The sequence below is a fragment of the Clytia hemisphaerica genome, unplaced genomic scaffold, assembly GCF_902728285.1.
Source record: "Clytia hemisphaerica strain Z4C2 unplaced genomic scaffold, Clytia hemisphaerica genome assembly, whole genome shotgun sequence".
In the NCBI taxonomy this organism is placed as follows: Eukaryota; Metazoa; Cnidaria; class Hydrozoa; order Leptothecata; family Clytiidae; genus Clytia; species Clytia hemisphaerica.
This window is the reverse complement of record NW_027103614.1, coordinates 265,307-335,126: the sequence shown is the minus strand read 5'-3', so window position 1 is coordinate 335,126 and position 69,820 is coordinate 265,307. Positions and strand designations below refer to the sequence as shown.

The following is a 69,820-nucleotide window of genomic DNA, read 5'->3' as shown; positions in this document are numbered from 1 at the left end:
TTGGATACATTGTAAACCCACAAATATGATCCTTATGATTATGACCATGTATCGCTTTCCTCATTTGAAAGTAAGGAAGTGTCAACATATTAAGTTATCTTCATATAATTGACGTCATCGAAAGAAGGTGTGTGATCCGACTTCAAACATTTTTTTCGATATGTCAGCAAAAATTAGAACACTCTTTCCGAATCCGTGTGCAAAAAAAATAACAACCGTTTTTTGTCATAACGTAAATATCGCAAGGATATGTCATCAAATAGAAACATCAACCTTGGTCCCAGGCTCTTCATTAGTAAAGGTTTATTATAGAGATTGAGCACTGGGAACTAGGTTGGACGAAATGGGTTTTGGCCAAGAACCATAAATAGGAAACCATTTGGCAAAGAAAACCATAGATTCGCAGAGAAGTTCTACATAGTTAGTATAGCTCTGTAGAATCAATAAAATGAAGATTCTTGTACTTGCTGTGGTACTTTTTGGTGAGTGAAGCCATTTTTCGGATTTGATTTCTAATACTGTATTCTTCTAATTTTCACAGCTTATTTCCTATTTCGCCTGAAAAAAGTCATCAAAGTGAATATACAAATTGTAATATTTATTCAAATTTGGCGTAAAACCAAACTATTTAGCTCATACTTTAAATGCACTTTATTCAAAATCACTTCCATCGAAAAGTATAACTGCAACCTTTTAAGTCCACAGATAAGGCTGTAGATAGAGTAAACTGTTAAGAATATTTGGTCTTTTTCAGCTTTTGCGTGGTGCAAGAAGAAGGACGGCAACAACCATGATGATATTTTGGATACCAATCAAAAAATGTTCGAACGAGCTAAAAAAGGTATATATGACGTTGTATTGTATATGAGGTGTATAAGATTTTTATAAATTACTCCAACCTGAAGATTTAAAAGGTATCAGATTTTTATATCGACCATCAGATCTTTAAGGCTTTTGATTAGATAATTCTTTTTTCTTTCAGGAACAAGTGGATTCTCAGGAAAAAAGAAATTGATAAAAGGTAAGCTAAACTAATAGATAATCCAGGTGTAGTGGTGTGGTGGTCATCGCTCTTAATTCCCGTCTGGAAGGTCCTTGAACATTCCGCCCACAGCGTGTTTCAACATTCATCTAGCATTTTATGTTCTCTGTGAACATTTTGAAACAACGTTTTGTGAGTTAAATATTGAAACCGATTCAATTCAAACCGATTTGGATATTAATCTTCATTATAACATTAATTAAGGCTAATTTTAAGATTTGAAGGCTTCAACAATTTAGAAAGGTACAGTCCCTGAACCATCGAATGGACCATTCCATTATATATCCATAAAGAAGGTGGATGATCATTTTCAGGGGGTAACCTGAGAAGAGTTTCCAGGGGGTAAAAGACTGATTAAGTTAGTCCAAAGTCACTTTCAGGTTTGAAAAAAAGATTTTCCAAGGTTTTTTTTTTCCTAATTTCGCAATTTTCCACGAATTTCAAAGAATTTTTATGGACTTGAAAAAGTTCATCTACCCCCTGTATATGGGTTCTTAATGGAACGGCCCAATGCAGGTCTCCAACAGAATGCAGGTACATTATACTTTCTTTTTTTTACTGTTCAGAGGAAGATATGCTTGAAGGTGATATTGTTTTAACTCCAAAGCTAAGAAAATACTTGAACAACCAGAGAGACGGAAAGGCTATCAGCGCCTTTGATGCTGCTGTCAGCAAAGCATGGCCTAAATCAGGCCCTTATGCTCGCGTACCGTACACTTTCGCCAGAGGCTTTTGTAAGTCAAATTCATTTCCTTGGGAATGTTTATATGTTCAATCGAACAAGTTGATTTTTAAATACAGTTGACGGTCTCCTATAATTCGATCTTCAAGGGGAATTGGATTTTCATCGAATAAGGGAGCGTCGTTTATGAGAGTTTCTTGTTGGCGGGGACTTTAAATTTCATCGAATAAGAGAGCCTATCGAATGGTAGAATGTCGAATTAGAGAGCGTCAACTGTAGCTTTGGGCCTTTGATGCTGCTTGAAGAGTACCATACAGTTCGCCCTCGGAATAATGAATCTGAAGCATGCATGAAAAATGATGGATCTTCATGTAGCACTCATTCTATTTATTGAAAAAGTGGAAAGTTTTGAGAAAATTATGGAATTTCAATGAGTGGAGCCAACGTACCAGGACTAAATAATGAAATGTTTCTTTCAGCATACAAGTCTGTTGTTGGGCAAGCCATCGCAGAATACAACGCCAAAACTTGTATTCGTTTTGTACCAAGAAGATCTTCTGACCGAAGCTACGTTGAATTTATGCACGGGGGAGGGTAGGTGTTGTGTAATACACCTGTTCGACCGTAGCTGCCCATTGCCGCGCGGGCATTTTTATGCTCGTTTTACCACCCTATAAACGTCCCAGTGTTTTTTTTGCACCTATAGACAATAGAAAAAGGTGTAAAAAAGGATTGGATCGAGTTTAGGGTGATAAAATGGGAAAAAAATGCCTGCGCGCAATTGGGGGATAAGGGCGAAAAGGTGTATTCCTTTCAAAAGAAAATCGTATATTTTTACATCATACCTTTATTACATCGCGGCTAATTTAATTTAATTTAATTACAATCGTGGACAAAATATTTGAGACAAAGGGGATATCCCGGCGAAATTTTAAACAACACAAATGATTTTTCAGCGTCTTAAACTACAATTGCGGAAAGTAGAGTTTTAACTCTGAGTTTTAGAATCTCAGGATTTAAAAGCTCAAATTTGCTCGAATAAGGCTTGGAATATAGCCTAGAAGCCACTGAACCCCTCTAAACTCGAAATATTCAATGAAAGAAAGTGGAAGTGCTAAAATAGCAATTCTCGCCCGAATTTAAATTCTGAAAAACATTAAAATACACTAAAGTGTCAATATATTTCGACCATAATTGTAGATCGCAATATTAAAACTTCATTCACAAAAAAACCTTGAAGACACTTTTTTCGAAGTAAGTTTTTGAATCGTTTCTAAAAAATACAGTGGAGTTTCTATAAATCGAGCACGTACGGGAAACTTAATTTTTTTGGGAGTTATGTAGATTAGTTTATAAGGCATTGTTTAGTGAAGGGACAAAAATCATTTTTGGACCTACCTCCGGGTACCCCGGTGGAGGTTCTATAAATTAACCCATGTCCGTTCGTTCGTCCGTTCGTTCGTCCGTCCGTCCGTCTGTTACCAGCTTTTCTCAGGATTGGCTCATTAGTTTTTTCTGATTTTTTTGCACAATGATGCAAAATGGCAATGCCCAGAACGTGACGGAGCCCGATTTTTGAGAAAAAATTTATTTGGGAAAATTTGGGCCAAAAACTACCTAAAAATAGGGTTTTTTGGACTTTGTGCAAAATCCTGTCATTACTTTTTTCTGACTTTTTGTACAAAGATGGAGGGCAAGATTCTCTAAAGAATGGCTTAAGAGGTTTTTCCCGGAAAATTCTTATTCGCCTTAAAAAACGGATTTTCGTATTTTGGGGAAATTCCCTTTAACCAAATAAGAAAATATAGCTTTTCTCAATGTTGACTTGTTATTTTTTTCTGATTTTTTGCACAATGATGCAAAATGGCAATGCCTAATATGTGACGGAGCCCGATTTTCGAAGAAAAATATATTTGGCAAATTTGGGCCAAAAACTGCCTAAAAATAGGGTTTTTGGACTTTGTGCAAAATCCTGTCATTACTTTTTTCTGATTTTTTTGTACAAAGATGGAGGGCAAGATTCTCTAAAGAATGGCTGAAGTGATTTTTCCCGGAAAATTCTTATTCGCCTTAAAAGACGGATTTTCATATTTTGGGGAAATTCTCTTTAACCAAAATAAGAAAATATAGCTTTTCTCAATGTTGACTCATTATTTTTTTCTGATTTTTTTGCACAATGATGCAAAATGGCAATGCCTAAAATGTGTTGGAGCCTAATTTTCGAAAAAAAATATATTTGGGCAAATTTGGGCCAAAAACTGCCTAAAAATAGGGTTTTTTTGACTGTCATTACTTTTTTCTGATTTTTTATACAAAGATGGAGGGCAAGATTCTCTAAAGAATGGCTGAAGTGGTTTTTCCTGGAAAATTCTTATTCGCCTTAAAAGACGGATTTTCGTATTTTGGGGAAATTCCCTTTAATCAAAATAAGAAAATATAGCTTTTCTCAATGTTGACTCATTATTTTTTTCTGATTTTTTGCACAATGATGCAAAATGGCAATGCCCAAAATGTTACGGAGCCAGATTTTTTTTGGGCAAATTTGGGCCAAAAACAGCTTAAAAGGTTTTTTGGGCCTGAATAGTTTAAGTGATTTTCGTATTTGGGGAAATTCCTTTTTACCATTTTACATCATTCAACACATCAGCTTTATTTTTCCATTCTGAATTTTTGTACAATTATTGTCACTTTTTTCTTATTTTCATCTGATGTTAATCATTAGGTAGGTCCATTCAGCATGTTGCTTGTTCAAATTTAAGAGACATTCGAGTTATAGAGGTTTTATTTAAAAAACTCTACTGTATTTAATTTTTAGTTGCTACTCAATGATTGGTCGTGTCGGAGGAAAACAACAAATTTCATTGGGTAACGGATGTGGAACCAAAGGTGTCGCTATTCATGAAATGATGCATGCTTTAGGTGAGGAAAACTCTCAGTGTCCTTAGTGAATGATTAGTAATGTCTCAAAATAAGTGATCCCTAGAGAGACTTACATTATTATTTCGAATAAACGCCCTCCTGCGCCCTCTTCTTTTAACGCCCTCTTCTTTTAACGCCCCCTGCTCGAATAAACACCCTTCCATGGTGGAAAACTTTTCAACAAACGCCCCCTCAAATGAACGCCCTGTGGGAATTGTGTTTGGTGTTAATTCGGAGTAAAACAGTAGGTTATATGTTACATACGATCTAGTTTATATGTTCGTACGATCTAGTTTATATGTTCGTACGATCTAGTTTATATGTTCATACAATCATTATTCTATTTTGATTTTTAGGATTCTTTCACGAACAGAGCAGAAGAGACCGTGATTCATATATCACAATTAATTGGAATAATATTCCAGGACGTAAGTTCACTGAGAGTCCCTTTTGAAATCTTCACTGCTTTAAACAGTAATTTCTTTCGTAAAACTATTTTTGTATGCCAAAGAATATTGTCGGGTTTTAAAAACTTGAGTCTGCTAAAGTGACTTCTTTTATTTGCACTTTGGGCCCATGTTTGTTATGTTCTTATTTTAAGGTCAAATTGAGGTCTTACAACTTTAATCTGCTTTCTAAGCCATTTCAGGCTCTAGATTTTTTCCTTTCTTGATTGAGACTCTTGCTCTATTTTCTTATAAAGAAAGTAAAGAGTCCTTATAGTTAATAATCCAGCCTTTTACGATTTCAGGTGTCAGATACAATTTCGAAAAATACAGACATGGACAAGCTCAAACTTTGGGACAACCCTATGATAAGAAATCGGTTATGCATTATGGAAAGTAAGTTATAAATCATAACATGTTACATTGGTCTTACGTGTCAGGACTACCTGTTACTTCCACATACACTATCGTTGTATAACTCCTATTACGTTTATCTTACGTTGGTCTTACACCAGGACTACCTGTTACATCAATATACACTATTGTTGTATAATCCCTTGAAAGGGGTGCTACCAAATATTTGTATTTCTTTCCTTTGAATGAAAGTTTTTTATATATTTTTCTGGAAGCCTTTTGTTTCTTTCTATTGTTTTTTACTTGAACTTGCGTTGAGAAATTAGTTTGTTTTGCTCACTTTTTGATCATGTGATTAAATTAAACCAATCCCAAGAGAGAGTACTTGGTTACGTGATCAAAAACTGAGCAAATTGATTTTCATCTTTTGATATTAACAAAGAAAAAGCTAACAATAAGCTTCCAGACCAGTGTTTTTTATAAAGACTATGATGGAACATAGATGTTGGTTCGCAACTCTCTATGCATACGACTTTTTGTATTATGAATATGATATTATCGTGTGAGTTTGACAGGGAAGTTATCACATGACACATTGAATGTTTTCCCATAAGGTCTAGTATTAAAATCATTGGCGAGTAGCATGGCTCTTTATAGCTTACTTCTTACGATCTTCATTATGTTAAACATCAGGTTTGAAAAGAAAACTAACGTGCTCACTTCTATTCTTTATTTTCAGCTACGCTTTCTCTACGAACCGACAAAAAACAATTGTTTCGAAATCTAACCCAAATGAAGTTTTGGGACAACGACGAGGCTTAAGTACCATCGATATCCGACAGTTAAAGACGATGTACAAATGTGGGGGTGTTAAGCCCATCCCAACTCAAAGACCGCCCACCACTGGAGGTAAGTTATGTGGATACAGTGATGACAGACTATTTCGCTTTCTCCTTCAGTCTTTACACAAAAGCTAGGTCGGAAAGAGGGCATAACTGATATTTCTCAGTCCAACTTTCGTAAATAATAATTATTGATGCTACATGAGAATTCCGAAAAAACTGTGTGAGATTTTTGACCCGTCCTTAAACCTAAAACTAATAAGATTGGAGGAATTTAATCAGAGCCGACCCTTTTTTTTATTCTTTCAGACTGCAAAGACAAATACAGACTTTGCTCAACATTGGCCGGACAAGGATTCTGTCGCGTCACTTTTACGTCATGGATGAAAAACAACTGCAAGAAATCGTGCAAGAAATGTCCAACCAAGCCCTCATTACCGAGATGTAAACCACATAAGAATTCAAGACATTGTGCAAGTTGGGCACGTTCAGGCTATTGCACCAATCGTCGGTATGCAAGTTTCATGGCAGGCCACTGCTCTTCTTGTAAAAAGTGTATTTAGGAGAGAGACAGACCATCAAAGACTTTACTTCAATATTGCATATGTATAATTGATAAATATATATTTCTAAATGGATGGGAGAGCATTGTTCCGAATGCAATAAATGCCGAAAATAAAGTTTGTGTCTTGAACTTTCAACAGTATATACCTAATAAGTTCTCGGACAGTCGACAAACATTGTGTTCACATGTTAAATATTTATGACACATCACTACAGATCAACAAACGCACCCTGTGTCGTTAAAATACGGACAAGATGACTCCAGACTATTGCAACTCCACTGAATTGGCGACACCCCATGGATAAATGTGGATCGCATATTTTTCTTCGTAAATAATTGAATAATTATGACTTCTTTTTTCTGGTAGAAAAGAAGTCGTGTTAAAACGAAAATAGCTACAATCCGTGCCATAATATATTTGCACTTTTGGCTAACTTACCATTTTTCGAAAATTGAAGTTCGAGCGAGAATGTCAATTTCAGGCCCTCAACATGATTCCATCGATTATTTCGATCTGGGAGGGATTTATTGGCTTCTAGGCTATATTTCAAGCCCTACTGGACCATTTTTAAACTTTTGGATCCTCAGATCCTAAGGTCCAAAGTCTTAAAACTCAGAGTTAAAATTCTACCCTTCGAACCTACTTTAGAGCACTTACAAATTGTGGTTTCAAAACACCCCGGTGAATTTCCCTTTTGTGCCAAGTATTTTGTCCCTGATTGTAGTTTACTATACTTTTACTCCATTATATCCACATTAAGTAAGTAAGTTTGCGACTGCAGTCGAGGCAACCCGAAGGTTCCCATTTCGTATAGCTTTCTACTCGAAGGTAGGGAAGGGCGCCACTCCTTTCCCTGGATTTATCCACTTTATTTTGTTTGTCATTGCATAAATCAAGTTTTCGTTTTTTTTCTCGGACACACTGTATCATGAACGAGATTGAAAAATTTTAAGGACTGTAGTTTAATTATTTCCCCACCATGACTGAAAATCAGATCGTGTTTGGCAAAGTTTTTCTCCGGCTCATCCAATTCCCTGTCAAGGGTAGCTAGCATATGGATTCAGCGACCAGCTACGGTGCGCAAGGTTGCGGGTTCGATCCTCAGCCAGATCATACCAAAAATTTCCAACGAGTTTTACCCCCGGACAAGCATCAGTTGAGCCCTTGAACAACCCAAATTACCCCCGGACAGAGCAAATTTACCCCCACCCCCCGGAAAAGGCAAATTTTGATGATTTTTCGCTACCCCCGGATAATATATCCTCCACCCCCCATGTACGAACATTTTCTGGAAGAGTCCAATGCATCATTGAATATGACAATACTCCTTTCAATGTAACTATGAAATTTTAAATTTTTCTCACTCTTTCGTAAAAATTCTAACCTTAAAGGGTTTTATCAAGATGTGAGACGCGCACTGCATTGTAAGGGTGTAAAAGCATTTTTGGCAAAATTTTGAATAATTGTTAAGCCTATGGAAGAATTTCAAAAAAGTGCAGCATTTATAGGGTCAGTTTTTTTGCTCAAATTTCTCAAATTCTTTACAAAACTCTTTCTGCGATGTAAGGATCCCAATTTAAGCCTGTTATCTCGTTATCTGCACATACGGTCTTTTTCGAATCGAAACGGGTCATTCCGTTCTAAATGCTATCATAGAAACGGAAAGTCGGAAGAGTTACGTTTATATTTGGTAAGCGGTCAGCAATACTATGCTGAAGTATGATAATATTGTGGAGGTTCGAATTTCACCTTAGCTTGACCACACTGACGTCACAAACCTTTAAAAGGCCTGGAAACGAGTAAAGGAGGTGGATAGAAAATGGCCAGTAAAACTTTTCTGAATCCTTTGATATCATATAACAAGTTCCAAAAGGTTTTAGATTCTTCGCACTAAGATTTCTAAAACAGTGGTCCAGCAACCTGACCTGACTATGAGGTGGTTTACAATAAAATCTTCATCTTTCTTTTAGCAGTTGTTTTAACGAGACAAAGTATTGCCAGTACTTTTTGGGTTGTACTTAATATCAATTATATTGGTTATACTGTCATAAACGACGCTCTGCGATTCAATACACTCCTTTATTTGATGAAAAACTAATCCCCCTGAAAATTGAATTAGAAAGCGCCAACTGTCATATCATTTAGCTTATTACTCTCGGGTGCCTAATAAACGTACATGCACATTTATTTTTTTCGTATCAAATTTCCCGCCTGTACGCACCTTATTAGGAACTGTACGTTTATTTATTCTGAAGAATTTTCCCGCCTGTACGTTTATTCCCTCCTGTACGTTTATTTACTTTCACCCAATATCGCCCAATTCATACTGCAAAAATTAGTTATTTTTTGTTCAAGTAATAAGATATGTTGAAAGGCGGTTAATTACATTCGAACGTATCGTGGGAGATTTCGAGTGTTACGCGAGTTAATTTGAACGTTTTGCTTATTTAGTACTTGTCATTGATCTATAGGATACATGTACTTAAGTCAGTCGTTTCGATCTAGATGTTCTACTTTTGAAAATTTGGTAGATTATTCCATGTACGTTTAATTCAGCCTGTACGTTTATTTATTTTAGCTCTGATTTTCGCCTGTACGTTTATTTCAGCCTGTACGTTTATTAATTCCAATTTTATTCTCTCCCCTGTACGTTTATTTTGGTCTGTACGTTTATTAGGCATCCGAGAGTATTGTTGACCATTTGGAATGCTAAAACACCCCTTCTCACAGACCTGGTAGGACTTTTTCAGCCAGTGGGAATAAAATATCGGACTCAAAATCGATGGGGATTGATATTTCCATATTTTTTATGGCTGGGGATTTCAATTATTTTGTTTTCAAGTCAGAAAATTCAGTGGGGATGGGAAAAATAGCACAATATTTTACAGTGAGGATTGGTCAATTTGATTACTTTCAGTGAAGACCAAAATCAGAGCATAATTTTCCACTGTGGACGATATTGTGGCCAATTTTTCCGGTGGCAAGGGGTCCCAGTGGGTCTGTGAGAAGGGGGTATGCTAAAGTGAGCTATTTTTGGCTGGAACACTGTAACGGAGATTCTTAAGGTTTAATCAAAAACAGATTCTTAATATAACTCTACGCGTTAACATAACATATAATTGTTTATTTTACGATGTGATAAGTTTCTGGTTGATGAATAAAGCATTAATACTTGCGTCAATATTAGGGGTCGAAAAGGGCACTTTATCAAAATATGATTCTTGTTGCTTTCGCTGTCACACCTTGATAAAAGGGCATACTGGAGAAGTGGGACGTGGGACGCTCAGGCGGGACGCTCAAGTGGGACGGTAGTGGGACGCTAAGGTGGGACGGTAGTGGGACGCTAAGGTGGGACGGTAGTGGGACGCTAAAGTGGGACGCTAGTGAGACGCTAAGGTGGGACGGTAGTGGGACGCTAAGGTGGGACGGTAGTGGGACGCTAAGGTGGGACGCTATGGGACGCTAGGTGGGACGGTAGTGGGACGCTAAGGTGGGACGGTAGTGGGACGCTAAGGTGGGACGGTAGTGGGACGCTAAGGTGGGACGGTAGTGGGACGCTAAGGTGGGACGGTAGTGGGACGCTAAGGTGGGACGGTAGTGGGACGCTAAGGTGGGACGGTAGTGGGACGCTCTTTTATATGTATTTTGTCTTTTTCTTTTTATAATACAGTGAAGAGGGACAGGTCAAGTACTTATAAACAATACACAGATCGATCGAAATGTTTTTGACTTTTTTCATAGTGAATGGATTATAAAATAATAACATAATCAATTTGATCGAAGCTACAAAGACACAAAAAGCTAGTCAGTCAGATAAATCAATTTCTGGCTCCTCCTCTTGGCTCTTTTTGTGTAATTCAATTGTGTAATTTACAGAGCAATTTCAACAATTCTAACGCTCTTTTTAGCCTAGAGGCTAAATGTCTAAATCTGCGAGAACTGATTTTAAAATGAACATTCCAATCACAGGGATTTCCCCAGAGACAAGATGTTTACTTTTCGAATTCAAAATTCGAATGAAAGGAAAACATTCGAATCGACAACAAAGGGTTACACCATCAGCATGAATAATAAAAGTATCCACATTGTTCACGTGAAAGGGAAAACCCGTGAGGTGAAACATACACGTGGCGCCCAAAAACTTCTTTCATCAAATTTTATGAAGTTGACTAGGCTAAAGATTTTTAAAGTCGCGTGTCCATCGTTGAAAGTTGTTTTTAGATTTTTATTGAGTTTTTTGGTTTTATTTTCATTTGTTTGTGCATCATTTTTTTTCGAAATACGTTATCGCAGACTTACAGTAGTGTTCTATAAATTACTAGCCAAACCAAAAGAAAAGGAGCCAGAAATTGATTTCACATTTTTCATTAAATAATCATAAAGACAAAAAGACAATATTCTAATAAAAGAGCGTCCCACTTGAACGTCCCACTACCGTCCCACTCATGCTGAGGGGAAAGCCCTTTATTACAATTAGAATGTTTTCTTTTCATTCGAATTTAAAATCGTGTTTCTGGGGAAACCCCTCTGATTCGAATGATTACTTTGTTATTCTCAATAAATATAAACTCTTCGAAATATAGTCAGGCTGCTGCTGGACCACTTTAGTAAAAACCTTAGTGTGAAGAATCTAAAACCTATTGAAACCTGTTATATATGATTAAAGGGGGTAAAAAAGTTTTACTGGCTATTAGGTTTTCCCAGATTTAGCCTAGACAAAGTTGCAAAGGATTGAAAGTGTTGGAAAATAATAAAATTGTTCTATAAATTAGACAATATGAGCCTGAAGATAAGGAGCCAGATATTGATTACACATTTTCCGGTGTTTATTTCTGACTCGCACGCATATTGCTTAGTAGCTTTTCGATCAAACATCCAATTTGAATATTATTATTATTCGTTTATCATCCACTATATGATAAAAAAAATCAATATATATATATTTTGGCCGAAATCCTGTGTAGGTTGAAAACTGAAGAACAGATCATGTATATGTGTTTTGTGAAAGTATTCATTTACTCATATTGGAGTTCTTTTTTACTCGTACATAATTATCAGAGAAGCAAAAATACAAAAGCCTTACGAGAGAGCGTCCCACTACAGTCCCACCTGAGCGTCCCACTACCGTCCCACCTTAGCGTCCCACTACCATCCCACCTTAGCGTCCCACTACCGTCCCACCTTAGCGTCCCACCTTAGTGTCCCACCTTAGCGTCCCACTACCGTCCCACTACCGTCCCACCTTAGCGTCCCACTACCGTCCCACCTTAGCGTCCCACTACCGTCCCACCTTAGCGTCCCACTACCGTCCCACCTTAGCGTCCCACTACCGTCCCCACTTACCGTCCCACCTTAGCGTCCACTACCGTCCCACTCCCACTACCGTCCCACCTTAGCGTCCCACTACCGTCCCACTTGAGCGTCCCACCTGAGCGTCCCACCTGAGCGTCCCACCGTCCCACGTCCCACTTCTCCAGTATGCCGATAAAAGAGAAAGGAATTTCGTCACCAGGCCTCTTTAAAATGGATGTAATTAATTTTTGAATAAAAGATAAATCCAATAAAAGTAAATAAAAAACAATACCGGTCTTAAATAACACTGTCATCAAGCAGTCAAAGAATAGTTCCTCATTTCCGTCAAATCTCTTTGCTAGCTCCTTGTTTTTCCTTTGGTTAGCTCCAGGAACGCTTTAATTCTATAAGATTTTAATGATAAAGCTGTCAGTATATGTTGTTTTTATGCTATCGTTTTTTCTTGACGAAAAGGGGCTTGGAACCGAGCTTGGTGAATACCGGAGGAGTGAAATATAAAAAAGCTAAACCAAGTGCAAAAGTATTCAAACACCGAGAAGACAAAGAGGAGACAAGTTATCAGTTGGAAAGGCAGAATGAAAATTGTGTTCATTTTTGCTGCGTTTACAAGTAAGTAAAGCTAAGTAATTTATTTAATAAATCGATAAAGCATAGGGAAAACTTTGTTCAATTCAAATGGAGTCGTTCAAGAGTGATCTGAGTCATGTGATCTTTTTTCCGGATACACGCGTTGAAAAAGCGAACACAAGAAGTCAAGAAAATTTTGAGTTATAAAGAGTAAGCTTTTTAACCCATTTTTAACTGGAAGGGACTATCAAGTTAAAGAGACCCTACTATATATGTGTTCATTACAACTCCGAATTTCTTGGGTACTTCAATATATTTGTTACAATTTCTTTTTCATTTCAACATTTTTGAAGAAATTAATTATTGATTATTTTTTTTCAAGCATTGGCATTGTGTCAGAAGGATGGTAACAGCCATGATGATATTCTGACAATCAATCAAAAAATGTTCCAGAAAGCTGCTAAAGGTACGGGGGTAATAGGGTACTAGGCGAGCTGACGATAGGTATGTGCTTCCCAACTTTCGACCCTTGGACCCTTAGCTGGACTAAAAAGGAGGAAAAAAGGAACATTTTTTGAGTTTTACGGCACCCTTTTTGGGACTAATTTGACCTAATTGATCAAATTTCGATCTTTCAAGGGGCACAAAGATGAAATATTTTTTCCCACCCTTGGTTTTTTGATTTTTTCAACCCCTACCTTACAGGCACTTAAAGGATCCAAAAAGGCACCCTTAAGTGCGACACAAACCCGTACCCTTCTCTCACTTACCTAGGTACCCACTCCCGGGGTTGTAAAACATGAGATACAGATAGAGGATGAACCTCAGATAGAAACATGCAAACTCAGATACAAAAAAGTTTTTAAAAAGCAACAGATTTAAGAATGTTTGTAGACTCCTTTTGAACTTACTTTTGACGAAAGAAACAAAAGAATCCATTGTTCGATTGTGTTTGGAAGTCAGTGCCTAACTGTACACTACAAGTTTATTTGAATGGATTGTTTTTCTTTTGTTAGGAACAAGTGGATTTTCGGGCAACAAACAAGTCTACAAAGGTAACTCAAGGAGATCAATTTTTATTTTCGGTTGTATTTTAATATTGGGACAAAATGACTTTTTTTTATCTGTCCTCGATCTCTTTAAAAACAAGTTTAGCAATAGATTTTCAGTAAAAGAGAGGCGCAAAATAGCCTTAGATAAAAGGGAAACAGAAAGAAACAAGACGACTTGAAGTCGAAAATTTCGCCTAGAATTTGAACTGCATGGGAAAAACAATAAGTAGAGATTGAAGCTAATCTGAAATCTACTTTACATCGAGCCTTGATGAAACAATTTTACAAGAACAACGAGGCTTAAGATCGCTAAAAAAATTAAGACCGATTTAAGAAGAATTGTTGCTTAATTTTTAAAAGAACTCTTATAAAGTATATGCTTATAAAAGATAAATATGCTCATATTGCACGCCATCCCTTGTTTATTTTGTAAGAACTAATTACGGAAAGGTATATTACCGTCTATCCAAGAGTTATTGATTTGATTCTTATAAAGTAAATGCTTATAAGAAAATGAATATGGTCATATTGTGCGCCGTCCCTTGTTTACTTTGTAAGAACTAATTACCGAAAGGTATGTCACCGTCTATCAAGAGTTATTGATTTGATTCTTATAAAGTATATGCTTATAAGAAAAATAAATATGCTCATATTGTGCGCCATCCCTTGTTTATTTTGTAAGAACTAATTACCGAAAGGTATATCACCGTCTATCAAGAGTTATTGATTTGATTCTTATAAAGCGAATGCTTACAAGAAAAATGAATATGGTCATATTGTGCGCCGTCCCTTGTTTACTTTGTAAGAACTTATTACCGAAAGGTATGTCACCATCTATCAAGAGTTATTGATTTGATTCTTTTAAAGTATATGCTTATAAGAAAAATAAATATGCTCATATTGTGCACCGTCCTTTGTTTAATTTGTAAGAACTAATTACCGAAAGGTATATCACCGTCTATCAAGAGTTATTGATTTGATTCTTATAAAGTATATGCTTATAAAAAATAAATATGCTCATTTTGTGCGTCATCCCTTGTTTACTTTGAAGAACTAATTACCGAAAGGTATATCACCGTCTATCAAGAGTTATTATGGTTTGAATCTTATAAAGTATATGCTTATAAGAAAATAAAGAAAAAATCAAAACTGTGAAGCTAAAGACACAAAGATATATGACGTAATCCAAAGAAAACCCGCGAAAATTGTCCGTGGTTATACGAGCATGTAATTTGTAAATTAAATTTAGTGAGTTCCTCCATCGTATCAAGTACTTTCGTTTTCTAATTTTTTTTCCGATGACACCAACACCGCGAAAGGCTATCGTAATACTTTCGCTAGGCGAAATTAACAAGGGGAAACTCTTTCGTGAATTGGTGGTTTTGTAGAATATACTCCAGGCATCTTTCACATATTTTACAGAGGAAGATCTACTTGAAGGGGACATTGTTTTGACACCAAAATTAAGGAAATATTTGGATAACCAAAGAGACGGCAAAGAAGTTACAGCTTTTGATGCAGCCGTTTCAAAAGCTTGGTCTGGCGCACGAATTCCATACACCTTCGCTAGAGGATTTTGTAAGTTGTTCTTCCTTCTTCTCAATTTGCACGTGAGTATGATTTAATCAGCATTGCTAACGTTTGTCTACCAATTGGTCCCACCATAGTATAAGAAAGCCGCGGCTGGAATGATAACATCTGAATTTCTGTTGTTCTATCTCTGTCGTATTTGATGACTATTTGTTGATCAAGAAATAAGTAATGTAGCATCTTTAATGGTAAATTTTATTGGTTTGTCGTCAATACTTATTTCTCACTGCGTTTTAGACATTAATGGTATGCCCTTGTTAATACACTTGCACTATGAAATCATTGTAAAGGAAAGATCAACAATAAGAAATTTAAACAAGCACAAAATGACTGTACTGAAAGAACAAAAAATTAATAAAGTGCCTCGAAATGCCTTCACAATATTTCAGTGAAATCTTTTTAGAAATCAATGAAATAGTACATCAAGATAATACTGTGAAAATTTCAAGCCAGCACCTTCAAAATTTATCATTCAAACTGACAGGAAAGTTGTGATCGTGAATATATTTCTTATAATTTTAATTTTGGCGAAAGACTATCGTTTCCACAAAATACCCCTAAAATATGTCTAAAATCAGTTCAAGTTTTCTATTGGGTACAGATTCAAAAATATCTAGCAATAAAAAACCTTTTGTGAAGGAAAATAAGAAAAAATTTCAAAAACTATCTACCAATAATAAACTGACAATCTTGATGTTCTTATAAAGCTCGGAGACAGAGATAGAACAGCAATTAACTGAAAAGACAATGCAGTACATATTCCAGCCGCGGCTTTCTTATACTATGGTCCCACTTTCTGATGAAAACAATAGACGATATCGGCTTAACGTGAAAACTCAGATTTGACCCCCGAATATTGCCCACAATGCTTTGCGCGCAAAAAAGTTCACGATGGAGTTTTCATGTGAAGCCGATATCGTCTATTATGAACTTTTGAAATAAAAGTTGAAGACTAATGATGGCTGTGTCACTGGCTGTTTTAAGACAATAGAGCAAGTACGTCGGAAACATGCGAACGAGTGCAACGCTCGTTTAAAAACAATGAAATTACAATTACAAATCTCTTCATCTGATAAGTTCGACAGGGTTTAAAACCGCCTTTGCTGAGTGACTAGATTAAGTTTGATCATTAATCCCACGAATCCCGTTTTAGCATACACGTCTGCTGTTAGCCAAGCCATCACAGAATACAACGCCAAAACCTGTATTCGTTTTGTACCAAGAAGATCTGAGAGAAATTATGTCGAATTCTTTCATGGCGGCGGGTAAGCATGATTAAAGCGGTTTTTAATATTTCCCTTCAACCTGGATATTGGGTATTCAGGCAGGAGAGAATCTCAGATTAACTTTCTTTTTGAGGAAATCGAAATGGAAAATTTTGTACTATTTTTTAGTTGTTATTCTATGATTGGACGCATCGGTGGTAAACAAAGAATTTCATTGGGTAATGGATGTGGAACCAAAGGTGTCGCTATTCATGAAATGATGCATGCTTTAGGTAGGAAAATTTGGGTTTGAAATTTTGAAAATTTTAGATTAAAATATTAAATCAATGGACACAAAAGTGGTTTCAAATCCCTTCAATAATATCAGTTTAACGTTGAACAGCTGGGGAGGCAAAACACCCTCACTACAGCAGGTTCATAAAAGAATTTGCATTTTTATTAAAAATATATTTCTAGGGTTCTTTCACGAACAAAGCAGAAGAGATCGTGATACATACATTCAAATTATGTGGCAAAACATCCCTGGACGTAAGTTATAGCTATAACGATTCTGAATATTCGACACGACTCTGTCTCAACGTCTCGATTTGATGAGAACATTTTCGCGAGGAGCGAAAGAGCGATGGGAATGAGAACCAACTACACGTTTGTTTTAAAGAACATCCAAAATTTTTGCAGCCTTCGGATGTTCTTAACTATTTGAGTTTAAAGCCTAAAAATGTTCTTAACGTGTTCTTATTATGACCATTTTGTGAGTATTTTTGACCATTTTCCTAAGAAATTGGTTCATTTTGAGTCCACAAAGCCTTAAAATGTTTTCAGCTTGCTCTTAACATTTTGGCCATCAAAGTCTTATGTTCTTATATAGTTTGTTCTTATGAAGAAAAAAACGTACCTCACCCAATCGCAATTATGGTAGGTGTGGGTTTTCGGATGGCAATCTTAAAGAGATACTTCTTACCCAAGGACAGCTGTAGTAAATTTTTGTGGGTAGGGGCCAAATAACGGATGTGTGATACAAGTGAGTTTTGACTTGTTACATTAGAAGACAATAACATACATAAGTTGAAATGGCGACTACAAGAGAGGGATATCTGAAAATTTTATTCTAGCCTCTGGGTTATGAATTTAGCTGGTGTATCTGCCAATAGACTTGAATTTTTTTGCGCAATGCATCATGGGTAATCATTCGGGGAGAATTCGGTAAAGTCGATATCGTCTATTGCCAAACATCTCTTTTCTAAGAACTGGTCATTACAAGACAGTCACTTCATGCCATTGTACCAATCAGATTAAAATTTTACTTTCAATATTTTGTTATTAGGTGTCAGATACAACTTTGAGAAATACAGACATGGGGAAGCACAGACTTTGGGACAGCCTTATGATAAGAGATCTGTGATGCATTATGGGAAGTGAGTAATAAAATTAGCCTTATTGTTTGTTTCCTGTCTCAGAAACGGATATTGGTGAAAATGGACTTGCCATTTCTATATGAGACCATGTTCGCACGTGACGGTTCCGTTTTGCTCCGAAACGAAATGAAGCCATTCTATTGGTTACATTCAAGTGATACGTCACTTCTAACCAATAGGATGGCTTCATTCTGTTTCGGAGCGAAACGAAACAGTCATGTTCAAACATGGTCTAATATATTGACCGATTGGTTCGGTCGCTTTGATGAATTTTTTATAAAGACTTATAATTTGCCAGTCACAAAAGTTACTTCTATCTTACTCTCTCAAGATTTTTCAAATTTAAAATTTTTACTCTGTTTCAGCTACGCCTTTTCAACAAACCGACAAAAAACAATTGTTTCGAAATCTAACCCAAATGAAGTTTTGGGACAACGACAAGGCTTGAGTGTCATCGATATCCGACAGTTAAAGACGATGTACAAATGTGGTGGTACCAAACCCGTCGTAACTCAAAGACCTACTACCACTAGTATGATGATTTTTGATAGCACAACATTGTGTCAGATTTTTTCCATGTTTCTGTCTTTGTTCCTATTTTGTCCACTCTAACCTGAGGATTGTTCTTGATTCATTTATTAGGCGGTTTATAAGTCTCATTGTTATCCTTGTAACGTTGTTTTGATACACCCCTGTCTCACAGCCCCGCTGGAACTTTTTTCCTCAGTGGGGATAACAATTCCAATTGAAATCCCAATGGGGATAAAAATTCTATTGTTCCAAGTTTAAAAAACCCAGTGGCGATGGTTTTAGAGTGCAATTTTTAAACATGGAATTTCGAGTGGGGACGACATCAAATTCAATTTCCCAGTGGGGCTGAAATTCAAGAGTATTTTCCCACTGGGGACGAAATTTTTGCTTAATTTTCCAGTGGGGCTGGGGTCCCAACAGGTCAGTGACACAGGGGTGTTTTGATAAACAAGAATATGAACTTAGATGAACAAAGGATAAGGTCCACAATTTCTAGAGCTTTCAATTACAACGCAGATTATTTCTCTAAAATCTTTCAGACTGTAAAGACAGATACAGCATGTGTACAACATTGGCAAGAGAAGGATTTTGTCGCGTCACTTTTACGTCATGGATGAAAAACAACTGCAAGAAATCGTGCAAGAAATGTCCAACAGAACCAGTAAAACCTTCATTACCGAGATGTAAGCCACACAAGAATTCCAGATACTGTGCAAGTTGGGTACGTTCAGGCTATTGCACCAATCGTCGGTATGCCAGCTTCATGACAGGCCACTGCTCTTCTTGTAAAAAGTGTATTTAGGTCAAGACCACCAAAGACTTTTAGTCTTCAAGGTTATATGTATAATTGATAAATATATATTTTTGTGACATTTGATTGATCTAATTATTTTTTGTCTTTTGATTAAAAATTGAAATATAAATTGTCGAAAATGAATTATTTGATCTGATCCAAACTCCCGTAAAAATTAGCGGTGCCTGAATATCTTCTAGTTCGCTGAATTCCATGCTAGTCTTACAAGGTCGTTTATTTTTCACAATAAAAATAACTTCCCTTGTTTTTTTTGCGGTGGAAATCCTTTGACGTATTGTTAAATCGCAAATTTTTACCCTTGCTATAAATATAAATATATCGTTTGCAAGATATAACATATTTACTCATAGCAATTGTAATGGTCTTCAAATTGGAGATAAGGACCAAAGTAATGTGCATGATTTTCACGTACAGATTTATATGGTACTATACTTATGGATATCTTTCCAAAATCCGTCTGATTGGTCAATTTTGAAATTATGATGACATTATACCTAATCGACCAATCAGTGTTCAGAAAAATGATTTGAATGTTAAACGAACTTTTGGAAAAAAGTTAATTACAGTAAGCAAGTAAATTCGGGCATTACCTAGACATCGTTGACCTCCCACAGATCTAGGACTATAAGTATAAACTAATCCTATCCAACTTGATTTATTTTTCGACTAAAACAATGTGTTCTTCCTATGCTAGATGGCCTACGAGGTAGTCTTTGATTTAAGTCGAAAAACTTGCGGAGCCGTTTACCAACAACTTAGCAGCAACATATTTAATCTCCGAGCATAGCCTGATAATTCTAAACACGGAACAAATTCACTCCGAAGCTCATAACTCGGCGTTCGCCGTATCCCCCAAGAGCGGTGGTGCTACTGATGATATGGTTGTGTGAGATCACAAGATATAGGTTTTACCTAGATATACACTTCGTAGCTTTGAAAAATCTATCGTCTACACAAGGGAACTAGGTCACTAAAAAAGGGAAAAAGTCCGAAGGCATGTAAGCCGGGGTGAAATATAAACAGTAATTGCGCTTTATTCACGACTTTAAACTCCGCGTTTATATATTTTCCCGAGTTCCAATAACTCTAACGGACGATAACATCGTATATCGTATATCTTTAAAAGTAACGTGTGCAAACAACGTCAAATGAAATTTGAGAATCTAACTATTCCTTATAGCTTCAATCACGTAAAGAAACACCCTCAAATAAAAATTATAACAGAAATGATTGACGTCATTTTCACAACCACAAAATGAAAGATGACCCATCATCACCCTAAAAAAAGGCCTAAGGGCAAGTGTATATAAGAAAAAAAGTGTCTAATTTTCGATCAGAGTAAAATTTCAAAGGGTGGAGCAAACGATCGGAGAAAATGAAATCGATTTTTCTTCTATTTGCAGCTTACGGTATGAATTTCTTCTTTTTCAGAATATTTGTTGCTTAGCCAACTTGAAGGTGAGTCCGTGATAGAAATTTGGGTTCCACGGCCAATTTTTCCGATTTCGCACCGTTTTTGTGCTTTTAGGGGGGGGGGATCGTCATCTGAATTTTGCCACCGCTCAAAATAGTGGCTTCATCTATCTTCTTTAAGGAATTCAATCTCAGCATTGTTTTACCATAATATACTTTTTCGTTCAGTCATGGTAAGCTGCAAGAAAGATGGTAATAGTCATGATGACATTTTCGATATCAATCAGAAAATGTTCAAAAGAGCAGAATCAAGTAAGTTTTTAAACATTTGTTTCTCAGGCGTTTTCATTTTCCAAGCCTTTTATAAAACTCTTTTACTTATGACTGAACTCGCAATTAACGATGTTCGATAGCAGCACCCTGTTTTTTTAATCATATCACGATCACGAAATTTGTCCATCGCCCAAAAATAGCGAAAGATTTTAATTTAAGTATCACGCAAAAATTTTGATCACACCGAAAAGAAATTTGGAACCACTCAATCATACAAGAACAAAGCCCCAATCACACCATAATCATGTAAATTTTTGAGGCTGTCTCCTTAACCCACATGTTACCCAATTTAAATACTTACTTAAAAAATTTATCATATCTTCATCCATGATTTTGACCGCTTCCTTATAGAGCCTCGATTTACCATCAGATTTATCATCAGATATATTTCTAATTTTTACAATCGGTTGGCTGTACTGACTTTATGCAGCATGCTACCATACACACCCCTGTCTCACAGCCCCGGTGGAACTTTTTTCCTCAGTGGGGATAAAAATTCATATTGAAATCCCAATGGGGATTGTTCAAAGGTTAAAAAATCCAGCCGGGATGGTTTTGGAGTTGAATTTTTAAACATTTATTTCGAGTGGGGATGAAATATAACTCAATTCCCAGTAGGGCTAAAATTCCAGGGTATTTTCCTACCAGAGACAAAACTTTTGCCAGATTTTTCAGTATGGCTGGGGTCCCAGTGGGTCTGTGACACAGGGGTGTCATACGAATAATGCGTTGGATATCAGAACATAATCCTTCTTATTCGCCTTTCTTTGTTACAGAAACAAGCTCATTTTCTGGTTCAAAAGGAAGCAACTACAAAGGTGAAGACCGATTTAATTTTAGACTAAGTTACCCATTTTTCCCTCTTTTCTTCTCTTTTTTTCTCTTTGTAATGAATATTTTTAGTTCCCACTAATTGCGGATTAAATTTCATTAATTACATGATACAATATTGAATAGGGTGACTTTTGGCGGTTTGTTTCTCAAGGGTACTTTCAGTTTTACATTAAGTTTTATTCGACATTCTTATAGCACTCACATACACATTGCCTCAAAATAACTGCTCTTATGACCATAGTATTTATTGGCCTATGGGCACGCAACGTCTTATCGACATCCCATGGACGGCTTTAAGACCTTTGGACGTCCTAGAAACGTACATTAGACGTCCAAAAGACGTTTGTGCCCATTGTGATTCCTGAAAAAGAAGCTTGATTGGTAATTTGTGAAATCTTAGATCAATTCATTTTCTTTTTGTTCCTCAGCGGATGACATGCTTGAAGGGGACATTATTCTAACTCCAAAGCTAAAAAAATACTTGAACGACCAGAGAGACGGAAAAGCTATCAGCCCCTTTGATGCTGCTGTCAGCAAAGCGTGGCCTAAGGCTCGCGTGCCGTACACTTTCGCCAGAGGCTTTTGTAAGTCAATTTCATTTGTTGATTTCAATTTTTTAAGTTCTGTTTTGTAATCAAAGTAACAAGAGAGACAAATACGAAAAAGAATTTAGAATGACGGATGCAAAAATGCAGATTCAGGTCTCAAAATTATTCCTTGATTATAATATCTCCTCGCCGAATAGTTTTGTTATTTTGTATTTCACTTTCAGCATACACGTCTGCTGTTAGGCAAGCCATCGCAGAATACAACGCCAAAACCTGTATTCGTTTTGTACCAAGAAGATCTTCTGATCGAAGCTACGTTGAATTCTTTCACGGTGGCGGGTATGTGAAGTATTTTTACGCTTTTCTTATGACATCTTCAATGTTAAAAGTCTAGTACCGTCTGCGTCTCGGTTCATTTCATGTAAAACAATCCAGGGGGCAGTGGGTTTACCAACTGATGGTATGTGCGGCGAAAAGAATGGATTTTAGAATCGCACCTTTACAGTGCAGAAAAAAATCGGTGAAATTCATACCCTTACAGTGCATTTTTTCAAATTTTAAACTCTTTGAGAGCAAAAAAATCAAGATTTTCCAGCAAAAGTTAGCAATTTTTCCTAGATTTGCTGAAATTTCTACCCATACAGTGCAATAGTGCAATTATCAAAAGTCCACCCTTACAATGCATTTCTGATACTTTGAAGAACATACCCTTAACTGCTGCACATACCCGTCGGTCAATTTGCCTGACTGCCCCCCCCCCCCCCCCCCCCCGGGAAAACATTTTGCAAAACTATTATAACCTCCAGAACGTCGATTTTCCTCTAATCCAAACTTTCAGTATCCAAATTACTCTGTAAGTCGTACTAAAAGTTAAATCCTTGATTGGAGTTCTTCTCTAAGATAAAGTTACGTTGAGTTAGAGAGAAGTAAGGTCAACTGAAGTATCTCACACTATAATAATAATAATGTCTTTTGATTCACAGTAATGACTTTTGAATCACCATAGCATTTCAAGAAATCGATTTTAACAAAGAATTTCTATCTTTAGTTGTTATTCTTACATTGGACGTGTCGGTGGAAAACAAAAAATTTCATTGGGTAACGGATGTGGAACCAAAGGCGTCGCTATTCATGAAATGATGCATGCTTTAGGTGAGGAAGGTTTACTCGGTACCTAATAAGCGGGGGGTTTTGAATAAGCGGGGTGATTGGAAAAATTATAAGCGGGGTGGGGGTTGGAATAAAAATGTCATTGGTGGGAATTTTTTGAATTAGGGCAAGACCATGGGAGTTGGAATAAGACTTGGAATAACAGTGTAAATCTTTGAAAAATCAATTAGCGGGGGAGGGGACGCTTATTAGGTAGCCGAGAGTAAGTCTTATTCCAATGATACATTTCACATTTCTATCGTATAAGCCAGTCATCATTTTTAATACAGTTTGTGGATCTTTGATCAATGAAGGGATAATTAACCGATTCGAAAAACGTCCAAGATGTCCAAAATAATAAGCCAAAATTTTCCCAGCTTGGACTGGTGATTTACCCCGCCCTCGTTTTCTCCCCTGTTACGGTCCTTCAAAAGTTCAAACCATAATTTCATATGACTGTGGTGTCTATGCTGCGTCTTATCCCCTTCGTCTAGAACTTGAAACAGAGTGGTTTTAAGTATAGAACTGGCTCTATAATGTTGACTTACTTGTTATCTTTTCCAGGATTTTTCCACGAACAAAGTAGGAGAGATCGTGATTCATACATTCAAATTATGTGGCAAAACATCCCCGGACGTAAGTTTGTTTTACAGTGGTGTCTCCATAACTCGAACACGCATGGGAAACTCGAATTTGTTCGAGTTAAGGGAATTTCGAGTTACGGAGTAAGGTTGATAAAAAATCAGTAACTGAAGGGACAGGAAAACTTGTTCGAGTTAAAGAGACTTTATTGTATTTATATTATATTATTATGTCACTAAAATAACTATACTACTATACCTAGGTTGATTTCTATAATAACATTTGACTTTACTTCAGGTGTCAGATACAATTTCGAAAAATACAAACACGGACAAGCTGAAACTTTGGGACAACCCTATGATAAGAAATCTGTTATGCATTATGGAAAGTAAGTTATAAATCATTACATGTTACGTGTTGTTATTACATTAACATTCTATTGAATGTTTAGATACCATTGTATATTACCCCTGTCTCAATTTACTTTTGACTCACCGTTGGCGTTGATGAATAAAATCCTATTGTAAAATTGTGACGATTTACTGGCCTTGCTAAGTACGAATAAAACACAGGGTTAGCAAAAGTTTCTTAAGTCTCTTACTTTGTTCAACCAAATTCTCTGTTCTCCAAATTACAAGTCCCCAACTCTGCATAAATAAGTTTTAGTTTATCGACCCAATGATATTCATATTGGAAGTTTATCGTAGCTTGGATCACGATATTTACGTTTGGCTACGTTTAGAGAGATTCCTCTCCCTATATTACATCCTTTCAATCACACTTTGAGATCTTTTACTTAAGACTTTCAACTCTCTGCGTTTCAGCTATGCCTTTTCAACGAACCGACAAAAAACAATTGTTTCAAGATCTAACCGTAATGAAGTTTTGGGACAACGACGTGGCTTGAGTACCATCGATGTCCGACAGTTAAAGACGATGTACAAATGTGGTGGTACCAAACCTGTACGACCAACAACAAGACCAACAACAAGACCAACTACTGGAGGTTAGTATTTCCCCAACTGACACTAAAATTGTTTAAAAACGTCCGAAACGTCCGAAACGTTTATACGGACATGTATTTAAATACAAAATCCCTGTCTCAGTGATTTGGTAAAAGTTCTTTTAGCCAGGGGGATAAAATGACGATATAACTATAAAATTATGAAATTACATCTCGAAATAGATGTAAAATCACCTGTTCGCTGCCGACTAAAAATTTTGGTGTCTAAAGCTCAGATATTCAGGAAGGATTTTGATTTTCTGAATGAGGATGAGAGTTCAGTGAGAGTTGAAATGGGGACAAAATTTCTTGCCGAGCGACTATTTTTCAGCTAAATTTTCTAGTATTCCTGTCTCTGTGAGGAGGGACTGCGATACGGGAGTGTCTGATAAATGATAAAATCATGTCAATATTATGGTTTAAACCTTTACTAAAGTATTACCTTAATGAACACGTATTACCTACACCCAGCCAAAAAACCGTAAAAGTAGGGTGGCTGAAGGCTCAAAATGTGATAAATCCGCTAGGAATAGACCTTTTCATAAATTACGTCACAAACATCACTTACCTCGTATTCAAACAATTACCATAGTGATTATGTCCCTTGAGACATTAAATGATTTTTTTTATGAACTGAAAATAGTTTTAATAAAATCCCCTGGGAGTCAATCGCCAAAACAATAATTTCAAAACGAGGCAAGTGATGTTCGTAACGTAATTTATGAAAAGGTCTATTTGAGAAAAAAATCTCATTTGCTCAAAAGTCGGGAGGCTGAAGTCTCCCCAGTCCCCCCGTTTCCGCACTCAACCCACTCATTCCGTGGATTCCAGTGTACACAATTAAATAAATGTCCTAAATAAATGGACTATAAATAAAACGTCAACCCTGTCTTTCCATTGTAAACACTTTACTCTTGTTTTATTCTAGACTGCAAAGACAAATACAGCCTTTGCTCAACATTGGCCGGACAAGGATTCTGTCGCGTCACTTTTACGTCATGGATGAAAAACAACTGCAAGAAATCTTGCAAGAAATGTCCAACTAAGCCTTCATTACCGAGATGTAAACCACACAAGAATTCAAGACATTGTGGAAGTTGGCAAAAATCAGGTTTTTGCAGTGGGCGATATGCAAATTTCATGGGAAACCACTGTTATCAGTGCAAGAAATGTCGAAGATAATGCAATCCGTCCATTGAAAATGTACCTTACAACAATATGTCCATTAAACACTATTCTGATGTTCTGGGCATTGGGCTTTTCCAGAAATAGTCCGTGCCCCCTGTTGAGGATATTGGATATCCAGGGGGCTAACGATTTTTGTTCAAAAGTGGATATCCAGGAGGTTAAATATCTAAAAGGGAGAGAATACCCAGGGGGTAAACTGTCTTTTCAAGTAAAAAATATGATATCCAGGGGTAAACATCTGTATAAGAGAGGATATCCAGGGTGTTAAGCATATTTTTAAGAGTGGATATCCAGGGGGTCTTTACTAATAAAGTAGGATATCCAGGGGGTTCGAAACTTCGAAAAATCAATATCCTTAACAGTGGGAGTAAATTCTGGAAAAGCCCATCAGATGGATGTAATCTTGACCTTGATTTCAAAGGTTACATAAAATGTCATCCTGTAAAATACCTTTAGTCTATTTTAGTGTTTCTTTTGTAATATTTGTATTTTTTTTCGGGAATTAATTAATTTAGGGTGCTTGCGGTGAGTGCAAATGAATTGTTGCCGACAAATTTCGAGTGAAAAATTTGGCTCTCTTCGACTAATTAGCACACATTAGAGCAGTTGTTGGAGATGTTTTATTTTGGTCTAAATAATAAATCTTATATCGTCACTAAATTTAGAATTTTTTAAAAAGTTATATGAATTTATACGATTAAATATTATATTGACCACCAGACGTAAAAAGGTGATTCAAATAAATGAGGAATAAATATTTTGCACTCTATAGACCTTGTTTACGATTTCATGCCTCTTGATCGTAATTTGATCACATACTATCCAATAACCTAGACAGACATTGGAATTATGAAATGTTTATCCAAGTTTGACTTAACGCTTTTAAATGAATATACCCAGGTTATGATTGCATATCGTTTGAACGCGTCTCAAGTAGGCCCCCAAGTAGGATTTTCCGTAAACCGCCCTGACGCCCAAGCTGTACTAAGCATATTATACTTTTCCCGTGATTACTATCCCTCTAACCGACGATCGTCTACTCGAGTAGCAAAAAAGTAGATAACTATCAAAAATAGATAAAAACCACCTCTTAAAACCTTAGAACTCCTTATAGTCCGGGGGGGGTACTGTAAGTGCACCGTAAGGGTCAAAACGAGCAAAGATGAGAAAAAGTGCACTCTATCGGTTAGATCGGCGGCCGGGGTGGCGAATTGTGTCACTTCTCGAGATATTTTAGTTTAAATCATTGATATTTTTTGCTGGGTCAGTAGTTTTTCAGCTTATTTACCCACCTTAAAAAAGAATTATCCCGAGATCTAGACACTTAAACTTAACAAATCATACCATTTTCGGATACTACTAATTCAGGGCTATCCAGCTGTGAGAATAATTTGTTCTGAAAATGCTCCTAGGAAAATATTGACGTCATCGGAAAACGCCTGAAACGTCGATTTTTCGCCTTAAAAATGCAATTTCTTGGCACCAGGTGGTCGAAGCTCAACAAATGATGATTCAGCATCAGATTTTCAGACCTAAAAAAACCGTTAGTAAAGGGGGACCCTTGATAAGTTCTATCAATTAACTTAAAATCGATTCACTCGAAAACTGCAGGAGATTCGAAGGGCAAATTTTTTTGTCAATTCTACACCCTATTAAGAGCATAATATCAAAATTTTACCCTGATCTAAAAGGTGCCCTACGAAAACCTGTTTTAAGACCTTTTCTGAATCTCGGACGCTTGTCTAGGAGTAAAATCTGGAAAGTCTGACCATTTTTTTGCCTGAAAATGGTCAAAATATTTCAAGAAAATGCACCATTAGGGTCAATTTCTCGCCCTAATTTACTAAAATCTGGCTAAATGTTCTCTGTACTGTAAGGGTCCGATTTCAAAGACCTCATTTCGCGAATTTTGTGTTGATGACGTCATTTCAGCCCTAAAAATCTAAAGGGTAATAAACCAATTTCCCATTATTTCAAGGGATCCACTCGATGATTACCAATCCAATGAAGAGTCAATCATTGCTTAAATCCTTCTCGAACTCAAGATATCTACCCGTAACGTTTTAGCGGTAATAGCTTAAATGGCTTAGCTACTCATGGTGAGTGGACTGAGGTTATATTAAACTGCTGGCATCTGCTAACTGATTCCTTATATTACACCCCTTCTCACAGACCCGGTGGGGGGGGCAAAATAACGGATAAAAACTCGATGGGGATTGATATTCCATGCTTATTCTTATGGCATTATGAAATTCCTGCCAAATATAATTTCTTCATCTAATTTGATTTGGGCTGTGACTAAAGAGTAACTAATTTTCCTCGTGTTGAAATGTTTTATCATGTCTTTTTCCCCCCTGATATGATAGGCTTCTGCTCATCCTCTAGAGGAAAAGAGTTTTTTAACAACCCTATCTCCCAGTCCCGGTGGGACTTCTTTCCATAATTGGGATAAAAATCTCTATTGAAATATTGCTCTCAGGTCAAAAAAATCCAGTGGGATGGTTTTAAAATTCTATTGAATTTTAAATGGGGATGAAATCAGAGTCAATTTTTCAGTGGGGTCTGAAAATGTAGGGTATTTTGCCCACTAAGGACGACATTTTGCCCAAATTTTCTAGTTGGGCTGGGGTGGGTCCTGAATTTCTTGTCAGTAAACACTGAATGTAACCCACAGAGTATTTCCTGCTTTAGATTTCAGATGCGGAAGACATTTGGGTGGGAAAAAAGGATAAGAAACTGCTGCGTCCCAGCTCGCTGTTTTCCTATTCTATCCGTTTGTACTCGGGCCGAAACAAATTGGCGTTACGTTCATTGAGTTTCAAGCCCGAAAGGCTAGAGGCGAAACTCCTGGATGGGAAATAAAACCACTTATTTCCCATCCAGAACGCCCACGGGTAGCTTTTACACAAACGCCAGATTGAAACTAAAACCTATCGCTAGATTTCAAAAAATGCAGTCCTCCAAAACAAAAGAACAATCTGTCGTCGTGATTACTGCGCGTTTTATGCTCGTTTTAGATGGGAAATAAGTGGCTTCAATTTCGCCTCTAGCCCTTCGGGCTTGAAACTCAATGGTTACGTTCAGGCTTATCAAAGTTCAGCAGCTTATCAAAATACCAAAGTATGGTAACCAGATGTACGCGTTTTCATAACTTTGCTTTAGATCTCAGACGGATGAAAAGACCTGAAAAAGTTTTTTTGCAAAAAAACTCAAAAAATATCCAGTTTCATAAACAGCACCCATAACATGAAAAACCACAGTAATATCAGTTTCATATAAACCTAGCTAATATCTGGGTTTAGGTAAGTCTGCTATTTTTTTTTGCAAACGGTACTCAAAAAGCTGATGTATAAAATGGCCGAGCTTGGCTGGTCTAGCCAGAATCAAAGAAAAAAGTATCAGATAGTGCCAAAAGATTTGTAAGGAAAATGAAGATCGTTTGTTTGTGTGTCCTTGCTTTCGGTAAGTGAAAAATTTTTTTTTCTAGAATATACCTTATTTAGATTTTTTCACACGGACGCGAATTGAGAATCTGAAATTTTTTTACGATTCAATCTTTTTTTTACCCAATTTCTTTCATTTTCGTAGGGTTTTTGGCCAAAATTTGGATTTTAAATTTTTCACGAGGACTAATTTTCGCAAAAAAGGCCGAAATTCATTAAAATTGCGAAAATTAATTCAAGAGAAATCTACCCCTCATAAGGTACTTACAGCCTCTACAACAAAGGAAAGCTAACATTAAAGAAAACAGGGACATAATCTTTTAAACCTGTTCAACTAACAGTGCCGTAGGAAGCATTTTCATATTGAGGGGGCTGAAGTTTAGTGACACCGCGAGGGCCAACCATGGTTTGGCCCGAGAGGGGAAATTTTGAAAATTTGAGCTCTAGATTGCTTGAAAATGCACCCAATTGTGACAATTATGACAAATTAAAAAAGAAAAACTTTGCATTTAGCAAAATAACCATTTTTGAAAAAATTATTGGGGGGGCATAGCCCCCCCTTGCCCCCCCAGTTGCTACGGCACTGACTAATCACTAAATACTTTTGTAAAAAGCTAAGGTCAATGGAAAATGATCCTTTCCAGCATCTACTCATTTTGATTTTTCTTCTTTCCCTTCTTTTTCAGCAGCATTTGCAAATGGACGACCAGACGGCAACAGCCATGCTGATATCCTGACTATCAACCAAAAGATGTTTGAAAAGGCGGAAAAGGGTGGGTATAAATCCTATTTCTTTCTTCTTTTTTTATACACTAAAGTCTTCTCTAACTCGAATGTTTCCGTAATTAAAACAAGTTTTCTCGTCCCTTCATTTAACAATACCTTTATGAACCTTACACCATAACTTAAAATTTCCTTAACTCGGATAATTTTTTTGTTCAAGCTATGGAAACTCAACTGTGTTACCATCAAGGATCATCATATAGTGTCAATAGCTCAACAAACCCAACCTGCTCTAATCAAAAGACCAGTTTGTCAGACTTTAGAAAACGAAGGTTCAGTTTTATTGCCATACTTTTAGCAAAGAAAGAGCATTAGAATTATCAGTATTAAAAATTATCAAAATCATTTTCTTTTTTTTTCTTACAGCTGTTTCAGGATTTTCAAGCAACTCTAACATCAAAGGTATGATTTAGGTACAATTTAAAGTAAGCCTTAGTCTCTTGGCGGTGTAGCCTGTATCGCTATAGTGTCATCGCTGCCCGCTTTTCTTTCGTTAAAATTATACATTCAACTTAAATGGAATATTGAGAAATCTTTTCACTTACCAGACTACCATCATAAGTCAGATACACGTTTTTTTTTAAGAAACACACTTTTAAGAAACATGAGGCTCAGAATGCCTAAAAATTGGGGACAAGCTGGAGTTTTTACAAGCTCTTATTTGATTTGGTTGGTCGTTAAGATGTAATAAAAGAATCTTATTGCTTTTTCTAAAGAACGCGTCATCTCTATCACTTCAAATGACCAATTAGTGAAGTATCTTTTAAAAACTCCAGCTCATCCCAAAAATTGAGAAACATGCAGAGGCCCTAAATGACGTCATCAAAAGAGTAATAAATTTTTTGCTTGACTGAAATCAATTTGTCATTTACCCAAAAAAATCCTTCTCAAACTTCAGATATTGTATTTTTCAGATTTTGATGACGTCATCGGACCCAAAATGCCCCGATTTGAACATATTTATTTTCGAAAGTCTGATTAAACTCACTATTAACCCTTCCAACTTATTCTCAATCAATTTTCCGATCCAATGAGGGGTCAACCATCTCCTAACTCCTTCCAAATCTCGAGATATTGCATTTTTCCTGTTTTGATGACGTCATCAACTGAAAACGCCTAAAAATTCAGCCAAATTTAAAAGTCACACTCAAGCCTCATAACCTCTCCCATCTTATTTTCCATAAATGCCGTCACATGTAAAAAACATTTAACGCTGCTCAAAAGGCCGATTTCTTAAGAAACAATGAGGCTGCTTGGGAAAACTAGTGTAATTGCCCGCAATTCTTTTCATTTGTGATTTAACTTTTCTTCTAGAACGAGACATGCTTGAAGGAGACATCGTCTTGACACCGAAATTGAGGACATATTTGGACAACCAGAGAAGTGGAGCACAAATCAGTCCTTTTGATGCTGCTGTCCGAAGCAAATGGCCCAACGCACGTATTCCGTTCACATATAATCGATTGTGTAAGTTACCTTAAGTACCGCTAACTTATCGCTGTGGTATAGTGGTCATTGACCTTGGTTACTGCACAGGCGACTGAGGTTCGATTCTCGATTCCCACTCGCAGTGGTTCACTTGGCAAGTGAATGAACCTTTGCCCGGGTCAACCTATGCCATGTGAGTTGAATTGGGTAGTCAGTCCAAGGTACTGACGGGGCGCTCATTGAAAGGGTCTATAGTTGCGAAAATAGGCCCAAAGCCTGCTGCAACTTAACCAAATAAAAATAGGAAAATAAATCTGATCAATGTTTCATAGAACCCGCAAGCAACATCCCTCAAAAATTATTTGCCTGTGATAATGTGTAAAAGTAAAGACTGGGCATAAGCGAAATGGACCTCTCGTGTCAAATGACTCAGGTCTTTCGTATCGTTCTTTAGATCGAAAGTGATAACCCTTCAAAGTAGTGATTTGCGTATATATCAGTTCATTAATGGTGATAAATTTTCGGATGGCTTTTTGGAAAATCAAGGTAGACCATGGGAGCTCCTCAAGCGGTTTTCGTGATGGCGTGATAGGGACCTTTTTATTTGCGTGACTACGTGATTTGTAAATTTTTTCTTCGGGATTGCATGACCAGAGGTCAAAACGTGATCGTGATTTGAAAGATTTTTTTGAGCTGTGATGCGTGATTATCCAATTTTTTTGCTGAATTTCGTGATCGTGATTGAAGACAAAAAAATGCAAGATATCAGAATTACCACTGGGGGGGGGGGCTCGTTATGTGTTTTGAAAGGTCTTACTCACTTTTTTATTCGTCTTTTTATTCTTCACAGCTTCTGACTACAGAAAAGCAGTAAATGAGGCAATCGCAGAATATAACCAAAAAACATGCATCCGTTTTGTTCCAAAAACATCAAGGGACAAGAGTTGGATCGAGTTCATGCATGGAGGAGGGTTGGTATCTTCTATTGTGTCCTCTTAATCATAATTAGCCTGTAGCCCCAACTATGACTGCCCCGTAGAGCTTATGTGGCCCAGAAGAACTCTGCCTTGATTTCTCAGCTTTTTTTAAATTAAAGTTTCTCTGCAAGTCGGATGGTTAGTTTTGGCAAATTTTTTCAGTGATACTGAAACCATCAATTAAACACTTCGATTCGTTAAGTAAAACCAGCTAATAGCTCCTGCGGGGCAATAAATACCTCCTTCAATAAGGATAAGGACTAAAGTCTGTCTCTGTAAAGTATTATCGGCAAAGGAAACAAAAAAAAGCTGTAATCTTTTGATAGAGTTCGACTTAGATAGCGATTTTGTGCTCGTCATTTTTTTTCTCCAATTGTTGTGATTTTTTCTATTTGATAGTATTCCACCCCTGATTATCTTTTCAATTCAAATTCTATCAAAAGTTAGCCTTAATATTCAGACAGACTTTAGCTAATACCTACAAAACTCTTTGTGGCCAAGTTTTTGTCAAATTAAGATCCACTAGTAATCATCTAACAGGCCTAGGACCTTTAATGGTTTTAAAGGAATTTAGAAAGAGTTTAATCGTATTTTTAACCTGCATTTATACTGAATAAACTGAATTTGGAGAGATCTTTGGTAAATTATGTTGTCTCAATTATCACGAGATAAACTTCTATGGTTTATTAACTTGGATAATTGAGGTTTATATGGTTATTAACCATATTTCATTGCGCATTGGTTTCATATTTTCTACTTTGGACTTTTAGATGCTACTCAATGATTGGTCGTGTCGGAGGAAAACAACAAATTTCATTGGGTAACGGATGTGGAAGCAAAGGTGTCGCCATTCATGAAATGATGCATGCTTTAGGTTTGTATATTTTCATCTAAAATTCAAAATTTAAAAGTTCTTGTATCTTACAACTGCCGCAAAAAACATCCTTAAATCATCTAATCTAGCATGCTAGACGGCTAAATTTTGACAATTTTAGTAAAAGGAACTGAAGGGAATAAATTTACGAGCTAATATTATCTAACCAATTATCATGTTATCACATAGCAATTATATTACTGTTTAACGTGTATTATGTTAACAGTTTCAACCCATGAATGAGGCCCCCAGTCACCTTTCAATTCACGCAATCACGCAAAATAAATTTTCAAATCACGTTATCACGAGTAAAATTTCCTCTCTATCACGAATGACGCAATCACGCACTCTAAAATCTTAAATCACGAAGCACGAACTTGAAAAACGCCTATCACGCCATCACGAAAACCACTGGGGGGTCCTCATGAACCATTACAGAATACCATGTAATCTTTTTCAGGATTTTTCCATGAACAATCAAGGAGAGATCGCGATGAATATGTTTCCATCCAATGGCAATACATTCCTGGAAGTAAGTATCTCTTTCTCTCAGTTTTATTTTGCTTGTGAATACCCCCTTCTCAAAAACCCGGTAGGATTTTTTCAGCCAGTAGGGATACAAATAACGGATTGAAACTCGATGAGAATTGATATTCCTGTATTTTTTATGACTGGGGATTTCAATTCTTTTGTTTTCAAGTCAGAAAATTCAGCGGAGAGGGAAAAATGGCATAATACTTTGTTGTGAGGTTGGTTTTGTCTGATTATTTTCAGTGGGGACAAATATTGGAGGATAATTTTCCACCGGTGACGATATTTTGGCCAAATTTTTCAGTGGGAAGGGGTCTCAGTGGGTCTGTGAAAAGGAGGTGTTTATGACTATTTTTTTCTTGTAAATAAGATGTTTTATATTTGGGTCTAGAACTAAAACCTGAAGCTACATTAAAAGTTTTTAATTTGGTTTGGTTCTTTAGAAGCTGTAACTTTTGAATAGGCAAATAACCTGTAATAACCTGTAACCTTTTTCTAGATATCAGATATAACTTTGAGAAGTACAGACATGGACAAGCAGACACACTGGGTGCACCTTATGACAAAAAGTCCATCATGCACTATTCAAAGTATGTATGGCTTCTGTTATGATTTGTCTATGAAAAAATCTTGAACATTTTTACAATAGGCTCTCTATACACTTTGAATAATCTTTCCGAAAAATTCTCTCGCTGGAATTTTAAGTTACTAAAATTTTATCCTGGTGGTTTGTTAAATACTGGTCAATAGTGTGTCAAAGTATCTTATCGCCTAAACATTACTTTTTTTGACAGCAAAGCTTTCTCAATCAACGGTAAGCCAACCATTGTTTCACGAAGTGACCGAAATGAGATCCTTGGTCAAAGAGACGGATTGAGTGTAATCGATATCAAGCAATTAAGAAAGTTATACCAATGTAAAGGTGAAGAAAAAGTCGTCATTACTGAAGGTAAAAAGAGTAACCTTGAATACTGAACGTTAATTTTTATCACACCTCTCTTAGAGATCGGAGTTTTAGCTTTTTGCGTCACTTACTGTATCCTTTAAGTCTGAAACTTGAAACTTGTCCTGGAATACGATAATTAGCTACAATGCCAGACGTAGATGTTTTAGAATCACTGGAAATTGCTTCAAAAACAATGAAACTGCCTCCAGTTGCAATGTTTCAGATCGGAAGACTTTCCGCTGTCCTGTCAACACTGGAACTGGGAAGAAGCTCAAATTTGACTCTTGTCTCACCGTTTAAGTCCATGATTCACTGGCGGATTTAAGACAATAGCGAGTTTATGTATGTGTGTTTTTCAGCGACGGAGACGGTAAGGTTCTAATTTGAGTAGATCCTGACCAGCTGAGGACGACGGTAAATCAGCACTTTTACCGTCCTCGATTTTGCGGGGCGGAATTGCGGGTTTTTCCAAATCGCTTCAGTCACTCTACCGTCCTCAAAAGTGCAAATACATAAACTCGGTAATAGAGCAAGTACGTCGGAAACATGCGAAGGAGTGCAACGCTCGTTAAAAGACAATGAAATTACAATTATAAATCTTTTCTTCTGATAAGTTCGACATGGTCTAAAACCGCCTATGGGATTGTAGATCAAAGGGCTCATTCTTCAATAGCTATCTAGCACAAACCTTGATTACTGAGAACTAACCAAGTTATCAAGTACCATCTTTAACCTACCCTGAGTATCAGAGGTTTTTCAAAGAATATATTAACCTCTGAAGACCAATAATATAAATTTTATCGCGCATGTGTCAATCTAATCACTTTAGAAAAAATCAAAGATGAAGAGCAAATATTACCATATTAATGTCTAGCAGACTGTATCAGTATGCAGTTTACTATTTACGAATCCCCCAGAAACCTCCAAGTGTAATTGAAATGAGTTTCTTTCGAAAGAAATCTTTTACATGATTCCCAAATGTATAATAAGCAGATATTCAATAGGTAAAAGTTGGTTATTGAGATTTATTAACCCGAGGTGATGAATATTCATCACCGAGGGTTGATAAATCCAATAACCAACGTAACAATAATGTCATTACTGCGGACAAGGCTAGAACATGAGAAATCGATGAAAAACCAGCTCATTGTGTATCCAGAGTTCTATGATAAATCCATGCTATCACTGACTCTTTTTAAAAAGCATTGATGACATTTGTGAGTTGTGTTTTCAACGACGGGAATAAAAATATCAACTTTGAACTTCATCCAAGATTTTGGATGGTCGTCATGGTTACTTTTGTCTACGTTGATTGCGCGCTGAATAGAATCTCGATTCGTCTGCACAGCGTCAATATATGGTTTTGACCTGTGCTTTTCACGGTATCTTTAACCCTCTTGTGATAAGGCCAGCCTCAGAACCGAAACTCAAGGCCTTCCACGCTGTAGAGGAATGCCTATATATCTAGACTGAACTTCGTACCTAGAGCCACTTTTTTATCTATCGATGGACGTTGGGGAGCGCTATCACAACCATAAAAAGAAGGGGGGAATGGGTTTTAAATTGCTAAGTGACTCAAGTCGTTGATGATGTAACAGTTGATTTTAGTTCATGATTTCAAAAACTACTTTTCTCTTTCTATAGAATGTAAAGACAAACATGAACTTTGTCCAACTCTGGCTAAAGAACGATTATGCACTGTCACTGTTAGTGATTGGGTTAAGGACAATTGTCAAAAATCTTGCGATACATGCCCAACACCTGCACCACAGAAACCCTCGTGTGTACCAAATGAGAGAGCAAAGCATTGTGGTCAATGGAAAAGACAAGGATATTGTGACCCAACCAGCAAATACTCGAGCTGGATGGGTAAAAATTGTAAGGCCTGTGGGAAGTGCATTTGATGCGTTTTCGATGTGATCAATTTATATCGTTGATACTGTGAAATATTCTGTCAAATGTTTTTACACATTTTTTTATATGTAACTCCAACTCGGGTCAGGGCTGGGGCTATTTAGCATTCTTGCTCATATCCTGAAAAATTGGCTTTGATCACTCCTGATATTATACCTTAGATTATTTGAAAAGCTTTTACTTTACGAGATAGTGAAAAAGATTGGCTAATTTCAGTGCTCTAGCCTCAGCAACCTAGTTACTTATAAAAAAATGTGTGTACTTCTTTGTTTTGTTCTTTTAGACTGTTGTAAGATTCATATGTTTAGTCATTTCTTGTAATTGGAATTTTTGTTAAAAGTGTAGTGAATAGAATCTACTCTAACCCATAATACATATGATTTACTCTTTTAGAGCCAAATATTTTCTGCTGCCTAATAAACAGCCACCCCCGTTTGTAAATTTTCCTATTTTTCTCCTGACTTGGTTTAGTCTAAAATTAATTTATTTGGTCCCAAATTAGGTACCGCCCCCTCCCCGTTTACAAAGATTTGAGGACTTTTCCAAACCCCCCGTTTAATTTGGGCACCTGACAATATTCAATTTAAAGATTATTGAATATAAGGTATTACTCTAGATGTGATGATAAAAGTTGGATACCGGGTGACGGTGTGACGGTGTGACGGTGACTAAGCTACTCTTTCTCTTTTGTTTGAAATCTCTATTGATAAACGTTAAATGTTTAAAATCTCATTAATAGGTAAATTCTTAGTGAGGGTCACGAGTTGCCGCCTATAGTAGTGTCTATAGACCAAGAGTAAGGCTCTGCCTATTGTGTAGACTATGGTGACCCACGGATACAGTTTGCACGTTTCTCCACGTCTTGAAGCCGAACAAATGTTCTAAATAAGCTGGGAGCTTTGATATTTGGAAAATCCTAAATTTTACTACTTTTTTTGAATTAGACTTACTTGTTCCAAACTTATGAGCTTTAAGAGTCAAACTTCACTTTTGCTAAAGTTTAAAAAACGAAAAATGTGGTATCAGGTATTTTTAGACGTTTTCGATACAAAGTTTTCCGGGAAATTTTTAAGAAACAGCTGGTTTTATAAAAATTACTCATGCTTTAAACGAAAATGAATTTCAAAATCATTTTTAATAATTATTAATGTCATATATTAATGTCATATAATAAAACTTGAAAAGATGAATAACAGCTTACCTTTAGTAAGTGATTGACAGTCACGTTGCTCCTCATAGCGGATCTAGTCAGACTAGAAGTCTTCATTACCGTGAGTATCACAGCTCGAATAAATATATTTTCTCTTTGAAAACTTGACCTCTGGTACACCCAGGGTAAGTATTCATGGGTCATCAGGGGAGAATGCGTTCCGTTTTGGGGTCTTCCTCTAGACGGCATCCATAAGGCACAACCAATACGCCTCTAGTGAGGGCACTTGAGGTGAGTCCCTATCCAACTGGTTGTGGTTGGCTTGAATTGTTGCCCAGCTGCTTGCAGCTGGCACACAACGTTGTTTTTAACGTTCATCTAACGTTATATGGACGTTGTGAACGTTATATAAACGTTGAAACAACGTTGTGTGCCAGCTGGGTAATGACTACAAAAGCATTCTTCTTCTTAAACCCTTTTTCCACAAAACGTCGTTTCTCTTCAACCAAATCCAGTAACTACGCTTTCTCGGTTGCCTCTTCTATTTCTTTGATCGACTTATCGATTTTGCGTTTGGAAAGGTTGATGTTGATGAGCCACTTCTTCAACCTATTGCCGACGAAACCTCTGTCAGTGCATACTTTATAAATAAAACTAACAGTTCAACGAAAAATGACTCAAGTCAGTCAAGTTTCAACTAAGAAATTTAAAGGGAACATCGAAAATTGTATAATATAATATACAAGAGCAGCCACCGGCTAGGAAGTATGAAATATCTGTTCTTGAGGTTCCTTTCTCCTGGAAAAAACTATCTGTTCTGTATCCTGGGGTCTCCTGGATTATATCATCTGTTCTGGGAAAAAATGGGACTCCTGGAAAATGTATATCTGTTCTCTAGAAATATTATGCTCCTGGAAAAATATAACAGCTATTCTCTAAGAAAGTTAAAATGCTCCTAGAAAATGAGACCTTTTAAGAAAATTATGAAGCTCCCTGAAAAAAAAATCTGACATCTGGTTGTGTTTTTCACAATTTAGATCCTGGATTTTTTGAACAGATTGTCCGCTGGAAAATTGTATGTGTTTTTCCTTAAAATGTGCTCCTGGATTTTAAGAACAGATGTTTTTAAGGCGACCCCTGGATTTTACCTGGGTGTTTTGAGGAAAGTCTCTCCTAGATTTATTCATAAAATTTACTGTCCTGGAAAAACAGAACAGATACTTCAAAAAAATCTGCCGGCGGCTGCTCTTGAATATAAAATACACATGGAAAATTTGAACTTGAGCAACTTAATTTTGCGACCCGTATAAACTGCAGAATGAACCCCTCTAACTTTATATATGGTTGGTAAATCATGCTGGAAGGTGGAAGAGGAGAACAATTTGTGAAATTGAGATTTTTTTTGAGAATCCTACTCCTCATTTTTTACTTTTAGATTTCTGTAATTCTACAATTAAGGTCATAATATATTGAGAATTTTGGTTAATTTTACGTTTTTCAAGATTTAAAGTTCTGGCGAGAAAGTCGATTTTTGGCTATCTTTTTAATTCAATCGAATATTTCAATTTGGGAGGGGTTGGCAGACTTACAGGCTATATTCATATATTCTGAGTCTTATTGGACTATTTTTGAATTTTTGGTCTTAAGTCTCATGTTAAAACTCAGAGTTAAAACTCTACCCTTCCAACCTACTTTAGAGCACTTACAAATCGATTGTGGTCCCAAAAACTTCCCGGTGGATTTCCCTTTTTTCTCAAATATTATGACCTTGATTGTATCATTTGACCAAATAAATCAACTTTTTTGGATAGATCAATAATGAGAGCATAGCATTTTATTTAGTTCAATCCAAACCACCTTAAAATCAAAAAGTGTTGCAAGAGTGAGATAAATCGGTAAATTCTGGTGGTTTGGGGACGAGCGAAATTACCGGTCTCTATAAATAACCATTGAGTTTCAAGCCCGAAGGGCTAGAGGTCAATCTCTAACCTTTCTCAGGCAAGAAAAATTGAAACCTTAAAATATGCGCCGTATTTTTGATGACGGATTGAGTCTAGCAATTCCTTTGTTTTCGAGTGATATATTTTTCGAAATTAAGCGGTAAATTTTAGTTTCAATCTGTCATTTGTGTAAAAACCAGGCGGGTCGCTCAAGGCCGCGCAACTTTGGTAGGATTTGTTGTCTTCAAATCCTACCAAAGAGATTGACTTCTAGCCCTTCGGGCTTATACTTCATCGACCGCCGGAGGCGGTTTCTTTCATAGTGGTACGCTAATCTCGTTTTGCCTTGGCTCATTACTTTGTCTGCCATTTACTTTCGGTTTTTTTAACTAGATTACCCAGGTGTTTCTCTTTTTTTCCCCTAAATGTCTTTTATTCGGAATTGAATAATCGAGACATGAAAAATGACTATATTGTAATCTGTTTTCAATGAATAATCTAAAATGTACTGGAGATGACATGTAGGCGTTAAGAATGTGCGCGAGCGTGATGCGTGAATGCTTAATGGAAGGCGGTCGTTTCAGTGTGGTTTAGATCCACACTGTGACCTAGTTGTCTATAACCGGGCTCCGGTTTTTTCTAACAGTCCGGAAAAAAGTTGCTTTAAAAATGGTGGATGGAGTTGCGACACTTCAATTTCTTGTTTGGTTTTCGTTGGAACTGGCACTACTTGCTCTGTTCTTTCTCTGTGGGTCTATCTACTGGCTCTATTTTGAACTTTAAGAGGTAATGAAGTTTTTGATTACTTTAGTAGGAATTGAATAGTGTTTGAGGCTTTTCTTCATACCTATAAAGGTCAGTCAGGCACATCCTGGCGCAAATGAACGGGGTGAGAATCATGCATATCTTAGACCCCCAACATTTTTTAAGTCAGAATTCATTGCCAGTAATGCGACAGCGTGGTTTGAAAGCTTGCTTGTGGTTGTTGTAGGTCTGGTTATTTCTGAATATAAACATTAACGACCCTCGACATGGCCCGAGAATTCTCGGGCCTCTTCGGGCCATGTTCGGGCCGAGAGACTCTATCAATTCTTTTGGCCCGAACATGACCCGAGTCATTCGGGCCATGTTCGGGCCATGTCAGGAGATTCCATATTTAAATTGATTCAGCATGTCCAGTCAAACAAAATAGTACAAAATAAGATTTGTCTGTTTTGTTTATTATATCGCTCAAAAAAACTTTACGAGCTTACCGTGGACACAATGAAGTATAAGTAGCAACTCCAGAAGATTTTTCAGGTTTTAATTTTTTTTTCAAAATCTATCCTATCTTGTAGAGCTTTGAAAAAGAAAGAAAATGAGGGGTCATAGGCCTCCAGAGGATTAGTGGTTGTAAAGATATTCAAATTTTAGTGTCAAAAATTTGACTAAAAATGTCAAAAAAAAGGTTAGGAAAATAGCTTGGAAAAATTCGAAAAATGTGTCAAAAAAGAAAAAAAAGAAATTTCCCAGTCATGCTTCTTAAATTTTGCATATCTCTTTTTCTAGTGTAGCTAGCCTAGAGACCTCATATTTGGAGGGAGAATTCTTTGATGGTGTTACAATATTATTTTATAAAAATATTTGTAAAATATTTAGTACTGTATATTTATCAAAATAACGAAAGATATATCTTTTTTTGAAAAAAGAAGACATTACATTGTTTTATTTTTGTTTTTGAAGAAAATAGCTTGGAAAAGGTTGAAATGAGTCCAAAAAGGTGGTAGGACCCATTTTCAAGGGGCCTCTGGAAATGGAGGAACAAAAACTTATGAGTAAAGAATAAGTTTTTCTGAAAGGAGAAACCCCAAATGAAAAGAAAATCCATTTCAGCAGAAATAAAAACTTTTTTTTGGGACATTCCCATGCTAAAGAAGCAAAAAAGTTAAAAAAACTACATGAAAATGAAAGAACTAGAATTAGTGATTGTGATTTTTGAATTCCTCACCCTTTTTCTGATAAACATACAAAGTTTCAGCCTCCAAATACATTTTCCTCCGTTTCCAGACACCTTTGTTCTTCGATAGTTGCTAATTTTTTTCTCCCGTCGGCAAATAATTTTCAAAATATTGCAAAACGTTCGGCATTTTACCAATTTGCCGTCTAGCCCGTGTCCACAGTGTTATATACCGCTAGAAAGCTAAGATCACGGGCTTTCATTTAGTAAAAACCGGAACGCTTTAGCATTCATAGAAAAGAAGTTCCAAGGGTTCAAAGTTCAAGGAAAAATGAAACATCTGGTTTGACGTCAACGAAAGTTGCATGACTTCTGGAGTCGCTAGTATAAGCCCGAAGGGCTAGAAGTCAATCTCTTTGGTAGGATTTGAAGCCAACAAATCCTACCAAAGTTGCGCAGCCTTGAGCGGCTCGCCTGGTTTTTACACAAATGACAGATTGAAACTAAAATTTACCGCTAAATTTCGAAAAAAAATATAAACAAAGGGATCGCTAGATTCAATCTGTCGTCAAAAATGCGGCGCATTTTTTAAGGCTTCACTTTTTCTTGCCTGAGAAAGGTTAGAGATTGAACTCTAGCCCTTCGGGCTTTTTAAAACTCAATGTGTGGACACGCTTGAGTTTAAAACCAGGACCAGTTTACTAGCAAATATTTCCACCCTAAGTATATTTATAACTATGTTTTCATACCAAATAAGACATTTAATATTTATATGAATTTACAACACTCATATATTTAAAATATAATAACTAAGAGAAACCAAGTTTTTCTCAAAGAAAATGTTAAAAAAATTCAGTCCTGAAATTACACGCCTGTTTAAATCATGTTTTAAAAAATTGGCCCGAGTGTGGCCCGTGCGTGGCCCGCGTGTGGCCCGTGCGTGGCCCGCGTGTGGCCCGAACACTGCCCGAATTCTCGGGCCAGCTCGGGCCATACTCGGGCTTTACGCGAATTCCAATAAAAGTTTTGGCCCGAGAATTCTCGGGCCATGTCGAGGATCGTAAACATTACTGCAGCTAGAATATTTTCTTTATTTTGACAAACAAAAGGTTCAAGCAAGGTTTGTTTACTTTTTATTTTTACTGCATTTCTCTGTCTCATTCTGTTGTAGTAGGCAATTGAAAACTCCTGATTTTTTGTTTTTGTCAGTGCTTGCTTGGCAGCCATTTTGAATTTTTTTTTTTCGACGTCTGTACTCGGCAATTTTGTGACCTCTACAGTTACGTTACAGAATCAACGATTTTGCCTGAGGGGAACAGCTGTGTCTTCAACAAAAAACTTTCGAATTTTTTATCGGCATTGGGCCGATAAGCTTTGGTGAAGGCTTCTTCATAAAAGCGAAAGACATGTATCTATTTTTCAGATCCTGCATGCGGGAATAGTGTCAGGACCTGCAGGCGACCTGGTAGGGTTGGGTATGGGTGTGGTTTGGGTGTGGTTACATATCAGATTGGCTAGGAATTTGGTTATTATCAGTTTGGGTTAGGGTTGGAGCTCGAAAAAAGCACTCTTTTGTGATTTTCTCTTAATACAGTCCGGTCTGCAGTTTGTACAATATATAAATAGCCATCAGAAACGCTCTTTTGGCATGAATCCGTGGCGCAGTGGATAAGGCATTGGGTTTCAAAACATCGGAACTTTGCATTTAGTGGGTTCGAATCCCACCGGTGGCGATCTGTCGGTAAGTCATTCAGTACGTTAGAAAACATAGTAAATAACTCACAAAGAAACAGAAAGTCAGAAAAACTACGAACAAGAGACTGGAAAGAACGAAATAAGTCCAGATCTGTCTTTCGTCTTTACGAAGAAGCCACGACCATAAGCTTCAGACCCCCTCCCCACTTGCTCTTACTGGCCAAAATTTTTCAAATCCAACTTTTACATCTTCGAAAACACAATTTCCTCCAATCTTGTCCGCCACCACCTTCCCACCCGTCAATTTTTGTCTATTTGTGCACCAACATTGAGTTTGTTCATTACCCGCATTGATATTGTTAATCAAAACGAAAGTTAAAATGACGGGATGAAGTCGCAACATTTAGAAGGAAAAGGCAGCGCGCTGGCCAAAGAAAAAAGGGTTTTTTATCAAAGCTGGTTCAAAACTGTACTTTTAAAGCTGCGAATTTGCGCGCAAAGGTGAAAGCACGTGAAATCATATGCTTTCAGTGGAGTTTGTGGACGAAATCAGAAAGAAATTGGCTGAAAGGATTTTCGTCTCAATACTTGTTTTTTTATCGGTATGTAGTTGGGCCCCCCCACCCCCTTATCAGCCCAATGCTGATAAAAAATTCGAAAGTTTTTTGTGGAAGATCCCTTGGTCCAGTTCCCTGGAAAGGGTATGATTACACTTCCAAATGACTTTTCTTTACAATAACATTTGTCTTCTCACAAATCCAAAAAAATAAGCTATAAAAACAACATGGGGTCAACTTTTTTTACAACAAACCGTCAGATCAAACTTTATAAAGATCAACCATGTTAATGTCACTTGTTTTTGTGATATTTGGATAATATTAAAACCTTTTTGCATATATTTGGTTGTTCAAAACCATTTCCCTTTCCTGCAGCAGGCTTTAAAGTTGATGTTGACCCCCGGTTTTTTTTTTGCGCGGTAATCTAGAAAGGCCTTTAGCAGTTAGTCACACTAGGAAATCTAGCTTTCAGAAAAAACAACATCAGTCATCTACAGGATGTATTTGCACAACAAAGATGAGAGTTACCTGAATCAAGTTTGCAAGACAATTAATTAAAACTTGAAAGTTTGAAACAAAATAAAACGTGCAGCAGCCAAAATCAACCAACCAAAATTTCTCATTCAATTCCAGAGACAGCGCTTCGATTTTTAAGGCCTGGTTTATACGCTAAAGTAAAAATAATTCCGCATAATGTAAATGGGTTATTATTTGAGGTCCGGCAAAATTTCCGGGAAACAGCCTATCCGGTGGTGCGCGGATCTAGGTGGGTTCCGCCTCCCCCGTAGATCTTTAAAGTTTAGTAAATTCGACCACACATACAGTAATCAATATTTTGATTTTTTAAGTGGGGATTTCTGCTCAGAGCCAAAATATGGTTTGTCAGTCAAGAACACCTTCAAATTAGCCTATAATAGGCTGATTAGCCTATCATAGGCTTTTTAGACTATTTTATATAGGCTATTTAGCCAAAAATTGATAAAAACCTAGATTTCTGACGAAATATAAATAGTTGCGTCTATTTTTCACCATTACTTCATTGCCCAAAGCCAAAAGAATCTTTTTCACTTAAACTGATATAACATTCAATTTTGGAAACAAAAATATAGTAAATTTATTATCCATTGGCTACAGTAACTAACCGATTATAGGCTAATTTTCTGATAATGAAGTTCTGCTGAATCGACACAAAGCCCGATTTTCTTACCCTGCGCATGCACACGCATGCGCAGTACCAAAAAGTGGAATATTTTCTAAACCAAAATTGACCCAAAGTCAAAATTTGTCATGAGCATTTCTCTGACAATAAGAAACCATGTATTCCTTAGAGAAGACGCGACTATATATATTTTGTCAGAAATCGAGGTTTTTATCGATTTTCGGCTAAATAGCCTATATGAAATAGTCTAAATAGCCTATGATAGGCTAATCAGCCTATGATAGGCTAATTTGAAGGTGTTCTTGACTGTTTGTATGGGATCGAGCTCGGTACAGCTGTGCCGACCCCGTCAGCACCTTGGACTGAATACCTCACGTGTGTGTTGGTTTGAGAACGCAAAACACGAACGCGAACTACCCATGTCTAAACTTTTCAATATATCTCCAGAACTAACAGATTTTTTGAAATTCTGTAAAAAGGTTCGAGTTATATAGCCCAGAAATCAATTGTCCCAAGATTTGACCAATCGTCCAGAATCGTCCCAAGTTAGAGCAGTTGACGGGACATAAATTTGTCAATGTTGATTCAAGTCCTGCTCAATGTTAAAGAAAATAGTTAGTAACTTGTTAATTTTATTGTGAAATTTTGGAATATACAAGCAGAAGAGAATCAAAATTTATTTCCCAACTAGATTACATTATTGCTAAAATACGGGTTGTTATAAAAATCAGGGTAGCCTATTTATTTAGCTGTACTTTTCACCATAAAAATGGTCTGGTCTGTAATTTTTCAAAATGTTAGAGGAAGGAAGACAAGATGGTGACCGCACTCAGTAAACAGAAGTAGATTTTTACAAAAATGACTACAGTTACAACTAAAGTTACGTAAAATTTAAACCTGATTTCTTTAATTATGACTGTTAAAAGGTTCTAACATTGTATTTTAACAAATTAAAACACTAGCCTTCAAATATTTGGGCAAAAAAGGGGTACCCCACAGCCTAGCTCAATTGGAGTAGCTTTTTAGACCAACCCCTAAAATATTGTAAACTTTCTGATTTTCATGAAAAATATTTTGTGAGGGCAAGTACACCTAATCTCAACAAGAAGAGAATCTTTGCATTTTTGATTATCAGGAAATCAGGGAAAACAGATCACAATGTGGCTAGAGAAAGCACAAAATTTGTTTTTTGTATTAAGGTTTATTACTTGTGTTTTGAAACTAGCAAAAGTTGTTTGGAAGGAAAGAGTAACACAGGGCATCAGGTGGATTCTGACAGGACAGGATTAAAACCATTTTTCTTTATTTTAGGTAAAATCACACAAAAAGTATAGAGAAGTTTGAAATTTGTCTCTAAAAATGTGGTTTATGCAATTATTGAGCTATGTTGCAACAATCTTTCATTTTATATTTTGTACCTTATCTTTAGGTAAGTTTTTATTTTTGGACTGAGCCATTCAAATAGGCTTTTTTTTAATATACCAAGTTAGCATGAGTGGCTAGCATTGGGACTACCCTATCCTATGTTTTGAACTCTGTTACTCACTGATAGAAAAGATCAGGATAACTGACAGAAGAATAGCCTATGGTACTCAGTAATTATTATCACTTATTACACAAAGATTCATAATTGCTTTTAAAATCCCAGTGTACATCAGTAACACTTAACAAAAAAACTATAAATTGTTTTATTAATTATTAAATAATGGTTTCAATTGATTAAATTGTTTTGATTTATTCCAAACATTAATTCCAATTATTTAAGAAATCATGGAAATTAAAGATTGAATTTGAAGCACTTTTTTATTGTGTTTGAATTTGTGTTGAAGGACAGACAGTTGCCAATTCCAAATAAATTCACAAATGTTTTTTTCTATTGAATTTCCTAATACATCTCATTTTAGCTGCTGGTCTTTACTACATAGCTGAGGCAGTTGAAGAGTATAGCAGTGTTGCAGCAAAAGTCATCAAATATTCAATATACGTAAGTTCTATATTATCAGTCGAGAATACTGTAGAGATAAATTTATTTATTTATCCATATAGATTTATCTCTATTCTTGACTGATATACTACTCTACAAATATGGTATAGAGCAATAGACGATATCAGATTTAGATAAATGCAATGCATTCTGGTTTCTAGGGACTCTCAAAGGAATTATAATATATTATAATTGATCTATTATAATATTCCTTTGAGAGTCCCTAGAAACCAGAATGCATTGCATTTATCTAAATCTGATAACGTCTATTTTGTTGAAATTGCAGTCAGATTTGCAACTAAAGCTCTTAAATTAAGTGGATATTGTAATTTATGTATCCAATTGGTCATAATGTGGTCAAAATAAGACAAGCATTTTGTACTAAATATGCCTCAAAAATTAACTCAGGATTTGTCGACTATAGCTTCATTATCATACGGGGATACAGTCATGATGATTACTGGTAATTAATAAGAATTAAGAACATTTGAAGAATATTTTTGATTTGTATTAACATTTTTCTCCTGCTTTTTGTTTTGTTCCAGTTTACTACAAGTATTTTTGGAATGTTGTATCTCTTCGAAGGCTTTCCATTATACTTGATATTGATTGGGTTGTTATCAAATGTGGATTATTATATACTACTCAACACATTCCCTTATATCTCTATAAGTCAACCAACGTTTGTTATTGGTTCTGGTAAGTTTGTTTTGTATTCTAAAATTAAAGCATTGTATTTGTCTGGGAGTTTTGCAGCATCAGGTCATCGAAGTTGTTATTGTTATCGTCATTCTATAGCACGGTTTTCCAAATTGACTTGTTTGGTCAGATTAATTTTTAGCCTTCAAGGGTCAGGTGGTCTTTTGTCTCAAAACTTGGTCAAAAATCTTGGCTAGAGTCGTTTTCCATCTGAAACTTTAATTAACCAATGGGAAGGCTCCTGTTGGCTCCTGTTTTAGTAGTTATTAATGTCTCAATTATTCAACTGTTTTCTTCTTTTCAATATTTTAAACAATTTTATTTAGAAGTAAAATCTAACTCTTTGTAATTTCAGTAATGGTTTTGGTAAATCACTATTTAGCTTTCCAATATTTTGCAACTGTCTACTACTCATTCACTGAGGTATGTTCAAAGTTTAATCATTTTCAAAATTTGTTTTATTATTGTTCTTAAAAAAGAGAATATAACTTGCTTCGATCGTTTACCGAGCTCAATCTGTTTCAATCAAATTTGCAAAAGAGTTAAAAACGTTCAAACTTAAGCCTCTTGGTTTGATTTGCTATTGAAGATAAGAGACATTTCGGGACATTTCGGGTATAACTAACCATGCTAAAGACTGTACCCAAGGACTTAATTGGAACGAAGCTAGGCTTTTAAAGACTGAAGAGAACAAATTTGATAGAAAAGTGCGAGAGGCATTGGAAATCCAATTCCGTCAGACAGCGCCACATAGTGACCATGGTCTTAATTTAGACGATTGTCAGTATGTGACATCTAGGTTTTGGAAACCTATGCTCTCGTACATTAGGGAGAAGACAATACATTGACTTTTTTGACGTCAAAAAAAGTCAAGGTAGCGCCTTCAACCGTTTGTATTGTTTAGACCTGACGAAGACCTGCACCAAGCAGGTCGAAATATTGTTTACACGAAAAAATATATACAGAATGACCATTAAAATGTTCTTTAAATTAAGAGTTGCAAATGAATTAAAATAAACCAGCAGATTTTATTATTCAAGATGTCAGAATTTTTCATTTCATTTTAGATTTTGGCATATTTCACAATCTGTTTGTGGATAGTTCCTTTCTCTTTTTTCGTATCACTCTCAATAAACGAATGCGTGTTACCTACTACCATGCAAACCATGGATGCGCCATCTCATCAGTTGGGTAGTAAGTCAAAATTGTTAAAACATGATTTTTTTGATCGTCAAAACCATTTCCTTTTGTATCCTCTTCAAAACTACCATTAGACATTGTTCACAATCAAGTCAAGGCTTCTTTTTAGGATGTTTAAATATCATACAGTCTGAGCGCTCTTTGTAATGTAGCAAAGAATGGTTCTTTTAATAAGTCTATCTTTGAAAATATGCACGCTTTTTGCTATAATGTGGAAGCCACGACTTATTTCACATGGAAGATAAAATAATTAGAGCGCATGGACTTTATTCTGGTTTTTGATTGAGCTATCTAAATCTGTTTTAATCATTCTAACGTCTTCTAACAAATTAGGTAATGCACCACATGATCTGTTTCAAAGACCAAGGAGATCAGGTTTACTGGGTTTGTTTGATATGATTTCTGAAAAGAAAGATAAGATGAAAGAGGACTTGTTTGGACGAAGCAAAATGTTTTAATAGTGGGTTCACTTTTGACAATTCTTTAATAAATGCAATAGAGATACTATATTTTAATTGTTTAAATGTTATTTATAAAGATACTATGAGAATGGATGATGGGGCTGGGATTATTTCTTTTTGTCTTTGTATTGAACTATAAATATACTTAACTTTGAGTCAAATCAACAACTATATGCAGTTTCCAAAAAACTATTCAATATATCATTCTAACATAAGTAGTCGTTCTATTCATGATATGCACCACTGCAATGACTTCACAAATTATGTAACTCTATTGTTTTTGTTTTCATCCAATGCGTCACTTTTTCTATTGTTTAAGTGACGTATTAGTTGGAAAATTTTCAAAGCTCTCAAAAGACACCCAGTGGTAAAAAATATAAAAATAAAATGATCATTTTAAGGCTTTTTAGACGAATTTTTCTTAATTATTAAAACTATAAAATGTATTTTCATGTTTTTGTACCTCAAATACTTTGTGATAAAATTATGTGCTAGACGTATGTATGTAAATATTTAAAATTAGTATACAGCCAAGAGAAGTAAAGAATCTTGTGTTTGATTGTCTTTACTTTTCATCCAGCTTTCTCCTAAAGGGATTTACAATGTTGAACTACGCAGGCTTACTAGTTATCTTTTTTTTAATTCTGTGTAATTACTGGTGGAAAAAAATCGAAAATTGCACTATATTGTTGTCACAATAATTGTCAAAAATATGCTAGCTCCTCGGAGATTTAAATTACGTATTAAAATCTCAAAAATTGATAATTTTAGAGCCAGAAAATCAGAAAAACAAATTTTGATATTTGTATTAAATTATTATATTCACTTTCATTATTTTATTTTCAGAAATTCTAAAATCCAAAGAAAAATAGAATAAAACTATACAATGGGAAAGGGACAAAGTAAACAAACCTTTGAAGAAAATCAATCCAGAGTTGATGGTGGTATTGGAATTGAATGTGAAAATGAGATGGAAGAATCTATTAGAGATGTTAAAGCTGAGGGTAAAAATATTTGTATGTTTATATTTCATATATAGCAATATGAAATGGATTTTTCTGAGAAAAACCAAGGTGCCTTATATAAAACAGTAGGTGTAGCTTCTCTGTCTTTAGCTAAAGCAAAATTATGAGCCATTTTATTTACTTATTAAAATAAATTTACGATATCTGTGGAAATAAACTGTTCATTCATTTTTATGCTTGTGACTCCAACATGAGATTCCAGGTACTTTAGGTTGAATTCTGAATATTTACAAAATTTAAATAAAACCCAATGAACAACCAACAAATTTCAAACCCTTAGAGAAAAATCGACCTCTAAAATAGAGAGCTCTTTTCTGATGAACCCGACAGATGAGTTTAGATTACTTACTGGATATGTGTGCTATTCCGTCTAGCAGGTATCTGATACTTAGGAAGAATACTTACAGTATAGTAAAGTATAGTACGTTTTCTTTTTAGAATATGTTATCAAAACGCAAGATGAATCTATATCGTACATTGTTTACAACATTCAAAACGAAACAAAAATTGTTCCAGAATCAACCATGGATGCTAACAATATTGTCGTAGAGGAAGTTGATTATTCTCTGGATAATAACAAAACTCTACCTATTGTTTTCCATTGGGGGTATGGTGGCAAAGAAGTCTTTCTTTCGGGCTCTTTTTATGAGTGGAAAAAGAGAGTACCAATGATTAACAGGTTTGTTTTGTATTTTATGTTTATTCTTGAAGTAATTCATCGAAGAAATCGATTGACCTAGGATGAACTCGACTAGTTTTAGTCGAAATAAAGCATTAACCCATTGAAATATAAAGAAGGAAAATATTCGACTCTTCCATCTGCTTTGAAATGACGAGTTTGGTACTATCCGAAGACATGTTTTTATTTCATTTTTCTTCTAGTGGTGACGAGTATACAACCACGGTGGACCTACCCAGTGGAACACATGAGTTTAAATACATTGTTGATGGCCATTGGCAACATGACCCTAACCAGGTATACAATACTGGTCCTTAATTTTCATTTCGCATAACCCTTATGGAGAACGTTTCTGAACGTTCCCAAATGTTCCAAATGAGGTAATGATGTCAGCAACTAAAAACAAAGGGTCCATAGGGTCCACCCCCCAGAAGTTTGAGGGTACCTAAAAAGTGTTAGAAAAGCCAGGTACCTGGAAGTATTCTTAAATTCAGGGGGTACCTATATGTTTGGAGGTAGCTGCCAAAAAATTTTTGGGGTTACCAAAATGATTGGGGGTACCTAATAATTTTGGGGGTACCTGAACCCTGGAGGACCCTATGCGGATCGTTCTGGAACATTCATGGACGGATTATTTTGGATGATCTTGAACTAGCAAATAAAAGGAAACATTCAAAAACGCGACTGTTCGTTCAATTGTGTTCAAATTGGGTGCGATGTTACCAAACCACTGTTGTCATTATTTACTTTCAGTCTCGTTTTCGAGATTGTTATTGATTTATCTTTCTTTTCTTTACCTTGTAGAACACAGTGAATGATCATTTTGCTGGTAGAAACAACATCTTGACAGTATCTTGACTATCTTAATTCATTCATATTGCGATCACATCTTTATATTCTTTAACTATTTATAACAACAAAAATACACTCCGACATTACTATTTTTTTTAATTGCAACTATACCGTTTATTTTTCTCACATTGAGAATTGAATTACATTGAGATGTTTTCCGATTTTGTCAAACTTTTAAGAGTTTATTCAATTTTCTACCGATTCTTGGTTTGTCTTCTTCTTCTTCATGATCTTTCAACATTTTAGGAGTTCTTTTTTATCACGGGGTAATATTAAAACTGAAATCTTTTAAATTTTTATTTTTATTGTATATTTTTCATACAAGTCTTATTGCATATAAATTGAAATTTTTTAAACAATTTTTACGAAAAACTAGAATATTTTTTAATAAGAAAGTCTTATTTTTATGTAGAGAAAAGAATATTGATTTTTTAGGTCTTTCTTGTGTGTCATCGTTGTATCTTGTTCACTCGATAAGATGGGCAGACCTGAATTGCTTAGTACTTCAAAATCAACAGAATACTATTGTTTTCTTGCAATAGGTCAAAAATTTGTAAGTTGAATATCTCGAGTTCGGAAAACAGCTAGACTTAGCAAAAATTTGTTTGTTTCTTCTTGTTATCATTAAAAGAGTCTACATGCAAAATATCTGATTATCCTTTAAGCTGTTTCAAGATAGTATGTTTCCAGTAAAATAGAAACGATTCCTTCTGTAGAAATACTATATTAATCTGTGTACTTTTAGAAAAGAAAAGAAAAGCAAATAATAAAAACATCATGGGGCAATCACAAAGCACACAACAGGGAGGACGACCTAGAGAATTTTCAAAGACAGTTGATGATCTTGAATTTAATGTTCCAGACATTTCAAAGAAAATAAAGACTGGGGATGAGTTTGAAGACTCCAGTGTCACCACTACCGAAGGTATATTTTTAGTTATTAATTATCAATCAATTATCCACACTTTAGGTCGATTTCGAGCGTCCGAAAGTCATAAGTTTTGAGAGTTTGAAGAGTTGGCAATTCGATGTATATTGGAGCCATTAGAGCTTCTTCAATAGTCTATACTTTAGCTACATTTTATTTCACTTTTCTATATATATAGTCTAGAAGTATAAAACCTTCAACTACTCAAAATGGAAACAATAAATACAAAAACCCACAAAACAAAAAGACAATACAAATACAACAATCTAGAATGAACATTCACAGAAAATCAATCAGGTTGGAGTAGAAAAGGAAAATATGATGACATAGAAATCCGTCAATGTAAAACTAGTGATCTAAAATGACTTTAAGGAAGAAACTCAATATGAGTTAAGATGGAAAGAAGTAACTCAATATGAGTCAAAAAATATTTCAAGAAAACACATTATCTGTTCCTCAGTTTTCGACCTACACAGGATTTCGGCCATTTGTGAAAATATCCTCCTATATGATGGAAATAGGGTTGTGTAGGTAGGCCAAGCAGTGTTAATTAAACACCACCACAGATAAAAGATAGTAAAAAGATGTGTTTATTGAAAGTTAAAAACGCGCGCAATAATATAAAATAAACTAAAACGTAACACGGAACCAGCCGAAGAAACTAAAATTACAATGAGAAAAGAAGTATACTTTCTACTAGACAAAGTTGCCACACCTTTGACACGTTTCTGCCACAACGTTGAAGAAAGCATACTAGAAGAGAAGGAACTGGGATTGGATTGCCACTATCCAACCCTGTGGCTCTCACACACATTTTACAGTTCAAAGAATAAGATGGAAAGAGTGGGGAAAGAATGAGAATTTAAAAAATCGGACTATAACCCGGTTCGAAGCCCCGTACACCGTGACCGCTCACCGCAAGAGCTGGCGAACGAGTGAATCTTGAGAGAGTTGAAATCTTGAAAATTCTGAAAAATGACGAACTATAACCCGTCGAAGACTGCAATCTAACTTTGCGTTTTCAGCACCTTGACATCGCATTCTTTGTATAAAAACTTTGGCTTTAACTTTCAAGTCCTAAGTTATATACATAACACCAACAGAAAGATAATAATCCTGCGGTAAGGCACTTACTCTTAGGTTCCAAATGAACGGGGGGGGGTTGGAAATCGGATCTAAATTAGGGGGACCTAATTGCCGGGGGGTTGGAAATTGTACTTCTGAAGACTCAAAAATAAGGTAAATATAGGCTAAAATCAGGCTATTTAGAGCAAAATAAGGGACCTTCTTTTTGACTGCTGAAAATATTCCGAGGGGTTGGAAAATTTTCGAAAAATTAACAAGCGGGGGGGGGGGTAGGGGGAGGGGCGTTTATTTGGAACCTAAGATTAATGATGGATTGTCATTGATCGATATTTTGTGAAGTGGGCATTTCTAATTTCTCCCTTTCACTTTTTCCAGAGCATCTTATAAAAGTACAAGACGATGGAGGTTCTGGGTACATTGTGGCAGATGAAGAACGGCCCGTACAAAAGAAAACAGTTCCTGTTGTTTTTCATTGGGAACATGGTGGTGATGAAGTCTTCTTATCTGGCTCCTTCAACGATTGGAAAACAAAAGTACCCATGACTAAAAGGTGATTTAAGTTCTTTTGCCAAAGTGATATTCATGATATGCACCACTGGAGGGTCTTTTGAGAATTTTTCCAGCCAATACGTTACTTTTTAATTTTTTAAGTGAAGTATTGGGTGGAAGATTTTCAAAGATTTCAGAAGACTTTCCAGTGGTGCATATCATGAATACGAAAATGTTTGTTTGACACTAAAGAAAGTATCTTCTTTTCTAATCTTATATGATGTTGATCAGACATTAGAAATGGGAGATGCAAAACGAATTCATTTCATTGCTTGTTTCATATAATGTCTTTTGTTTTCTCTACACAAGTCGGGTCAGGTCTTGTCTGTACACAGACCCAGTATCTAGAGCTAATTTCAGAATTCATTGCGGTAGAGGGTCTGTTGTCATTGTCTTTTCTTATTTGAGATTTTTCAACCCGACTGCTGCGACGGAGTATTGGTGAGTGAGGGTAGACGATGAAAGAAGTGTTGCTATTTATAAATCATACTCCATTGGAAGGTCTCCGTACGGGAATTATTTATCAAACAGACAATGCGCACATAGTGTCCTATGAAGTGATATACGTGAGATACACTCTGGTACAGAGTAGTTCAGGCCGGATGATACTCAAGTTCGTCATGACCTACCTTATTGGAACTAATTTTAGCGGGAATTAATTTTAGCGTTTTTCGCGGTTTTTCGTCAAAATCGCGAAAATTTGAGCCCGCGAAATACAATTTTTTGCAACTTTATCGAAAAATTTGAAAAATCCCTAGGAAAATTAAAGAAAATTGCCCAAAAAATAGCAAAACCGCGAAACTTAAAACCCGCGAAATGCAATTTTCGGATATTTTTTTTCGACCGCGAAAATTAGTTCCCGCGAAAATTAGTTCCAATAAGGTAGGCAAATGACTCGATTACAGCGATACGGAATAGTCAGAAAAAGATCATTGATCATTGAAATCTCAATTTCGATAATATTAGAAAGCAAGACAAATTGTCTTTTCATCAGGCAATTTTCATGAAACAAAGAAAACTTTTACATTTATAACATTAGATCAAAACTGCGCCCCATACACGCTAAGGCTAAAACTAAACTCTTCAATATTTCATGAAGGAAAAGTGTTTAAAAAAAAAGTGTTTCGTGTAGAAACGGAACAAAGATTTCCCCTGAAAACCTAGAAAACTTCGGTACAAAGACTTCTATTGCTTTAAGCAGTACAGCACGGTTAATTATTTTTAAAGACGTCTCCATTTTAGGACCGCCTTTAAAACCCCACTGATTTTCCCACTGTATGGGTAGGGCGTCAACAGACATTTTTGGGGAAAAGTCAAAAAATTCAAGATGTAGTGTTTTTTATGAAGATTTAACCTATTGTGAGGCGTTCTGCGCAATTTTTAAGATCAGAAGTCCAAAATTGGACGAACCCCCCCCCCCTGGGGGTACTGATTCGCACTACAGGCCAAAATTGGGAAAAAATAATGGCATTTTCTGGCCTTTTCAGGCCTGTAAATATGTCAAAACTATTGCAAATCTTTTTTTTTTCATTTGCTGTACTAAATTTTATGAAGAAACAACAAAATAATCATTTTGGGTTGAAAATTGTGCCCATTAGAGCCCTAAACGAGCTGTTTTAAGCCAATTTTGGGTAGCAAAATGCTTTTAAAGGCCAATTTTGCAAGTTTATAAACTTTAAACCGATTAATTCACATGTCTGAAATTTTCAGAGATGGAAGTCTTCAATAAAATCTTTTAAGTAGAATGAATTTCAATTTTTTTCAAAAATTCATAATGGCGTTTTTAAAAATCGCTTTTTAGCAACAAAAAAATCATATTTATCAAAAAATAGCATTTTTTAAGGCAAGCTTTTACAAACTGAGTTTAAAATGCTGACTGAAATTTTTTTGCAGTGATAGTATTCTGGAGATACTCAAGGGAAATCAAAATCATTTGGGTCTGGGATGCGTCTATGTCCACCATTATGGAAGTAAAATCCCTGCTAAGAGCCATTTTTCAGGCAAAAACCCAAATTTGGACTGAAAAAATCTCTAAAATGACAATAGACATGGGCCCGAATTTTCTTGCAGTAGTAGTATTCTGGAAATACTGCAGGAAAATTTAAGTCAACTGGGTTTGGGATTTGGGTATATCCACCATTTTGCAATTGAAATTCCTGCTAAATCGCAATATTTCAAGCAAAAATCCCATTTTTGACTGGCAATAAACACGAGCCTAAAATCTTTTTGCAGTGATAGCCTTCTGGAAATACTAGAGGGAAATCAAAAAACTTTGGGTTTAGGATAAGGGTATATCCGCCATTATGGAAATATCTGCTAAAACTGGCTAAAATGCAACGTTTCAAGCCAAAACCCCATGTTTGACTAAAAACTGCTCTAAAATGGCAAGAGACATGGACCCAAATTTCGTTGAAGAGATAGTATTCTGTGAATTCTCTTGGGAAAACAAAATCATTTGAGTCTGGGATTTATTTAGATCCACCATTATGGAAATGAAATTTCTGTTAATCCGAGACCCAAATGATTTTGATTTCCCTGGAGTATCTCCAGAATACTATCACTGCAAAAACGATTTCAGTCAGCATTTAAACTCAGTTTGTAGAAGCTTGCCTTAAAAAATGCTATTTTTTGATAAATATGAATATTTTTGCTTAAAAGCGATTTTTGAAGACGCCATTATAAATTTTCACCCAGCCGGCTTCCGGAAACACTACATTTTTTTATTTTCGCCTAATATGATGAAATACAATATCCGTCTTTTCGTCGTAAAGAATTGCATAAAGGCAGTTCAAAATTGCATCCTTAAAAATAGGGTAACCGCGCTGTATTGATTACCGATTTTCCCTTCTTTATTTTCAGTGGTAATGAACACACTGCAATCATTGAGTTGCCAAGTGGAACACACGAGTTCAAATACTATGTCGATGGTAATTGGTTGCATGACCCTGGACAGGTGGCTATACTCATAGTTTTTTCTTCATTCGTGTGCTCTAAACATTCACTAATTTTGTATGTTTTATATATCCTAGTAATTTTTCAAATTATTAAAAAAATGCTTACCTCGAAAATAAAAAGAATATAATTGATAGAAGAGTCCTAGTTAAATTTGTATTCATATTCAATCAGGATGCTCGACAAAATCGAGACAAAATCGAGACAAAATCACTAGATATTGGTCCTATCGATTTGTCGCCGAAGTTGCGCCACACACAACGATTCTCATGTGTCACAATAGCAAAATGAGTTGGGCACTCCTTGTGATGAGCTATTAGTTATTGTTTTTTCTTCGTTTAGAAGACGATCAATGATCATTTCGATGGACGAAACAATGTCATAACTGTTTCTGATAGTGATTTTGATTTCACCAAGGCTTTGATGACCGACGAAACTGATGAGAAGAAACAACATACCGCAAGCTTCGATTCCTCGACTGGTGGTAAACAATCATTTTGATCTTTCCTTTTAATGAATAACGTTTTAAGTTTAAGTTTTTTAAGCATTTCCCTATTCTGCATGCAAGCCTTTTTGAAATGCAGCAAAACCACATCATACTTATGTACGACCTCAGACTCAATTGCATTATGGTAATGTTCATTTTTTATACTTATTTCTTTTTGGAGGATTGGCGTCTAAAATTCTAAAATTATTTCGTAGAGGTCGGTAGACCTGCAAAATATAATTCTATGATTAAAAAAAATAAAAATGAAAGACGAGAGACTGTTGCGATTTTTATCGTGTTTTCTATCAATACGCTTGATTTATTGGAAGCTTAAAACCGATAACCCATAGATAAAGAAAGCGCCACAGAAAAAGTAATCCTAGACAAAAATCTGATTTTCAGTTATCAAATATTACTTTCTTGACTACGTCTTTATTTTCGAGATCATGTCGAGTTCATGCCGAGTGAATCCGTAAAGTCAGTAGTACATTCACTGCATGACTGATATCGTCTTTATTTCGAAAGCGACTTCTTTTACAATTGATTTTTAAATATAGAGAGAATACACGCTTTTTTATAAGAACCCGTAAATTTATGTCAAGAGGCTCGGCTGTTCTTATTTTTTCATGATTATCAAGTGTAAATGTTCTTGAAATGTTTATAATGAGCTTACTTTATTCACTAGAATCGTCATTTTCTTAACCTTTTGTGAGCGCTGTTTTTTTAAAAAAAAGTTGAAATTTTTCGAATTTTCTTTTTGAAACTCAAAACTTTAAAGTGCCATAAAAGCTTGTAGCTTTTGATTTAGAGGATGGTTTTGGTACCATTGGAAAGCTGTTTTCATACTCTTTCTAAAAGCATTCGGTTTATGCCCTTTAAATCAAGTGGTCAGAAGCTATAGCATAATATAGAACGCCACAGCTGCCAAAAGTGTTCAACAACTGTACCGCGTGGTACATTTGCAAAGCGGTTGGGTCCTTAAAGCAGCTCGTGTGGTGGTTTAAGCTTTTCGCGTGGTAGTTCAAGCTTTTCGTGTGGTAGTTCAAGCATTTGGTGTGGCGGTTTAAGCATTTGGTGTGGCGGTTTAGGCTTTTTCCCCGATAGTTCAAGCTTTTCGTGCGGTAGTTCAAGCTTTTCGTGCGGTAGTTCAAGCTTTTCGTGCGGTAGTTCAAGCTTTTCGTGCGGTAGTTCAAGCTTTTCGTGTGGTAGTTCAATCGTTACGTGGTGGTTTAAGCTTTTCGTGCGGTGGTTCAATCGTTCGGTGGGGTTCAAGCTTTTCGTGTGGTGGTTCCATCGTTAGGTGATGGTTCAAATTGTTATGTGGTCGTCGTTTAGTAATTTATGCGGATAAATTATAATAAATTAAAAAAGGAAATAATTCGGTCCCGGTAATTTGTCGATTAAAAAAGTTCTAAAATGGTAGCTGTGAAGCGACGAATTTTTTTGATTTACGATTTTGGGATAGTGACTCTTGCTTTCTTGTTGTCCTGGGTTTCATTTTGCGGGTATTTAATTTCGCGATTTTGTCTATTTTACACCTGACTTCTTTCATTTTTCTAGGGGTTCTTGGCATAAAATAAAAGATTTCACGGGTATTCAATTGTGCAATTTTTAAGCTTATTTTAGTGGCCCATATAAAAAATTGATAAAAATCCGTTCACAAAACCTTTGAGTCGGTAACTCGGTTAATTCGTTAAAATAATTTCCTAATTATTTCCAAGGAAACAAAGTTCTTCCGTTTAAATTTATTTTACATTTACTTTTGGTTGAAAAGATAACAATCGAGTGTAATCAAGAGCTTGTTCATGCGGGAAGAAATTCTAATGTGTATAAAATAATTAATAATTTCGAGTTAGTTAGAGGGTCTATAGAGTATTAATAAAGAAAATTAATCTTTTGCTAGTAACAAGGTTACTTTTTGGACCTACCGCGAGGTTCTATAAATTAACCCATGTCCGTCCGTCCGTTCGTCCGTCCGTCCGTCCGTCCGTCCGTCCGTCTGTTACCAGCTTTTCTCAGGATTGGCTCATTAGTTTTTTCTGCTTTTTTGCACAATGATGCAAAATGGCAATGCCCAGAACGTGACGGAGCCCGATTTTTGAGAAAAAAATTATTTGGGCAAATTTGGGCCAAAAACTACCTAAAAATAGGGTTTTTTGGACTTTGTGCAAAATCCTGTCATTACTTTTTTCTGATTTTTTGTACAAAGATGGAGGGCAAGATTCTCTAAAGAATGGCTGAAGTAGTTTTTCCCGGAAAATTCCTATTCGCCTTAAAAAAACGGATTTTCGTATTTTTTTGGGGGAAATTCCCTTTACCAATAAGAAAATATAGCTTTTCTCAATGTTGACTCGTTGTTTGTTTTTTTCTGATTTTATGCACAATGAGCAAAATGGGGCAAGCCTAAAATGTGTCGGAGCCCGATTTCGAAAAAATATATATTTGGGCAAATTTGGGCCAAAATCTGCCTAAAAATAGGGTTTTTTGGACTTTGTGCAAAATTCTGTCATTACTTTTTTCTGATTTTTTGTACAAAGATGGAGGGCAAGATTCTCAAAAACTCTAAAGAATGGCTGAAGTGGTTTTTCACGGAAAATTCTTATTCGCCTTAAAAAACGGATTTTCGTATTTTGGGGGAAATTCCCTTTAACCAAATAAGAAAATATAGCTTTTCTCAATGTTGACTCATAATTTTTTTCTGATTTTTTGCACAATGATGCAAAATGACAATGTTCAAAATGTGACGGAGCCAGATTTTTAAGGAAATTTTTTTTGGGCAAATTTAGGCCAAAAACAGCTTAAAAGGTTTTTTGGGTCTGAATGGTTTAAGTGATTTTCGTATTTGGGACATTCCTTTTTACCATTTTACATTATTCAACACACAAGGTTTATTTTTCCATTCTGAATTTTTGTACAATTATTGTCACTTTTTTCTTATTTTCATCTGATGTTAATCATTAGGTAGGTCCATTCAGCATGTTGCTTGTTTTCTTTTCATTAATGAATAAACGGCTAAGAAAAAATCTACTGGCGTGAGACTGAAAAAAAGGAAAAAGCTAGTTAGCAGTTACTAACTTATTGGAAATAATATTGGCGGGAATTTAATTATCTTCCACAATTGGACTATTTTATTTTTTATAGTCCATACAGGGGTATTGACGAACTTTTCCAGGGGGTTTTCAACCCTTTTTTCCAAGGGGTTTTTGGTAGTTTCAAAAGATTTCCAGGGGGCTTTATTATGAAGATTTATTTCCAGGGGTTCATAAAACTTCACAGATTTTTTGTTGACTTTGAAAAGAAGAATGTTTCCAGGGGGCTAAAACTTGACATCCAAGGGGTAAGCTTATGTTGAAAATTTCCAGGGGGTCTCCTTGTTAAAAAAGTTTGTCAATACCCCTGTATTTTTAGTGGTTTTGAAATGGAATAGCCATAATACTTCCCTTCTTTAATCAATAAATATAGACTGAAACATAAAACAACAAAGCATGGTCTGGAGTGAACCGCCTACTGCTTCGCTACCATTTTAGAACTTTTTTAATCGACAAATTACCGGGACCGAATTATTTCTTTTTTTAAATTATTATAATTTATCCGCATAAATTACTAAACGACGACCACATAACAATTTGAACCACCGCCTAACGATGGAACCACCACACGAAAAGCTTCCGGAGAAGTTCCAGATGTTATTTCCAGGTACTAAAAATGCAAATATATCTATTGACATGGGAAATTTTTCACTAATATCTTCTGAGAATGCTCTTCTTCTTGGTGTTACTATCGACAGTGCTTTATCATTTTATACTCATATTCAGGATCTATGTAAGAAAGCCTCTCAAAAAACTAAATCTATCCTGAGAATGAGATCATATTTGAACCAAGATCAGGCAGACTTATTATTTAATAGTTTTATATTATCTACCTTTAAGTATTGCCCTCTCATTTGGATGTTTTGCAGTAAGATGGCACATAATCTTTTGACTGAAGCTCACTACAGAGCTCTTAGAGCTAAAGAAAATCTTCTAAATCTTGATTATGACAAGCTTTTGGTTAAAGCAAATTGTGCGTCTATCCATACTCATAACCTCCAACTCATGTTAGTGGAAGTTTATAAGAGCGTCAATAATATCGGAAATAAACTAGGCTGGGACCAGTTTGAAATTATCCAGCGTGAAACAGGGAGTGATGATGAGGATAACGATTCCCCACGTCCTCCAAAACTTAGAAGAGGCGCTCAAATTAAACTTCCACTGCCAAAAAATGCAGTTTGCTTGAACTCCTTTAACTATCGGGCAGGACAGGCTTGGAATAGATTGCCCAATGAGACCAAAACATCTGAATCATTAGAATGCTTTAAAACAAAAATTTTGAAAGCAAAAAAAATTTGTTTCTTGCAACTGTGCTCAATCTTAATTTTTTAGAATTTTTATCCTATATTATTTACTATTAAGTAAATATTAGATTGTCATGTTGGTTTGAATTAGTCTTTTGTACTATTTTGTTTTGTACCAACGTTAAATAAAGAATAAATAAATAAAAAAATAAACCACCACACGAAAAGCTTGAACCACCACCGAACGATTGAACCACCGCACGAAAAGCTTAAACCACCACGTAACGATTGAACTACCGCACGAAAAGCTTGAACTACCCGCCGAAAAGCTTGACTACCGCACGAAAAAAGCTGAAACTCACGCAAAAATGCTTAAACCGCCACACCAAATGCTTGAACTACCACACGAAAAGCTTGAACTACCACGCGAAAAGCTTAAACCACCACACGAACTGCTTTAAGGACCGAACCGCTTTGCAAATGTACCACGCGGTACAGTTGTTGAACACTTTTGGCAGCTGTGGCGTTCCATAGCCTCAAGTTTGAGACTCAGTGTTTTGGCTTGTTTTGAACACATAATTATACGTGTCCCTCGTGGTCTAAAGGTTAATTCTGAGGCTGGGGTTGGGTTGTTCTCGATTAATTCTTTGGTTTTTGCCAAAAAAATATTGCATCAAATTCTTCTTAAAAAAGCGTGTATACTAAAACCAAAATTTAAATATACGACGAAAATAAGAACAACTCTGCTTTCAGCCAAATTAACACATTTAACTGAAGATTTTCTTGCAAAGTAAAAAGGAAAACTAGGAACACAGCCCTGTATACATTGTCTGTTAATATTTTAATTTCAGGTACTTCGCCATCCGGTTCTTACAGTAAACGTATTCCACACCATGGGGGAGTGCATATCTCAACACACAACAGTGAAAGTTCCCACCCTCCATCGTTGCCACCGCATCTGCTGAACGTCATTTTAAACAAAGAAACTGAACAGGTACTCTAAAGAGATGTTTTTATGACCTGTAATAGCTTATTTCGTGAAAAAAGCTAATCGGAATTATTTTTACCGGGAAAAATTTAGTCACTTTGCCAAACATTCACCAACCGACCTTGTCTTAGTTGGGGGAAGTTTAAATAACCCATCCTTCAAATTTTTCTTCAAACAAGGTATCAAAACAGTTTGCTAAACATCTATTCATTCAAGTTTCTCGAGCTGCATAAAGCACAGGAAAAAATCTTTAAATCCCAGGCCTGGAAAATGGCCATTTTCGGGGTGGGATTTTTTTAGCCCTGAGATTGTTGGTCTTCTGACGCAGCGTTTTTCACTAATACACTAGATCTTCTTCCCATAGTTAGTCCACGCTAACTAACTACCTCAATGAATGGACACTATCAATGTTATCGATTTAAGGTTTTTCCGCCTATTGAATGAATCTATCAACAATTTTTCAGTAAATCAAAGCTTTGTCTGTATTAATTAAGGTTGTAGTTTTGAATTACCAGTCATTCATACACACATTTTTTTTTTATAAGAACAACCAAAATTTTTTAAGCCTTCGAATGTTCTTATCTTTTTGAGTTTTAAGCCTAAAAATGTTCTTTTGGCCATTTAGTGAATATTTTTTACCATTTTCCTAAGAAAAAGGTACAAACCCTTAAAAAATGTTCTCAACTTGTTCTTAACATTTTGCCCAGTGAAACCTTATGTTCTTATATAGTTTGTTCTTATAAAAAAAACCGTGTAACTATTCAATGCTTTAGTATGCCTCTTTTCGACGGCTTTTTAAATTGTTTTCCATTTTTACAGGAAGACCCAACCATGCTACCTGTTCCTCATCATGTCGCCTTGAATCATCTTTATGCGCTCTCCATCAAGGTGAGTTTTCTATCCTTACTGCTACTGAGCAGTCAAGTGTAGTGGCTATTGAACGGTATTGAAAATCCAAGAAACTACCTTAAGGGAAAACTAGTTTTGGTGGGTGACAAAAATCCTAGAAAAAATTAATTTTGCTAAGCGAGAAGTAATTTTGGTAAATTTTGTCAGATTTGCCAAAATTAGTTCCCGCAAGAATAAGTTCCCTTTAAGTTAATGCAATCTAAAAGGGGTATTGAAATTTCCCTATTTTATGGTCAAATTAGTTAATACTCCAAAATTGCCCAGAAATGAGGCTATTAAAATTCCAAAAAAGAGTTCTAGGTTGTTCTACGAAATCTGCAGATTATTCACAAACTGGACTCTAGCTAACTTCTATTATTTTTTCACGTTCGCTGTTCTGAAGCCAACTGAGTAGTACTCAAAGTGACATTTACATGACTACTAGAATCAAAAAGCTCTCCTTTCTAATTTGAGTTCGTCAAACCTAAGTTTCACTGACCCAGTTCAACTTAAAATTCTCGATTACGGTTTATTTACTTTTAGGACTCAGTGATGACGCTCAGTGGAACACATCGTTACAAAAGAAAATACGTCACAACGGTCCTCTATAAACCGGTTGTTCTGAAGTAATATTCAAAATGGTGGTCGTAGTACTTAACTTCGCAACTGGATTCTGACCGGACCTTCCTATAGTCGCAGGGGAAATTGTTTGTTAGTATGATTGCTTGTAATATGCTCTCTCATTCGTTACAATACGGCGAAAAAAACATTTCTTGTGCTAGATTAACACTATAATTTAGGCGGAGCAATAAAGGAGTTGAAATTCATTTCCAAGGATTTCCGGACGGTGGCAATTCTGATTCTGATGCACACAGTATTTTTAATGACTTTAGTATCTATATTCTGTTGTATTTTTCATTTTTCGGAAGGTTAAAAGGGTTGCAAATGATTGTCGTATAAACTTTTTATGGCAGCCGGGCTTTGACTGATTCTCTTTTATAGTCTGAACTACCTTACACGTGCCATTCATAAGAACAAACAATATATAAGAACATATAGTTTCGATGAGCAAAATATTATAAGAACACGTAAAAATTTAATTAATCACTATCCCAATTCTATACTTGTCATTGCTTTTTTTTTTGCTAGACATTACTTGAAACCACAGTTTCAGTTTATTTTACATACAAAATATGTTGGTGACATGGCCCTCAAAAAATTCCCGTTCCATTATATCACTCTCGTTCTGTTTAATTTATTATTTCATACAGTACTGTGACAAACTGTCAAACAGAACAAGTTTAGATTGACACGAGTATCTTGTATGCCTTTTTGACTAAGGTCTGTGTTTTGAATTTGAAGTCACTTTCTTACCTTGCTCTTTTTCAGTGCCGTAGCAACTGGGGGGGCAAGGGGGGGCTATGCCCCCCCAATAATTTTTTCAAAAATGGTTATTTTGCAAAATGCAAAGTTTTCTTTTTTAATTTGTCATAATTGTCACAATTGAGTGCATTTTCAAGCAATCTAGAGCTCAAATTTTCAAAATTTCCCCCCTCGGGCCAAACCATGGTTGGCCCTCGCGGTGTCACTAAACTTCAGCCCCCTCAATATGAAAATGCTTCCTACGGCACTGTCTTTTTAGAATATTAATCGTTGATTAGGAACGAAATTCAATGGCGAGGGGTTGCGAAATACGCAGATGTATCGATATTTGCGAACAAAGTTTGGCCTAACAACCTACTGTAGGATTTGTTTTTCGAATTTCATTTCTACCTTTCAATTTGTAAATAATATTTTGTAAAATAGCAAATATAACAACTTGATGAAACAAAAGTAGTGTGTTATGAATTCCCGGGGGCAACCGATTTTGAAAACGACCGTACGTTCGGCCAAAAATCAGGTCTCTAAAATCGGACCCTTACAGTGCAGGAAAAATTTGGCTGAAAATCGAGCCTTATAGTGCAATTTTTTCGAAATTTTTAAAATTTTACCTCAAAATTTGGTATTTTTTCAAATTTTACACCCTTACAGTGCACTTTTTCCCACTTGCTCACAAATCAACCCTTACAGTGCACTTTCCAAAGTCCAAAAAACCTACCCTTAAGGGTCGCACGTCCGGTAGGTCACTTACCTGGAGTGCCCCCCCCCCCCGGGTATGAATTCTTTGTCTGATATCGCTTTTCCGGGACGTGTTACTTTTGGGAAACAAGGAGGGCGGATGGCTAACTAAAATTATACAACTATGTTTATTATTTGCCTCTCTATACGCTGTTTTCAACAAGAATATGGGATCTGGCTCTACTAAGTCGATAGTCATTTATTTTGAAGCCCTCTCAATTAATGAGTGCGTTATTTTTTTTGTACTTGACCCCGCCCACTTCAATTATTTAAGAGTCAAGTGTGTAAAAATATTGATCCGAGGAAATTGAGAGATAAGTTTTTTCTTTATATATTAGTGAGCCCTGATTTGGTTTAGATTTGTCACCTCGTTTGATAAGCTTGCTTCATCGATAGAAATATGAAACGCACGAAGGAAGTGTACAGCTTTACAAAAAATAAATCTCGCAAATCTTATCAGATAAAACCCCCGTTATCACTTTATGATATTTTCTCCTCCCTCTTGTTTTTTGAGAAAACATTATTTTGGAAACTGTCCAATATAGGGTAATAACAAAACGGTTGATAAAAAGGATCCCTAAGGAGGAGTGCTATCATTAATTCGGTGAGGTATCATCAACAATCAATCATCGCCCCGCCGACGAGAGTTGCTCCAAAAACTCGATACATCAAATTTTATACGTCCGCACTTTGATTTGTTTGTTTGATCGAGCAAAGGGAAATATTCGGCCCATGCCTCAAATTTGAAGTTGACAGTATAAACTGCACAGAAAAGCTTGTCTGGGCTGCTGAAACTTATATTTTTGATCACTTCAACTGCATAGAATTATATTTTAATATTGGTTATTGATTATTGTGGATCAAGATGCCTTTGGCTCAGTGTGCAGATCCATGGCAAAACTTGAATGTGGCTCAAGATGCAGAGGTATACAAAGTTTTTGTTGACATTTTGAAACAAAATCACACCCACTTTCTCATATCTTATTCCTGAGATTGCCCATCTGAACGATTTCAGAAGTATTTTAAGCATTTTGGTGTTCAATTTTAGAGTTGAAAAATGACAAGATCTTTTGTATGTGCTTTTTATTTTGCTTTTTCAAACAAAAGCTGTAATTACAGTCTGGGAAATCCTCTCAATTGCACGCTTATCAAAGCGCGCTGTAAGCGCGCAATTGCACAGTTATCAAAATGGCAGAATTTTTATAAACGCTTATCGAAATTGTTCTGAAACGGGCGGTAAGTGTTAAGCAAGCTTGCTAGGTGACGGCTTTGACGGCTTGAGGACACGATCAATAATATGAGACACCATTGTGGACATCATAAAATTGTCCAAAAATTTGTTTTGTTAATAAGTTTCTGAATTTTAATTGTCATGGGTCGAAAATTTAACAGAAGTTAGATATTACTACGTTCTTTAAATATTTTTTTTCAAAAAGTTAAAAACTTCATTTTTGACAAAGATATGATAAAAAATTAACATTGTTAACTTTTTATCAATTCAATGAAAGTCTAAAAAGTCTGAAATCCCCCAAAATGAAAAATAATTTATTACTATGTTTAATTTAGCCATATATTAATTATTTACAAAATTTATCAGAGCGTTAACAAAATATTGATAAATTTGTAACACTGGTACACTCAGAAAATTACGAAAATGGTTTGCTGCCCTTGGAACCTAGCAAATTAGATTTTAGACAATATCATGAGAAAGTGAATTCATCAGATAGAAATAACGATTGTTGCATGTATTTTGGACACAAAAATGATAAATTTTTAACAATTTTGGCAAAAATTGAACTTAATCTTAGCAAGGAAAAAATATAAGATATCAAGTTTTAAGTCAATTTGGGGCAATTTTTAGGTTTCAAATCAGGGTTCCAAAACTTAAATTAGTGAAACTAAATTGCAGAAATGTACTTTCAGATAACCAATCTTTAAATCTGACAAGTTAAAGATAATGCGGATGCAACGTTTCAGGATAATAGAATATGAAAATTTGTAATTTGTAAGTACTCTAGATTTGGAGAAAACCCTGTTATAGTGTTTCACGTTAGTTCTGTTTAGTATTTTGTTAATATTTTATCAGTATTTTTGTTAATATTAGTGTTTGATTTATTCTAGGGAGTTTTTAATTAAGTTGTAGATCAGCTTCTTGAGCATTTTGAAAGTCTTAATTGAGTATCTTTAAGTGGCAAAGACTAATAAAACTATAACAGAAAGTAAATTATTAAAATATTATCTTCTATTGTCTTGTCTGTTAACATTTTATCATTTGAATTCTATCTTTTTCTGATTTCGCTCCATTGATACTCAAGATTTTGTTAATATGCAAACAATTGGTCATTTTTTAACCATTTATGTCAATTTTGATAATATTTTAACACACAACTTAATTAGTGTAATATTTACAAGTACATACTAGTTTTGGTTAAGTTTTTATCTATTTTTGTTCAAGTTATTCAAATTGTAGTTCTGCCTATAGTTTAAGAGATATGTATCAAACAAAGAGTTAAAATAAACGACCCAAATTTGGCAGTTTCCCACAAATTTATGATAAAAATTACCAAGTTTTGAACTTCAATCTGTTAAAAAATTATCATTTCATTGTTTTTGAGCCTGAAACCTGTCAAATTTGATAAAAAATTATCATATTTTTGGTCTGTTCAAAGGATTTTCAATTTCAAGGTCAAATTAAAGTTTTAGACTATTTTTTATCATTTCCAAAAAAAAGACCTTGTTAATTTTTTATCATTTTTTTGTCATCACTTTAGGTGTTAATAAGTTGTCTTGATTTGATCGTTGTGACACAGGACCTCAACAGTGTTAAAGATTTATCAATTTTTGAAGAT

General features: G+C 35.7%; 7 protein-coding genes across 10 annotated transcripts; all 7 read left to right on the top strand.

Annotated features, from left to right (window-relative positions):
- Nucleotides 1-353: 353 nt before the first annotated feature.
- On the top strand, nt 354-7,242 carry LOC136802223 (hatching enzyme 1.2-like). Its single transcript, XM_067058941.1, has 10 exons — nt 354-482; nt 755-841; nt 983-1,021; nt 1,609-1,776; nt 2,204-2,318; nt 4,540-4,643; nt 5,000-5,071; nt 5,395-5,485; nt 6,183-6,352; nt 6,595-7,242. The coding sequence occupies exons 1-10, from the start codon at nt 449-451 to the stop codon at nt 6,846-6,848; spliced, it is 1,134 nt and encodes a 377-aa protein (XP_066915042.1). The 5' UTR covers nt 354-448; the 3' UTR covers nt 6,849-7,242.
- A 5,258-nt stretch (nt 7,243-12,500) lies between these two features.
- On the top strand, nt 12,501-19,482 carry LOC136802224 (hatching enzyme 1.2-like). Its single transcript, XM_067058942.1, has 10 exons — nt 12,501-12,773; nt 13,114-13,197; nt 13,748-13,786; nt 15,206-15,361; nt 16,527-16,638; nt 16,768-16,871; nt 17,056-17,127; nt 17,924-18,014; nt 18,380-18,546; nt 19,085-19,482. Exons 1-10 carry the CDS (start codon nt 12,740-12,742, stop codon nt 19,345-19,347), a joined length of 1,122 nt encoding a protein of 373 aa, XP_066915043.1. The 5' UTR covers nt 12,501-12,739; the 3' UTR covers nt 19,348-19,482.
- Nucleotides 19,483-20,649: 1,167 nt separating this feature from the next.
- On the top strand, nt 20,650-27,173 carry LOC136802222 (hatching enzyme 1.2-like). 2 transcript variants are annotated; one of them, XR_010845977.1, is made up of 11 exons: nt 20,650-20,768; nt 21,001-21,084; nt 21,882-21,923; nt 22,368-22,523; nt 22,712-22,826; nt 23,536-23,639; nt 24,201-24,272; nt 24,516-24,606; nt 25,043-25,224; nt 26,150-26,477; nt 26,801-27,173. XR_010845977.1 is itself a non-coding variant. In XM_067058940.1 (10 exons), exons 1-10 carry the CDS (start codon nt 20,735-20,737, stop codon nt 26,401-26,403), a joined length of 1,134 nt encoding a protein of 377 aa, XP_066915041.1. In that variant the 5' UTR covers nt 20,650-20,734; the 3' UTR covers nt 26,404-27,173. The 2 variants fall into 2 exon arrangements, 1 of the variants encoding a protein (XP_066915041.1); XM_067058940.1 differs by having other exon boundaries at nt 26,150-27,173.
- A 2,594-nt stretch (nt 27,174-29,767) lies between these two features.
- LOC136802226 (hatching enzyme 1.2-like) lies at nt 29,768-37,676 on the top strand. 2 transcript variants are annotated; one of them, XM_067058943.1, is made up of 10 exons: nt 29,768-29,871; nt 30,539-30,625; nt 31,002-31,037; nt 31,950-32,102; nt 32,914-33,034; nt 33,811-33,914; nt 34,375-34,446; nt 34,945-35,035; nt 35,240-35,394; nt 37,036-37,676. In XM_067058943.1, exons 1-10 carry the CDS (start codon nt 29,838-29,840, stop codon nt 37,293-37,295), a joined length of 1,113 nt encoding a protein of 370 aa, XP_066915044.1. In that variant the 5' UTR covers nt 29,768-29,837; the 3' UTR covers nt 37,296-37,676. The 2 variants fall into 2 exon arrangements, with proteins under 2 accessions (XP_066915044.1, XP_066915045.1); XM_067058944.1 differs by having other exon boundaries at nt 29,769-29,871; nt 30,542-30,625.
- Nucleotides 37,677-47,053: 9,377 nt separating this feature from the next.
- LOC136802221 (protein TEX261-like) lies at nt 47,054-50,638 on the top strand. Its single transcript, XM_067058939.1, has 6 exons — nt 47,054-47,171; nt 47,647-47,726; nt 48,272-48,425; nt 48,781-48,848; nt 49,493-49,619; nt 49,959-50,638. Exons 1-6 carry the CDS (start codon nt 47,102-47,104, stop codon nt 50,081-50,083), a joined length of 624 nt encoding a protein of 207 aa, XP_066915040.1. The 5' UTR covers nt 47,054-47,101; the 3' UTR covers nt 50,084-50,638.
- A 285-nt stretch (nt 50,639-50,923) lies between these two features.
- On the top strand, nt 50,924-53,081 carry LOC136802230 (uncharacterized). The gene is made up of 4 exons (XM_067058949.1): nt 50,924-51,090; nt 51,550-51,790; nt 51,994-52,087; nt 52,595-53,081. Exons 1-4 carry the CDS (start codon nt 50,973-50,975, stop codon nt 52,646-52,648), a joined length of 507 nt encoding a protein of 168 aa, XP_066915050.1. The 5' UTR covers nt 50,924-50,972; the 3' UTR covers nt 52,649-53,081.
- Nucleotides 53,082-53,378: 297 nt separating this feature from the next.
- Nucleotides 53,379-65,969, top strand: LOC136802220 (5'-AMP-activated protein kinase subunit beta-2-like). 2 transcript variants are annotated; one of them, XM_067058938.1, is made up of 7 exons: nt 53,379-53,567; nt 55,032-55,206; nt 58,065-58,158; nt 58,503-58,641; nt 63,829-63,971; nt 64,785-64,853; nt 65,397-65,651. In XM_067058938.1, the coding sequence occupies exons 1-7, from the start codon at nt 53,420-53,422 to the stop codon at nt 65,481-65,483; spliced, it is 855 nt and encodes a 284-aa protein (XP_066915039.1). In that variant the 5' UTR covers nt 53,379-53,419; the 3' UTR covers nt 65,484-65,651. The 2 variants fall into 2 exon arrangements, with proteins under 2 accessions (XP_066915039.1, XP_066915038.1); XM_067058937.1 differs by having other exon boundaries at nt 53,390-53,567; nt 58,500-58,641; nt 65,397-65,969.
- Nucleotides 65,970-69,820: the final 3,851 nt, after the last annotated feature.

Bases quoted from the DNA above. Each gene is read 5' to 3' on its own strand.
- LOC136802226 (XM_067058943.1), top strand. From the start codon at position 29,838: ATGAAGATCGTTTGTTTGTGTGTCCTTGCTTTCG. The intron at 32,103-32,913 runs GTAAGTTACCTT...TATTCTTCACAG, and splicing joins GTTCACATATAATCGATTGT to CTTCTGACTACAGAAAAGCA. The intron at 33,035-33,810 runs GTTGGTATCTTC...TTGGACTTTTAG, and splicing joins GAGTTCATGCATGGAGGAGG to ATGCTACTCAATGATTGGTC.
- LOC136802220 (XM_067058937.1), top strand. From the start codon at position 53,420: ATGGGGCAATCACAAAGCACACAACAGGGAGGACGACCTAGAGAATTT. The intron at 53,568-55,031 runs GTATATTTTTAG...CACTTTTTCCAG, and splicing joins CAGTGTCACCACTACCGAAG to AGCATCTTATAAAAGTACAA. The intron at 63,972-64,784 runs GTACTCTAAAGA...CCATTTTTACAG, and splicing joins TAAACAAAGAAACTGAACAG to GAAGACCCAACCATGCTACC.
- LOC136802221 (XM_067058939.1), top strand. From the start codon at position 47,102: ATGTGGTTTATGCAATTATTGAGCTATGTTGCAACAATCTTTCATTTT. The intron at 47,172-47,646 runs GTAAGTTTTTAT...ATCTCATTTTAG, and splicing joins ATTTTGTACCTTATCTTTAG to CTGCTGGTCTTTACTACATA. The intron at 48,849-49,492 runs GTATGTTCAAAG...ATTTCATTTTAG, and splicing joins TCTACTACTCATTCACTGAG to ATTTTGGCATATTTCACAAT.
- LOC136802224 (XM_067058942.1), top strand. From the start codon at position 12,740: ATGAAAATTGTGTTCATTTTTGCTGCGTTTACAA. The intron at 13,787-15,205 runs GTAACTCAAGGA...CATATTTTACAG, and splicing joins CAACAAACAAGTCTACAAAG to AGGAAGATCTACTTGAAGGG. The intron at 18,015-18,379 runs GTGAGTAATAAA...ACTCTGTTTCAG, and splicing joins TCTGTGATGCATTATGGGAA to CTACGCCTTTTCAACAAACC.
- LOC136802222 (XM_067058940.1), top strand. From the start codon at position 20,735: ATGAAATCGATTTTTCTTCTATTTGCAGCTTACG. The intron at 20,769-21,000 runs GTATGAATTTCT...TTTTTCGTTCAG, and splicing joins TCTTCTATTTGCAGCTTACG to TCATGGTAAGCTGCAAGAAA. The intron at 22,524-22,711 runs GTAAGTCAATTT...TTTCACTTTCAG, and splicing joins CACTTTCGCCAGAGGCTTTT to CATACACGTCTGCTGTTAGG.
- LOC136802223 (XM_067058941.1), top strand. From the start codon at position 449: ATGAAGATTCTTGTACTTGCTGTGGTACTTTTTG. The intron at 5,072-5,394 runs GTAAGTTCACTG...TTACGATTTCAG, and splicing joins TTGGAATAATATTCCAGGAC to GTGTCAGATACAATTTCGAA. The intron at 5,486-6,182 runs GTAAGTTATAAA...CTTTATTTTCAG, and splicing joins TCGGTTATGCATTATGGAAA to CTACGCTTTCTCTACGAACC.
- LOC136802230 (XM_067058949.1), top strand. From the start codon at position 50,973: ATGGGAAAGGGACAAAGTAAACAAACCTTTGAAGAAAATCAATCCAGA. The intron at 51,091-51,549 runs GTAAAAATATTT...TTTTCTTTTTAG, and splicing joins TAGAGATGTTAAAGCTGAGG to AATATGTTATCAAAACGCAA. The intron at 51,791-51,993 runs GTTTGTTTTGTA...TTTTTCTTCTAG, and splicing joins AGAGTACCAATGATTAACAG to TGGTGACGAGTATACAACCA.